General features: G+C 29.7%; 6 protein-coding genes, 1 long non-coding RNA gene and 1 other non-coding gene across 8 annotated transcripts in view; 5 read left to right on the top strand and 3 right to left on the bottom strand.

Annotated features, from left to right (window-relative positions):
• LOC132925742 (uncharacterized) overlaps window positions 1-5,774 on the bottom strand; it is an 8,356-nt gene extending 2,582 nt beyond the window's left edge. The window contains exons 1-9 of the mRNA XM_060990110.1: window positions 5,765-5,774; window positions 4,148-4,613; window positions 3,692-4,058; window positions 3,408-3,608; window positions 3,251-3,337; window positions 2,903-3,188; window positions 2,270-2,334; window positions 1,995-2,172; window positions 1,626-1,902 (exon numbers count right to left, since the gene is read on the bottom strand). Coding sequence (XP_060846093.1) covers window positions 2,011-2,172; window positions 2,270-2,334; window positions 2,903-3,188; window positions 3,251-3,337; window positions 3,408-3,608; window positions 3,692-4,058; window positions 4,148-4,613; window positions 5,765-5,774 — 1,644 coding nt within the window. The 3' untranslated portion in view covers window positions 1,626-1,902; window positions 1,995-2,010. The remainder of the gene's footprint in view (window positions 1-1,625; window positions 1,903-1,994; window positions 2,173-2,269; window positions 2,335-2,902; window positions 3,189-3,250; window positions 3,338-3,407; window positions 3,609-3,691; window positions 4,059-4,147; window positions 4,614-5,764) is intronic.
• Window positions 5,775-17,964: 12,190 nt separating this feature from the next.
• LOC132925741 (zinc finger MYM-type protein 1-like) lies at window positions 17,965-20,063 on the top strand. The gene is made up of 3 exons (XM_060990109.1): window positions 17,965-18,103; window positions 18,564-20,008; window positions 20,052-20,063. The coding sequence occupies exons 1-3, from the start codon at window positions 17,965-17,967 to the stop codon at window positions 20,061-20,063; spliced, it is 1,596 nt and encodes a 531-aa protein (XP_060846092.1).
• Window positions 20,064-20,233: 170 nt separating this feature from the next.
• LOC132925739 (zinc finger MYM-type protein 1-like) lies at window positions 20,234-20,791 on the top strand. Its single transcript, XM_060990108.1, has one exon. It carries the CDS (start codon window positions 20,234-20,236, stop codon window positions 20,789-20,791), a length of 558 nt encoding a protein of 185 aa, XP_060846091.1.
• A 4,939-nt stretch (window positions 20,792-25,730) lies between these two features.
• Window positions 25,731-28,845, top strand: LOC132925738 (uncharacterized). Its single transcript, XM_060990106.1, has 3 exons — window positions 25,731-25,860; window positions 28,061-28,323; window positions 28,462-28,845. The coding sequence occupies exons 1-3, from the start codon at window positions 25,731-25,733 to the stop codon at window positions 28,843-28,845; spliced, it is 777 nt and encodes a 258-aa protein (XP_060846089.1).
• A 3,708-nt stretch (window positions 28,846-32,553) lies between these two features.
• LOC132925737 (uncharacterized) lies at window positions 32,554-38,096 on the top strand. The gene is made up of 3 exons (XM_060990105.1): window positions 32,554-32,706; window positions 32,959-35,101; window positions 37,252-38,096. Exons 1-3 carry the CDS (start codon window positions 32,554-32,556, stop codon window positions 38,094-38,096), a joined length of 3,141 nt encoding a protein of 1,046 aa, XP_060846088.1.
• Window positions 38,097-41,430: 3,334 nt separating this feature from the next.
• Window positions 41,431-41,502, top strand: Trnad-guc (transfer RNA aspartic acid (anticodon GUC)). Its single transcript has one exon. It is a non-coding gene; the product is annotated as a tRNA-Asp (tRNA).
• Window positions 41,503-47,236: 5,734 nt separating this feature from the next.
• On the bottom strand, window positions 47,237-48,692 carry LOC132925735 (uncharacterized). The gene is made up of 3 exons (XM_060990104.1): window positions 47,680-48,692; window positions 47,587-47,609; window positions 47,237-47,433 (listed from the first exon to the last, which is right to left on the bottom strand). Exons 1-3 carry the CDS (start codon window positions 48,690-48,692, stop codon window positions 47,237-47,239), a joined length of 1,233 nt encoding a protein of 410 aa, XP_060846087.1.
• A 23,268-nt stretch (window positions 48,693-71,960) lies between these two features.
• LOC132926816 (uncharacterized) overlaps window positions 71,961-72,089 on the bottom strand; it is a 2,464-nt gene continuing 2,335 nt past the window's right edge. Inside the window, exon 3 of the long non-coding RNA XR_009661537.1 lies at window positions 71,961-72,089. This exon is cut by the window's right edge and continues 195 nt beyond it. This is a non-coding gene — a long non-coding RNA (uncharacterized LOC132926816).

The following is a 72,089-nucleotide window of genomic DNA, read 5'->3' as shown; positions in this document are numbered from 1 at the left end:
TAGTAGATGTTGGTACTTTTCATATTACTATTATACATGCACAACAAAATACATTTAATTATAAGTATTTTCGAGGCCTTTATACCGTTAATTTTAATGATTGAAATTCTAAGTTCATCAATTACCTATATGAACAATAATTGTTCATATTTAACACTATTATATCCCGTTCCAGTCAAATCTTGTTCGCTTATTTAATTGTTTGGTAGAAGGTTCTTCTTAAGGAATGAAAATCAAATATCAACGCAGTTTTGGTTGATGAATTTAATTTATTGATTGAGTCAAATACTGAATAGTTATTAAAGCATTAGGTATTTAATGAAGGATCATAAAATATAGTGTTGAGTAAAACAACTTATTATAAAAATTGTATGGCTTACGATCAAATGATCGACTGACTGCGTCGTACATTTTAAAATTGATGATTATATCTCGTATATACAACGAAATTGCTTACATATTAAATTCTTAATGCTAAACGAGGGGTATAAACACTATAAACATTGAATAGATGTATTCTCGATGTGATTTGATGAAAAACTACTTCTAAATAAACTATTTTTTATGTTGATGGCATAATTGCCAAACGTCGAAACGTAAACAAACCTAAAACGAGTAATAACGAAAAAAAAGTTCATAGAACCCCAACTACGGGAGACTTTTTGGAGGGGCCTAACCATTGTCGTACGTAACTTTTATAGCTGAACACACAATAGTTTTTTTCGTACGAATTTTTCAAATTTATAATATATCATATCATTGCCGCATGATGCTCGATATGATTTGAAACACTACTTATAGTCTAAATAATTGAGTTAAAAAATTTTACTAATTAGAAAATCACCTATAGGGACGAAACTGCGTCGATCCTTGAAGATTTTATATGGATGGGGCCAGTATTAAAGGATTTAGTGTTAGAGATAAATTTTTGGAAAATGTAATAATAAAAATTAAAAAATTAAGTTTTTGGACAAAACTTCATAAAAAATATCAGAATTTGGACAGTTAAATAATTATTAATGAGTACACAATTTTTATGTATGAGACGGTTTGCGAGGAAAATAGGAAATCGTGAAAATATTGAATGTGTAGTAGGGTTGCCTATAGAAAACACCTTTAAAACTGTATGCCAATAATAATAGATGGTCCAATATAATAAAATACACACTACGTTCATTATTAAATTTACTGTTTGATAAAATAATTTAAAAAATAAAATGTATCATATAGATATAATAATAGAAGAATCAACCAATATTTTATAACTCAAGAATAATTAAAATGTATAGAATTTGCCTATATAAACCCCTTCTATTGATGATGGAAAATTTGAGAAAGCCAGACTATTTTAATTAATCATATGATCACTAATACTTTTGAAATAAAATCAAGACACAGATTAAATATGTCCACTTATTCAAAAATTGGTTTTATATGTCCAATTAAGAAAACTAGATGTGGCACACAATTGTTTTGAACAGATATATTAACATGAGTCTTTATTTTAGGTTAGGTTAGGTAATATTTAATAATTAATAAAAATAATTAATTTAACTTTTTAAATGGATAAGCATATAAATCGATAGTATATTTACAACAAATTATATTTGTATTATAGCACTTACATTTTCAACTGTTTAACAGGGACTATGGTAGATCACGCACCCCGGCTTAAAGATGTTAACACACACCATATTATACACCAACCGATCTGCATGTTTTATGTGTAATAGTGTTATAACTCAACTAGTAGTGGTTGGGTTCGCCACGCAAATACTAGCTAGCTATGAGATGTAATGATGTGTAAGGTGTGTATATATGTATATGTGTTTGTGTGTATAGATCGGTTAGTGACAAATATAGGCTGTTAAATTACTCCGGACATCAACAATGATAGACCTCCTACAATCATAAGTACAATTAATTACCTAGTAGATTTATTTTTCCTAAGCGGACAAGTAGAAAATTAAATTTAAATTAATTACAATAAGTACAGTATTTACAATGTACTCAAGGATAAGGTCCAATTTGTTGTCGAACATAGCCATCGTTTCGGTGACCAGTCCTCCTCAAAAACATCAATAGATCACCGTCTCTGTTCAGTTGCTGTACAGATTCTCTGATGATCCTTGTTGTGTTTTCTCTTTCAGATCTGGAAGTGCCATCTCTGATCTAAAAAAGTAAATATAATTGATAATTGATATTATTCAATAACAACCAAAACAACAATTATGTTTGTTCAAAAAATTAAAATTAATTAAACAATTACCATGAGGTTATTGGTGCACTGTTGAAATTCTACAAAGAACTGATTTTCCACAATAATCAGCCTTTCTGTTAAAAATATAAATATAAACAATTATTATTTAAAAAATAAATATAATATTGTTGACAATAATGATAATTTAAAATAATTTTTCATGCTGGAGGTACTATTAAAAGTGATACCTATTTAACAACAAGCATGGTAACATGCATATCATTAACAAAGCACAAATATTCACCACACAACTACTAAAATTTATAATGATACATTTACAAACTAAGCTATTTTAACAATGATTCAATACTAATAAGTAATAAGGAAATTGTTCAAATTTTACAACACCAGGTTAAGCTTGCGAAGGCAATAATAAATAAGTACAGCAAATAGAAAAAAAAAATATTATATTAAATACAAATATTGATGGAACTTACTAATTTTGTTCTCAAGAACTGTCGTTACACTGTTGATTATGTTAAACATGTACCTAACAATAACACAAACATAAAACATAAAACATATAACATAAAACACATAACATATATAAACACATAACATATATTACATACAACACAAACATTTATGGGATAATGCAACATAGAGACCACAGTACGATCAAGTGCAACAAATATGACTCACGAAGAAAATCCCAAATATTAGGGTGGCGTCCAATTTGGGTGAGCAACGTTGAGTGGAAGGATTCCAAGTAGTTTTTGGCCCGGTGATCTTGACCAAAAACGCTCAAGTGCCGAGGACCAATTTGCAAAAACCAATAATTGAAAATGTAGAAGAAACGACTCATAACCTCATGAATTTCAGAAAATTGTGAGGAGTAGTCGACAATTGTATGGAAGCCATCTTCCATACAAAAATTAGGGCACCTCGGATTACCCCTTTCAGCCGGTAGATGAGGCAATGCTAGTACCTGAAATATAAAATACAATTGAAATACAACAATATTTACTTGTAAAAGAAACTCAAATTTACCATTCTGAAAATACGAGCTGCCACTTCATGCCTCTTTACCAAGTTCAAGACACCATTCACCTTTCGGTGACAATATCTTACAACTGACTGTAACATTCATATAAATTTCAAATAAATATCTGGCAGGTATGGTCATAACAAAATGTTTTTGTATTACCTGAGTATAATGGAACCAACAACATAGCAAATCACTGTTCGGGAAGATTTGTCGGACAGCATTCATGAGAGCACGCTCATAATCAGTAACAAACCGGATTCTATCATAATTTAATGGTAGAATATTGCGTATCACGGCGAATAACGCAGAGTACGTATCTTTTGTCTCACTTCCCAAAAGGACATAGACCATTGGAAATGCCTAAATTGTAAAAGAAAAAAATATTTAGACCATTATATTGCTGACAACAGTAATAACGAATATCACTAGAAGAAATTGCTTACCACACTTTTGTAGAGTATTTGAAATGTCAAGAAAGATCGCAAGTCCCCTGGCACTTGAGGAAGCGTCTTATAGGTACCGTCTATTCCAACCATCTCTACTGTAACCAACTGTTCACGATACCTTTCAATTGCAGAAATATTTGCAAAAATAATTCCAACACTTACTCCATTTACAATCAATTCTTGATTGAAAAATGCAGTTGAAGGAATTTGAAATGTGGAAGCATAATTTGTATTCCGGGGGTCTCTCAACATTTCTGAAAGGTCGTGCATGTCCTGAGGTAACCGAGGGCGCCTCGACTGTCTCATCTTTTTTGCCCTCGATTGTGATTGGAGGAATGTATAGCGAATGGCAGCTTCGGGATGCCTGCCAAAAGTATAAAAAAAATATTATCATATAATTAGCAAAATGTATATATTTGTATTTCACCCCTACAATTAAGTCAAATAACTTACCTAATTATTTCGCTATTATATAGACCTCGAATTGATGGATTTGTGATAGTCCTATCAACAGCTCTCTCACCGAGAGCATTCCTCAGGAATGGTACATTTAAATCAATGTCATCCGGCTGATGATTGTGTGGGTTTACAATCAAAATGTGGTTGTCCATCTCATTTCTACTGATGGATGCTGTACCATGACATATAGGACGGTTGACTTTTTTTTGTAGCTCACATATCAAAGTTATTCGATTGATGAGTACCTTTTTTTGATAATATTTATATCCAAAATTGTCCACATAAAATTTCGAGTTGAGTCGAATGTCGGGAATTATCCTATATGTCCTTGGTGCAGCTTCTTCATCTTCATTTTGAGCTGGTGCTTCTTCTTCCTCTTCATCTTGTGCTTGTGCATATACTTCTTCGTCTTGTGCATGTGCTTCTTCGTCTTGTGCTTGTGCTTCTTCATCTTGTGCTTCTTCATTAAAATAAAAAAATTTAATTTAAATTAGTTTCATAAATATGATAAAATATCTAATTTAAATTATTATTTGGTTAGATTTACATTTTACTTTCATAATATTAATAATTTTTAACATAATATATTAATAATTAAATATTGAAGTTGTTTCAGTTAAAAACATACATAATTTAGGTAATTAAAATAGAGATAAATTAAAATTATTTTTGGTGTTCTCCATAATTAATAAATTATTAATTTAACATAAGGTTAAAGTTAATTGATAAAAATCAAAAAATAGGCAATGTCACACATTCTTCCAAACTGAACAAAAATAAAATTTTAATCATCACTGTCATCAAATTTTCGGACAGTATTAAATATTTATATAAAAATATATTAAATTGTGGGATTTAAAAAACCATTCTTTATCTAACTATCTCAAAATAGTTTTACACTTTATCTATAAAATATGTGTAACTGTTGAATACAAAAGTTATGGTTATGTTAAATACTGCAGCATGTGTCATCAAAACAGCCATCACAACAAGATCCATGGTTCTTACTGCATTAAATATATTTAGAAGATTTTTAAGCAGCATTCAGTATTTTTAAATCTGTAATTATAAAAAAATAAAAATATTTTAAATCTTGTAATAATCTGGTGAATTCTATTGAAGGTACTATGGCCCAAAACACTCGTATTTAATTTAGATAGTGACAATAGAAAAACTAAGTGAAAAATTGATTTCAAATAATTAATTGTACACATAATACTTAATAGTTATAGTAATATTTAATACTTAGTAATTATCCGTGGCATTCTGACTACTGTGATAGAAAACTAAAAATAAAAGTTTTGTATCATATTATTACCATAGTTAGTTGATTTTTGTATATTCATCATATTTCATTTGTAGTGGTGCACTGATAAAAATTAATACATGTTGCACCAATGTTATAAATTATATTAATTAATATACAATATAACAATAATACATTTAACTGAAACTTCTGTCATATAAATTACAACTTTGAATAACTAAGTAATTGTTTTTTAATAGATTTTAGTCAATGAGTTCAAAAGTAACTCACTCAATGACATAATACCTATAACCTATACCATTATTAAAATAATTATACTTCTAAGAAAAAATGTCTTCACATACTTGGATACATTTGTTGTGGTTTTTATAATAGTTGTACCATATTATGCTTAAAAATATTTTATATCCGAAAACAACTGGTTATTAGATGTTTGTATAAGTTTGCGATTATTAATAAATAATTTATTATTTAATTAACATTCAACAATTAAAATCATTAAACGACAATAATTAAGGACAGTGTTTACAATTTAGTTTTTAAATCACTAATAATTGTATACATCATCTAGGTTTGTCAACATTGTCCAACACATTTATTCTTTAAATTTAATTTAAATAGCAATGCATTTTCCAAATTACTAATTCAAAATAAAACATTTTCCTTCAAATAACTGTTATAAAAGTGTTATTGTTAAAAAATCATTTTTTTTGTTTAACGTTTTTATTAAAAAAGAGGCTTTTACTAACTTAAACAAATTATTTAAAATTTTTAGTAATAGTAACAATTTAATTAAGTTCTGCAACATGTGAACATATTCTTTTTAAGTACGCGACACATTAAAAACAAGTATGTTACATTAACGGTTTAGTGAATTGTTCAATTTACATACCTATTAAGAAAGTAGTTGCAAACTTAAAAAGGAAAATAGTTCTAAAATAGCACATGATGATTTTATTAATAAATATAAAATGGAAGTATATTATTTGTAATTTTTTAAGTATTAAATTATTTGCATTGTAATAATAAGCAAATTATTTACTTTATAAGTGTAGTGATATATAAACTGTCAATGTAAAAAATACAAATAAATAATAATGTTGAAATTGTTTTCACAAAAACGTGTAAAAACTTAAATGTAGTACTTGCTAATCGAAAAATATTATTAATCAGGAGTGCACCTGTTATAAATTAATATTTAATATCTAATAAACATTCAGATACATTGCAAACAATTCATGTAAGAACTTATGATTAAGAGGAAAATTAAAAAATTCAAGTTTTACTTACGTTTACATGTTGAAAAAAGCACCAACCTCCAGCCAGAAGTGGCAAACGTAAAATGACCGTTAAATTTGTTAAAATAACGGTTATTTACTAATTTAAAATTTCAACCGACGGATAAATAATGTATCTGGTTCTGGGGACCAGGCTGAGAAATTTATATACTCAAAAATCGTAGTAGAATTATTTACAATGTTGAATAGTTGGTATTAATTTGAATTTTTGCGATTTGAGGTTAGTGTTCGAACTTTTAATTTCTGTTATCATCTATAATTTCTTATCAAAGGGTCCAACTGGCCCCATCCCGTTGCCAAACTGTCCGACTAGCCTACAAATGCCATAGATCCGGTGGTGAGTGTTATGGTTGTGGAGCCACTGATAAATGATAACATTCAAATTACCGCGTAAATTTAAATATTATAATCATTATAAATATATTAATATAATTAAATAACCGCGTGAATTTAAATATTATAATCATTATAAATATATTAATGTAATTAAATAACAAAATTGAATATTGAATATTATATTATATTACATGTTTCGGCAATGGTAATAAAATATATAATAATTATTTATTGAACTTATCTATCGTATAGGAATTTCCGTGTTGTATAATTTAATCTATAATATAAATAATCTTTATTACTACCTTTACCTATACCATTTTTATTACTGTAGTATCTGAACATTTAAACAGGTATTTATTTTCTTGCTAGTGATTAATATTCCATAATATCATCAAATTATTAAAAATAATAATATAATATAATTATAGTATATAATATTAATTTTTATATTGAATTGTAAAATATGACTTTTGTTTGCGAAAAATGTGATGCAAATTTTACCAAAAAATATAATTTAAGCCGACATCAATCGACTCACAATCTACAAAATAACGTTGATAATAGATTTGTAAGTAAATATAGTTATAACTTCTATAGTATATGTAGCATGTAAGTATATATTTTTTTTATATAACTTTATTTATTTTAAATTTGTAGGAATGCAATGAATGTAATCAAAAGTTCAAGGATATTTTAATACGTCATATAGAAATTCTACACAAGTACAAACGTGATTCTTTTGTAAGTACTAAGTATATTAGAATTTATAATGCACTATGCAGTATATCTATTTTTTGTGTACAAGTAGGTGACCCATTTAAGTATTTCGATACATAAAAAAATCAAATTTTGGACGAGTAGTTTATAAGTTATGAGTATTTAAAATGTATATAATCGGAGTGGAGTGGTACGGGTGTCTCCCGCAGAATGTTAGTCAACTACTCCGCTCATCTATAAAAATGTTGATGTTAATAACTTATTTTATGTTTATATATTGAATAATTTAGAAATGTTCTCAATGCTCAAAGCTATTTTCAAACAAATATAGTCAAGCGCAGCACATTCGTATTGCACATATTAAAAACATCAAGGAAAAATCTTATAAAGATTGTAAGGTAAATATTTGTATAAGATTAGTAAAGTTCCCGCTGTTTTAATAATAATAAGTTTATTTGAAGATACTGAATCAGTCGGTTTTGTGTACCTACCTAATGAGTAGGAATACAGAAATAGGTACATAGTATTACATACAAACATTAAGCATACCATGTTTAGGTAAAATTAAAAAAAAATAAAAATTTATAACTTCATCATGTTTTTGAATAGGTACTATGCAATCTCTGCCTAAAACAGTTTGCTAGTTTTGAAGGGTTAAAATTGCATAAGAAAAGTGTTCATTCAAAACGGACCTTAGAAGGGACAAATTTTTTTCGTGTCCATGATTTTTTTGTAAGTAATTTATAAATACATTTTAAAATAGTATGTGTACTAATATTTAGTATAATAATATAATATTTCTTTCTATAATTATTATAGGAATGTCATGATTGTAATAAAACATTTTTTCGGAAAGATACCTTAAGACGTCATTTAATAAATAAGCATTTGTTAGACCGAGATGATTTTGTAAGTTTGGCCATAACAAATATTATAGTTTAGTTTTAGTGGTTATATCTTATATGTTACATCTACTTTACGGATATCGTTTTTATATTTTTTTCTTACATATAATTTTTTTTAAACATTGTTTTAAAACGAACAGTAACGTAACAGTAAAATGTATTCGGTAAAGTAGATTTGTTCTATTTTATATTTAACATTGAAACATATATCATAATCATCTGGACCATCTCGTATTCTTGAACTTTATAGGAATGTGCTCATTGTTCAAAGAAATATACCCGAAAGAATGATTTAATTAGACACTTAAGTAAACATCATGTAATTTTGAAAGAAAATTCAAATCTCAGGGTAATTAACTATAAATATATATATATATATATTTTTTTTTTGGATTTGTAACTAATTGATTTTAATATTATACATTATACAGGGAACACATTTTAAGTGTCTTATTTGTGAACCATTTAATACAAGAATCCTTATAAATGAACACTACCAAAAATACCACAACATAGACTTCGTGTATGAACACTTAAAATTCACATCTTTGAGTGAATTTCAGAAATGGAAAATTAAAGAAGAAAAAAATTGTTTTATTCAGTTTCCTGTAGCTATGTCTTGAAATACAAAAACATTTAATGTAAAACAATATTTATGTCATCGTTCAGGTGAAAAACGTTTGAAAACTGTGCCCAAAATTATTCCAAAACTGATAGGTTCAAAAAACCTGCATTTATGAATATAAAAACTTCTAAAATCGACGGTATGTGTTCGGTTGTGTATCAAAAATTACACGTAGGCCATCCATCAGTTTCCAACATTAAAGAAAGACGATTTCGCATTAGGATACATGAATGAAAATCAAGAGCGTAATTTGAAACGGTATGGTTACAAAACAATTTGATTGATGGTACGCATGGAACGAATCCAAATAATTTTATTTTACATACATTGTTAGTAATAGATGTAGACTCCGAAGGCTACCCAGTTGCTTTTTTATTAACCAATAGAAATGACGAAGTGATCATGAGCATTCTGCTTGAAAAAATCAATGATCGACTGGGTACTGTGTCGCCAAACACAATTATGTCAGATATGCAGAGTTCCTATTTTAACAGTTGGATTAAAAAAATGGGTCCTGTGGAACACACATTATTTTGCACATAGCATGTCCCCTTAGCATGGCGTAAAAATTTATCAAAGATAAAAAATAAAGAAAAGAAAGTAATCATCACTAAAATACTTTATGATCTATCTACTGAATTAGATAAAGAAAAATTCAAAAACAAATTACACGTTTTTCTTACAAACAATGACGATCTTCAAATTTTTTTGGATTATTTTTTCAAATATTATGGCCAAAATCAACAGTTTTGGGCATACTGTTACAGGAAAAATGCCGGTTGTAACAAAAATATGAATTTAGAAAGCTTCCATAGAGTGTTAAAAGAAAAAATTATGTGTAGATTAAAAGTCAAAAGCGTGTACGATTGTTTGTGCTACTTGAAAAAATACTTAACAATTAAAGAAAATGATGTACTAAAAAAACAAATACGATTTAAACGAACAAATAAGTTGAAATTTCTTCGTGCAAATCATAAGAAATTGAAAAAACAAAGTCAATCAAAAGTTATCTGCAATTCATTAGACGATAACTCTTGGAACGTATAATCGTTCACTGACAAAAATATGATGTACAATGTACATAAAACAGAAGTAAAAGAGTGACCATTGTGTGAAGATGATATTTGTTTACTTCCTGGCACAAAATGTAATGCGTTTTTCCATGATTACACGTGTAATTTCCAGGAGTATTCAATTCGAAATAATATGTGCATACATATACACGCCGTTGGAATGAACCTCATCAGCCAAAAACCTATAGAAAATGTAGACAAACAACTAAAAGAGATAGCACACACAGACGTAGTACAGGCAAACATTACATGTAAAGATGATGAACCAATGGAGACAGCACATAAAGACGAGGAAAACGAATTACACTATGATGGTGGTAATTTATTGAAGAAGGATTATTTAAAAAACATTTATTTAATTTTTTTTTGCAGATATTTTATTATACAACTTAAGGCAGAACATATTACGAAAAATTGAGCAATCGTTAGAGTAGATAAAATCACGAGAACAACTACAGCAAATAAATCAAAAATTGATTGCATCCATTCATGTTTCATCGCTGCTTTAGAAAATTAAACTGTGCCTTTGAGTAAACAAAAAATAAGTTGGAAAGGGGTAAAATGAAACTACAAAAGAGAATTTTTGACGTAGATCTACATTTAATTTTCATTCCAATACACTCATTCGGTACTATTTTATGTTTTTCTTACAGGTGCCAAAAAACAAAACTAATAAAGAAAATTAAATTTTTATACCTAGGATAAGTTTGAATTATTTTTTATTTTGTACAATTGTTTTTATTTTAAAGTAATTGCTTATTATTATTATATACTTAGAGTGACATTTTTTATTTATTTATTGGTCGAAACAGAAGTCGAAACATTTATATTACAATTTCATTTTTTAACTAAATATATTAATAATAAATAATTATGATTATAAGGTATGATTTATATGGTGGTAATAAAGATTATTGATATTATAGATTAAATTATACAACACGAAAATTCTTATACATAATATAGATAAGTTCAATAAATAATTATTATAATATTTAATATTCAATTTTTTTATTTAATTACATTAATATATTTATAGTGATTATAATATTTAAATTCACGCGGTAATTTGAATGTTATCATTTATCAATGGCTCCGCAACCATAACACTCGCCACCGGATCTATGGCATTTGTAGGCTCGTAACGGTCCGAGGCCCTATAAAATTGGCAAGTCAGTGTAACCAGACAAAAATAATTTTACATTTTTGTTATTTTATGGATACACTGATATTCCAACAAATTGAATAGTATTTTTGAGTTCCCAGCCAGTGTCCCTTCCACAGATATGTATAATAAACTAGATTGCTAACTGATGATAATATGCGAAGTTATTATCCGCCATTTTAATCGAGGCCGATGTAGATTTTGCCTTATCAATTGTTGTTGTTGTCTGTTGACTTGTGTACTGTACTACTGTGAAAACTCAAAACTGAGTAGTTGACACTGTTGACAGTATTGTTGTGTTCTGTTTTTTGCAATAGGTATATTGTTTTGAGACTTAATATTTTTATGCTATTTTTCCAATTATGCCATATAAGTGCTGTGCTGATGGATGCAGTAGCAAGGACGGGGTTGTTGGTTCAACTACAAAATTATTTAGGTAACTAAATACTTTACAAAAAAGTTATCAAAAATAATTAGCTCTACTGAAATACACTTTTAATAATGTGTTTGATATTTTGTTTTTAATTATAGATTTCCAATCGATGAGTTAAGGAGACAAAAATGGGTGCACTCTATCCAAAGAGATAACTTCATTCCAACAAAATTTTCACGCTTATGCAGTCTCCATTTTAATAAAAGTGAATTTGTTGAAGCCCCCGAAAAACTTATATTAAAAAATACAGCTATACCATCCAATTTCGATTGTTCCAAAAAAGCAATAAAATGTTTAAGCAGCAACAAATTTGATCACAATTATAGTTCTTCAGGTAAAATTAAATTCTTCTTTACATTCAATGTTGTATTTGTACTACTTACCTATTACTACTACTTACCTATATTAAGTAAATTACATTTTTATCTACAGTTTCTTCTTCATCAAATATAATTAATATAATAACTACTTCTCCTAATTTACCTATTGATTCTGGTGTTGAAAATGCTGGGTGTAATTATGAAGTTGTCGATCTGACTTTTATTGGACCTAGTAAGTTAAATATGTTAACAATTTTAATTTATATACAATAATGCTTTGTCATGTATTAAATTTGTTGCAGATTCCAGCCAGTCACCTCATACCCCTACATATACACCAACACTTAAAAGAAAATTTAAAAAAAAATTGTTTGATACACCAAAAAAAGCCAACCTCAAAAAGCGAATTAAACTTTTACAACAAACGGTTAGAAGGCAGAACACAAAAATAAATTCACTTGAGGTATTTACGTAAATGCTAACTGAGAAAGATTGGCTTAGTCTTAGTACACACTTAATAAGTTATTATAATATGTGAAATGCCTCTAGTGATTAGTGATGACTGATTACCGGATGAGTGAAACTTAACTGTATATTTATATATTAATAAACTATATTGTAATTTTTATTAATAAAAATTATTCTTATCAGCAATTGATGTCTACTATTGGATCCTGTACTGATAGAGAAACTACTAATATAATTGAAAAAAATTTTACTGAGGTTTTTTTAAAAGATATTATAAATAATGGTAATGTGGCTCCTACTGCAAGGCGATACAGCGAAGAAGTAAAAAAGTTTGCAACTACACTTTATTTTTATTCTCCAAAAGCATATAACTATGTTAGGTAGGTATATATCCTCAATAACTGAAACAATTATATATTTGAGTTACAGAAATTGTAATTTTGAAAAATAAATTGTAATTTAAAGGACTTCAATTTCTTTGCCTAATCCAAGTGCTATACGAAATTGGGTATCAAATATAAATGCTGAAACTGGTATTTTACAAGATGTCCTATTAGAAATAGGTAAATTTCCCAAAGAAGACAAATTTTGTTGTTTGATATTAGACTCCATGAGTATTAAAAAATCAGTTCAGTGGGATAAAGTTAGTCATATGTATGTATTATTAGAAAATATTATTCATAGTTGAATATATTATAACTAGATATAAATTTATAAATTAAAATTTTTTAAGGTTTGTTGGTTATTGTGACTATGGTAATAGTTTGACAGTTGAAGACTGTGAAAAAGAGTCAACGGAGGTTTTAGTTTTTATGTTGTCTAGCTTAAAACAAAAATGGAAATGGCCAATTGGGTATTGGTTTGTAGATAAAATTAAATCAAATGTACAAGCTCAATTAATTAGGATTGCTATTACCCAATGTGATAAATTTGGGATTAATGTTGTGGCAGTCACCTGTGATGGAGCATATGCTAATTCTTCAACTTTTAAAACTCTAGGATGTGATCTAGACCAACCTTTTGATTTTATCAAGTCTGATTTTTCGATAACTTCAACTAAAGCTAATGTTTATTTCACACCTGATGCATGCCATAATGTTAAATTAGCTAGGAATGCTTTGGGAACACTAGGAGTATTTAAAGATTCAAACAACAGTCTTATTGAATGGAGATATATTCATAAATTATTTGAACTGCAAAACGACATGGGCTTTAAATTGGCAAACAAGATAAACTCTTCACATATAAATTGGAAAAGCAATAGTATGAAGGTAAAGTTAGCAGTTCAAACACTTAGCAGTTCCGTCGCAGACTCTCTACAATTTCTATCCAAGACCTCAAAAGATTTTGAAAATTGTGATGCAACAATAAGATTCATCAGGGTTGTAGATGAGATTTTTGATTTCTTGAATTCCAGAAACCCATATGCAAAAGGCTTTAAACAACCAATTAATAAACAAAATATTCAATACTTAGAAACAAAAATGAAAAATAATATTGACTATTTGTATTCACTGAAGACAGCTACTGGGCAAGATCTGTGGAAAAGTAAAAGAAAAACATTCATATTAGGTTTTGCTGCATCCATAAAATCTACTATAGCTATAGCAAAGGATTTGTTAATAAATCAACATTTTAAATTTATTCTGACATACAAATTAAGCCAAGATGCAATAGAAATTTTTTTTGGATTTATGAGAGGTCGATTGGGTCATAATAATAATCCTACCTGTTTGCAATTCAAACATGCTCTAAAAAGTACTTTATTGCACACTTCAATAAGACTTAGCTCAGGAAACTGTACACTGATGTCACCTCATGAAGATTCTCTTTTTTCAATCAAATGGAAATATAAAGCACCAGAACAAAATTTAGAAAATGAATTTGATATTTCATTGTTAGCAGAACAGTACAATAAATTAGATTTTAATAGCATCACTATTGAAAATATATTATATTACATAAGTGGATATATTGTTAAAAAACTAATCCCAACTTTGAAATGTGATGGTTGTATTGAAGCTATTACAGATCCATACATTGAAAATGATCACGTTTATCAAAATAATACCACACCAAAATATTTTACAATTATGAAAAACAGAGGCGGTTTGAAGTATGCTTCTTATGGGGTATACAAAATTGTTAAATTGACAGAAACATTATTTAAAACCATTATGGTGGATAAAAAACAAATGTTTATTAAAAATATGGATTTAAAAATTATGATAAATGTCCAAAACTCACTGGCGACAGACACCACGCTATTTCCAAAATGTGATGCTTGCTGGAATTCAACAGATTTATTGGCAAGACCTCACAAAATCGATATTATAAACAAAGTAACCAGAACCTATCTTAACGTGAGATTATATTCTTACAGTAAAATAATAACATCCTCGATTATGAAAACTGCTAGTAAACGACAGAAACTCAGTAAAACCATTTTATTTTATAACATGTAAAAATTGTTAACCTATCTGAATAAACTATGTTAAAAATTGTTATTGATATTTAGATACAAAATTTGTTTAAATAAGAAAAATAACGTGCAATAAAAATTTGTTTTATAATTTAATTATTTATTTTTTTTATCGGCTTCCTTATCAAACAAATCTAAGGCCGTGATAAAGCCCATAGGCCTCGAATTAAATGGCTGCTGTCTGCTTCAACTAAACACATTGATAGGATGCAGCAGTTAGCAATCTAGTTTATTATACATATCTGTGGTCCCTTCTGGTTATTCTGTGTTCAAATAACATGCCCGCATTTTTGCACCAATTAAATTGAACATAAACGGATAACTATTAAATAGTTGAATATTACAGAAATAAACGTATATACTATTTACATCTTAAGAAGTAATAAATTCAATATATTTATAAATAAACCTTAAATTAATTCGGAAAATATAAACTATTGACAACACAGGTTAGCCAACTTTTAATCGTCTAGTCTTACCACAGACTTCTATACCACACTAGATAAGTAACTCTCGAGATTTATTGAAGCTCGGCTTATCAGTTGTTATCGGTATTTTAGACTAAAGTATATTCTATCTATACCTATATATTCTATAACAATTTATTATTTATTATTTAATTACTTAATACAATTTAACGTCATTGACCATTGTATTAAGATACATTTTACAAGAATAGTCAGTGTAGTGTACCAGTGCTTGAAAATTAATTATAATGCCTGTTTCGTGCGCTGCGTATGGATGCTCAAACAGATATCAAGCTGGAGAAAATATACATTTCTTTCGGTAAGTTATAAATAACTAATTAGTAAGGATATTAAAAATAAAAAAGGTATGTTTTTTTCGACCGCCCATTTGCGCCAAATTTACTTGTTTAAACATTTTACATTAAATAATTGGTTAATTCGTATATTTAAAAGATGTCGTTTCTGTAACGTATAATAAAGTTATTTTTATAAGTCTGTCAATAGTAGTATTAAAAATATACCTAACCCCCAAAAAAATTCACAAGTTAAAAAAAGATTAAAAACTACTTTAAAAGCAATAGAAAATTGTAAAATATTATTGATTATTATTTTTAAAATTGACTATGATTTAAATAAAATTCTAACTGTTGTTTATTATTTGAGAAAAAAATATATTATTTTATTATAATTATACCAGGTGAATTTGGCACAAATGGGCGGTCGGAAAAAACATACCTTTTTTATTTTGGCGTAAATGGGCTATACCCAAAACGAATTAATTTTTTTTGGCGCAATTGGGCGATGCCCGTATAACTATATACGAAAAAATAGTATAGTTTTACCTGGTGAAAGTACGGTGCGTCGATGGAAAGTACTCAAAAAGTAGCTAAACATGCACTGGTCATTATGGTTAGAGGACTATACAAAAATTGGAAATTCCCACTATGTTATTTTTTTGGCTAATAACGGCGTTCATGGGAACAACCTAAGTATTTTAATAAAAGAAAGTGTAAAATGTATAGTTGACGTCGGATTATTACCAAAAGCTATTGTATGTGATCAGGGGACACAAAACCAAAAATTATTTACGCTTCTCGGTGGAACTGAAATAAATCCAGTTACTGAAATATATGGTCAAAATATCCATCTTTTATATAATATACCACATCTTATAAAGAGTCTAAGATATAATTTATTAACAGGAAATATACAAATAAAAAATAAAATAATATTTTTTAGTGATGTAATTAAAACATATGAGATTGATATAAAAAATAATACAGCCAGGCCAATGTATTAACTATCATCTGTACATCTTTATCCGAATCCTTTTCCAAAGATGTCCTGTAAATTAGTAATTCAAATTTTTAGCAATAGTGTATCGGCTGTAATTACAACATGTATTCAAACGGGAGAATTAAGGTCAAATACGGTAAAGATACAGCAGACTTTTTACTTTTAATAAATAATACATTTGACGCCTGTAACAATAAAAATTTATATGATATACATAGGCGTGCGCACGAGGGGGGCAGGGTGGGCAGCTGCCCCTCCTGCGGGCTAAATTTTATCTCCCAAATATAGTTTAAAAAAAAAACATTATAATTTAATTTTATATTACAATGAATACATTTTAAGCATTATGGTGCACGATAATTTTGTGTTGTCAAAAGTCCAACTTTGTTAAAACCACAAGCGATACCGCGTTGATAATGTGTGTTAATAGATACGCGGTAATCACGGATGTTTATACCGTGGTGGTCAAGGTTTATAGATAATATTATCTATAAACCTTGCCGAAATCACGCCAATATATTCTATTATCAATTTTAATGTTCATTTGTTTTTAATTACGATAACGTGACTTTTTGATAGTATTAATCCAAGACCGTTGTATTAATATTTGATGTTTAATGAATTGGTGTTTGTCAAATTGTGAAACATGAACATTAGAAAATTTTTTGTTAGTAAGTATATAAATTATTTATTATTATTGAATGGCTTTTATGTCAGCTAATAGTAATTAGTAACATTGTAAAATATACATAGGTAATGCTATAATATGGTATATTATAAATACCTACTTAATACAAATTATATTATATAATAATATAGTTTTGTAAATTATTAAGTTTTAATTTGTTACAAGAACACTCATTAGTTTTTTATGTAAGTTCTGGATAGGTACAATAGGCACATACAATTTTACATTAGCCATTACTCATTAGATCCTTACTAAATTACATTTATTTATGCTTGTATCAGACAAAGCTGTTCCAAATCCAGATGATCTACCAGTTCCATTACATGAGGACAATATATCAAAACATTCAGAATACCCAATGCCTGAGGGAATTTCATCACTGATGAAAAATTCCAATGATTCATTAGGTATTTGTTTTATATTTTAAAATTGTGTGGTTATTTAAATAAATGTGTTGTGTTAACTGATTGGGTTTAATTTTTTATGTTATTTATTTTATTACATTATAAGCAATGTGTCTTACTAATATATAATATAGAAATGTTCACTATATACTTTTTGATCAAACATTCCTAAAAACTTAGGTAAGTATAGAATTTTATAAATGTTTCAAATATGTAAGTAAAGTTAATGGACAATGGTGCTTGTAATAAGCTAGCATTTTTTTTTTGTTATGTAGTTAATAGTTATATGTTTTTTTTTTGTTTAGTTGCTTAATAGATATTTTTTGTTAGCTTTGTCTTGTTGTCAGATAATCAATATTAAATGTTTAGTTTTGTAAATTTTTTGTTTATTGTTATTATTTATTTATTACATATTAGTACAATTTTTTAAAGATAAAATCTCATTTATACCTATTGCCCATAGGTCATAATAAAATGGTCCCTGATATACATCCTGAAGATCCTAAAAATTCTATTCCTAAAAATCAGATTGAATTTAGACAAAGACTTTTAAAAGGCCCATTTCAACCTGTATTGGACATTTTTCCGAGAACCAGTTTTAGTGGCGTAAAACGTAGTTTTCAGAAGTCATGGTACCAACAGTTTACTTGGTTAGAGTATAGCCCAAAGGATGATTTAGCGTTTTGCTTCCCTTGTCGGATGTTTAGCGGATCAACGGGACTTAATATTGGACAATCAGAATTGGTATATTCAAAAATCGGATTTAAAAATTGGAAAGCCTCTACCTCCAAATTTAGTGCACATGAAAAATCCAAAAATCATTTAAATAGTTCAACATCACTGACAAATTTTTTAAGTTCAAAGCCTATTGATGAAGTTATAGATGACCAGAGAAAAAATATTAACAGTGTGAAGGAATTAACTCGACAAAAAAATAGAGAGATTATGAGACGATTAATTGATATCACTGTTTGTTTAGGTATTGGTGGTAAGCCATTCCGAGGACATACAGAAAGTAAAAATGATGTTCATAAAGGTTTATTCTTAGATATAGTATGTCTCTTGCGTAAATATGATCCAATTTTTAATGAACATTTTTTATCAGGACCAAAAAATGCATTATATACAAGCAATCATATACAGAACGATCTAATTTCATCTATTAACCAGGTTATCAAAAGGCAATTAAAAGATGCAATACTTAATGAAAAAGTATCTTTAATAGCAGACGAGACGAGTGACATAGGCCACCACGAGCAATTGTCTATTGTGATACGTTATTTTAACAAACATACAAACTGTACTGTAGAACAATTTATTTGTTTAAAACGAATAACATCAGTAGATGCACAAAGTATTTTTAGTTCATTACATGATATTATTCAAGAATATAGTATTAAATGGGAAAATATAGTTTCCGTTTGTTTCGATGGAGCGTCAACTATGTCAGGGTGTACTAACGGAGTACAAGCAAAATTCAAAGAGAAAAACTCAAACACATTTTTTGTTCATTGCTATGGGCATTGCTTGAACCTCGTTCTAGTCGATTCTGTTGGGAGAAATAATCGAACAACGTTTGATTTTTTTGGAAATATCCAGCTCATTTATAATTTTATTGAAGACAGCTGCGTTAGACATGCAGTATTGGAGAAAATTGCCAATTCAGTTAACATAAAATTAAAAACGTTGAAGTCAGTTTCTACAACACGATGGGCTTGTCGCTACGAAGCCGTTAGTGCGGTCAAAGTAAATTACTCAGCTCTACTTATTGCCATTAATGAAATTTCAGAATCCACTAGACACGCTGATATTCGTGCTAAAGGTTTGGGGATTATTTACCAAATGAAAACTTTCGAGTTTGTTTTTGCGTTGGAAATGCTGGAGCCTATATTATGTTCAATATTAAAAGTGAGTTCATATTTGCAAAAATCTGATATTAATTTATTAACAGCAGTTCAGTTAGTTGAATCATTGAAAAAGACACTGAAAACTATGAGAAATACTGAATCTAATTTCAATAATATTTACAAAAAAGTATTTAAATTATGTGAAGAAAATCAAATTGTAATACCACCAGTTAAAAAAAGAAAAGTTTCGATTAAAGTTGATTGTTTTTCTAATACCCAACATTTCATGGATACTAAAGAGGAAGAAATGAAGATTACAGTTTATAATGCAACATTAGACCAAATGATTAATGGTATTAATTTGAGATTTAGCCAGGAAACTTTGAATATGATAAAGAGTATTTCCAATGTACTAGAATTAAATGTTGACGACAACGATATCACCATTTTAACTGCTTCCTTTAGTTTGGAAGCAGAAATGTTAAAAAGTGAAATAAGTCTACTTAAACACACAGATAATGTACCCAAAAATAATATAAAAAATTGTGACACGTGGATAAAATGGTTAACAGAGTTTGGCAGTGGAAGGGAAACTATATTCAATAATATATTAAAAATGCTAAAAATATTTGTTACTATTCCTGTGACTAGTTGTTCTTGTGAAAGGGCATTCTCAAAATTAAGCTTAATTAAAACAAAATTACGTAGTACCATGCATCAAGATCGACTAGATGGACTACTCACCATGTCAATTGAACAGGAATTAGCCTATAATATTAACATTGACGAAGTAATAGAACAATTTAAAATATTAATTCCTTCTGAAAGAAGAATGGTACTCTAAAGAAATAAAGAGGTAAGACTTACTTATTTATATTTCATATTAAATTTGTATACTAATACATTAAAAATAAACTTTGAAGTGTCAATTATTTTATTAAATTTGTAAATAATTAATGATATATAAAATAAAATACTGCCATTTCTAATATTGATTGAACTACCTAACTAATAACCAAAATAATATTCAATTATATAGTATATAGTATATAACATACTATATAATTTATTATAGTATAATATTCACTACTGTATAATATAATAATATATAATAATGTGTAATATATTATACATTCTGCCCCCCCTGCCAGCAAGGTCTGCGCACGCCTATGATGATATAAACTTAAATAGACGGCCGTTAAGCCCAAACAATCAACATTTTCCAAAGCTTTATTAACTTCATCTGTTGTCCATGTTCCTATAAATTGTCTTTCATTTTTAGAATGTTCACATACTTGATTTTGGTCTACAGCACATTTATAACACAAAGGAAATAATAACTTTTCACTTTTTTCCATTTTTATTTTAACCGGAAGTACAGGGTGATAAAGATTTCTTGGAGGTAAAATTTTACATTTAATTAATCCAAACCTTTTTTTATCATATACTTTTGGTTTTAATATTTTTTCAGGATGTCCTTCAGGATAATAATCATAATAATTCACTGTTGGATATAAACTACATACATCAATATAACGCATTTTTGTAATTTTTACTCTTAATTTTGTCGCGTTCGTTCTACCTCCAAAGAAAGCATCTCTAGGATTAAGAGGGTCAGCTATATCAGCTTTTTTCATTTTTTGTAGTACTATTTATCCAATCACATTCCCATTGTTCAACAAGCTTATAACCTCTTCTTTTTATTGCTCTACTTCTTTCGATTGTTTTTTGATACAAATCATCCATTGTTTCATGATTTATATTATTTATAGTTTCTCGATCTTTATAACTAGGGGCCGGAATTATATTCTTTTAAAATAGCCAAAATAAGATGCTAATATTCTGTTCACGCCTAATAGATATTTTATTTAGATTTTACGTAATATTATATATGCGCGTTCCGGTTGCAATAGCCACCGCCGGCCGACACTCACACACACACACACTCACGCGCAACCATCCACTATTTTTATATTGTTTGTTTTGTTAATTATAATTATTATTTGTCCCGTGAGTTATATAACATTAAATTATTTAAATGAGGGCGGTGATCTGCTCGCAGTGTAACACGGCCGCCGTAATTTCGCTCAGTCTCTTCGTATCGTACGTATGTTCCGCAACTCGAATTATTAGTTTTTGTTAAAAAAAAAACGTTATTTTTTATGATCTTTATTGGCAAGGCGTGAATCGCCATTTGTTCTTAATATTATATTTGTGTGCACGAATTGCCACAGTTTAGTAGCCTTAGATTGTATGCGTGCGCGAATCGCCGTGCTGTTAATATTATATTTTATAGGCGCGAATCGCCGTATTGTTAATATTGTTTTATACTTGCAGGCGCGAATCGCCACACTTTTTTATACATTTATATGTCGCAGGCGCGAATCGCCACATTTTATTATATACTTATTGTCGTGGGCGCGAATCGCCGTAATTTTATTATTTGTTTTATTTATTGTTTGTGTGTGTGTTCAATTATTATATAGCTGTATAGGTAGCGGCTGGCCAGCAGTGCACCGACAAATTTGTGAGTTTTAAATCATTATTTATTTATATTTTCTTAAAGTTGCGCCAGCTTAATTTCACCATTAGCCAAAGTTTTCATTTGTTGCTCGTGTCCTTCAGCTTCTTCGAGTTTTATATTAATCATTAATTTTTTTAAATCATTTACACCACATACTGTTATTGGAGGTGGTTTATGGATTTTTACAGAAGTTTTCGCTACTCCTTTCGTCACTTTGATTGGTTTTTTTTGGCGAGCTCAAAATTTCTTTGGAGCCCACAGCGTTCATTTCAGAAATCTGAAGTTGTAATTTTTCATTGTTTAATCGCAATTCCGTTACCATTTGTTTCAAGGTCGCATTGTCATTTTGTATTTGTGTACAAATACTAGCATCAACTGTTATATTATGCGGCGGATCTATGCCGACGTCCATACTTTCATACATTGTGTAATTCGGTCAGTTAGAGTGTGCGATAGGGCTGCACAAGTAGCCGGCGGACGAGTCTACGCGTATGTGTGCGTGTGCGCACGGACGGCAGTCTACACGTAACCCGTTGTGTGCGATTATTTCTTTTGTTACTGCGACAAATAGATAGCCCTGTAAGGAGGGAGAAAGTGGACTGTATAATTTAGGGGCGGTTCATCTCTGACTAATTAAACTAACTTAATTGATGAGTATTAGGTGACCAAAAAACAACACAATATTTAAATATATATATGACAATGTGCAGAACAATTTATTTTACGTGATTCTGCAATAAAAGAAAAAAAACACTTATTTACTAGGGTTAGTATGTAAGCGCGATCACATACGATCGGCGCTATAAAATCGAATAATATATATATATAAAGGCGCGTCGGAGACGACAAAATAATACAAAGTACGTCGAATATGTGACGAATAAAAATAATAATAATAATACAAATGATATCGTGTGTACGACCTGATAACCGGGTTGTCTGATGATAACACGATGGTGGTGATGTACTTGGTCTGGAACGGCGATGAAACGGCAGGCGTGATTGCGACACTCGCACTATCGTCGAATATGACGAAAATGTCGACGACACCGCGTACGTACGTGCGTATGGAGGTGATCCAAATTAGACGACGCGTCAGACACCAGACGGTCGTACTAAGACACGTGGACGGCGTAAATGACCACGGGCCGGAGGTCGCGCAGCGAAAATCGGACGGGCGACGGAAAACACGAAATACAGCTCGTGGTTTTTGGCACAGGCGGCCGTGACTATCGCGGGCACAAGCACGTGCGCGATGAGTCGGTGAGCACAGGGGGCTCGGGTGATTAGCCTAGACGGCTGGTTACCGACGAAAAAAACAGTACGTCGGGTGCCTAGCGAACCAAAAACAAAACGTTCGCAAACGCAGCACGGCGCGGAACGGAGATTAGCTCGGATGAGCAATAAAGCCAAAACGCAAAATATGGCGGAATGACGGCGACAGGGCACCGGATCGTGAACCTGTTCCGTAGACGGTGGAAAGACGACAAAAGGATCGGCGGCGGGGCAACCGGTAACGGGCAGCTTGGTCGCGGCGATATCGGGGTCTAAAGGTTGGACGGCGCGTCACACGCTCCGGCGTGACAACATGACGGCATGTTACCAACCGCGGCACGACCGCGCGAAACTTAAAATAACTTGTATCCAACATAGAGTGTGACCCACTTAAAATATATTTGTTTAAAAAAACTTACCATCCGTCCGACAGGCCGTGGTTTGCATTGTAAACATTAACAAAAAAAAAATTGTAATAACATGCGCAGCACTATTTCGCGAACTGCGAAAGCGAAACATACGTGTTGCTTGTTTGGTGTGCAAAACGCAACTGTGTATAAAATAACGAATTGTATTTACGATGAAAATTTTCACAAGCATTTGTTGTCCTTTCTTTATATAGGAAATTTGCTCCAGAATCTATATAATTTTCTATTACCTATATAATCCATAAATTCGTTAAGTTTTTAGTGTTCCGGCATTATAGACATAAAATCTTCAACAAAACATTTCTCCACGTCTTCTTAGTTTAATAAAGGTAATCCAAATACATTTTTCAAAAATAAAATTATCTCTGTTTGGTTTCGATAATCCTTACTCAACCCCAAATTTTGAATTTGACGCCACCATGATTGCTCCAAATGGAAGCGACATCCTTTAATAGTTATAGTTGGCCAAACTTTTAATGCACCAAGATGAATAGATAATTCAAAATCGGAAAATATAGATTCGGGAGAACAACATAAATTTAATTTAAAACATTCAGTTTTTAATATATAAAAACATTTTGCATATGATTCGCTTTCTTTATTATTAAGTAAAAAATAAACTAAGGTATGTAATGACCATTACTTAAATCGTGTATTGTAAATAATTGTAAAAACAATTTAGTACAATACTTAAAAGTACCATCTACATATATACTATATAGTCTTCACTCTTCAGTGTACTTAAAGTATTTAAATTTTTTTCACATGAAAACATAACTATATTTAGATTACTATCATTTACCATGAGAAATTGTTCGTCGTCATAAATTTTGATTTCTAACGAATCCAACACTTCGTGCACATTTTGATTATTACTAACTATATGTGAACTGAGTATGCACTCGGGCGATTCAATTTAATTTGTCGATAAGACTGCGGACGCACTCGGGCTATAAAAAAGGTAAAAATTAAAAACGGGACGCACTCGGGATATCCCCTAAAAATTAATCGATATATTCTCAAATATTCTTTATTGTACGAAATATCCTATTATCTTGAAATATTCTCAAATACGAGTATGCTAAAAAAAATTTTGCCATTAATTAACCGATTCATGATTTGTAAAGATTTCGAACCCCAGTCTGACTGCATAGTCTCAAAAAAATATGCAAAAGAATATAATTCCGGCCCCTATTTATAACATTTAGTACAACCATGATATTGATAAACCGTTTTTGATTTATTATCAAATGCACATAGGCGTATCTAGGGGGGGGGCTTAGCCCCCCCAGAATTATTTGTATTATTTTTGATTATTTCGTCGTAAATGATCACTCTTGTAATTATTTATCGGCGATAATACTTAACATAATATTTTGTGAGTTTATTGTTATCAAGAGTTATAAAATGATATCATTTTAATCATTTTTATAATATTTATCTTCACTTGTACAACCAGCCGTTTCGTATACAACATCACGTTATTAATTTCCCTCCAAATTGTATTATCAGTTATCACACACTAAAACCGTCGCAAATCGCATTGTCTGAAAAATATGGCTAAAAAAGTGTTCGGTATATTTAATATACCTAAAAAAACAGGACCAATCTTACCATCTCTACCTGATTTAAAGGAACATTTACAAAATGTACAGCTTGTTATTGTTCACAATACCTTGGATTTAGGTGATTTAGACTCTGGACCAGCAAAACCGATATTAGAAGTAAGCATTATATTTTTATTACATCTATAAAATTTAATAATTGTCTTTCGCTTTCTGCTTATTTCTATATAATTTATCTAGGCATATCCTAAAACTAGCTTTGGGTCTCAAAATCGTGCTTTTTCTTCAACATTATATAATCAGTTTGAGTGGCTTGAATACAGCATTCTAAAAGATAGTATATTTTGCTTTGTATGCCGTAATTTTGGTACTGGTACATCAGAAGTTATATTTATAACCAAAGGATTTAATAATTGGAAAAAAGTAAGTGCTTAATGCTTGTATTTATAAAATGTATTTATTTAGTCCATTATTACTTAAAATTTGTTTAATAACTATACATAAATACATATTTTACCTTTATTTTGTTAATGTTAAAATATAAACTAGTATTATTAACAAAATTATCTTACGATCACAGGTAAGTGGTTCAAAGGGAAAAGGAAAAAATTGTAAATCAAAATTGGAAGTTCATAGTAGTTCTCCTTATCATTTGACTTGTATGGCTAAGTGGTCGGCCCATAAAAAGTCTAAAATTACAGGTTCTGTTCACACTTTATTGACAATTGCTAATCGTGAAGATATAGTTAAGAACCGGAATTATATTAAGTGCATAATAGATATAATTTTGTATTTGAGTCGCCAAGGTATAGCATATAGGGGTCACCTAGAAGACAAAAACTCACTAAACCAAGGTATAATTAAATGTTATATATTATAGGACTAGATTGGATTTATTTTTAAATAATATGAATACTCTGTCCCATATTAACGTTCAATCATTGTTATTTATTTTATTTATATTTTTTTATTAGGTAATTTTAAAGAAGCTTGTAAATTATATTTTAAACATAACTCTGATTTCCAAAACCAATATGAGAAATTTATAAACTATACAAGTGCTACAACTCAAAACACTATTATTGAAATTTGTTCAAATTATGTTCTTGACTACATCATCAACGAAGTTAAAAGTGCAGATTTTTACTCTATTATGTGTGATGAAGCAAGGTATATTTTCTGAAGTTTTATCTTTTCAAATTAATGTAATTCAATTTGAATTATTCAAATAACTTAATATAATATTTTAGATGCCACAAACAAGAACAAATGTCAGTGTGTATTCGATATACCAAACATTTTGAAGTATATGAACGGTTTATTGGCTTCTTAAATGTATCTGAAAAACAAGATGCCGATACCCTATTAAATGCAATTCTCAATTTTTTTAAATTATGTAAGTTAGACCAAGTTCCTATTGTCGGGCAGTCCTATGATGGAGCCAATGTTATGTCAGGCAGACAAGGAGGCGTTCAAACTAAAATGAAAATACACTATCCATATGCAACTTACATTCATTGTATGGCTCATAAACTAAATTTGATTGTAGTTGATATGTGTAAGAATGTTAAAGTAAGTTCCAACTTTGAACTTACCTATTATCTTTATAATAAATCAACAGTTAATTTATAAAAATATGTGTATTTTTTAAAGTATTCAAAGCAGGTTTTTAATATGTTGGAGGCCATATATGTGCATTTCTCAATGCCATCTAAGAACAAAAAGTTGCATGATATGCAAAAACTTCTAAATATAAAAATATGTACTTTTTCACAAATCAGTGATACTAGGTGGGTTTGTCGCCATAAAAACTGCAAGGCAGTTATAGACAACTTTAAATCAATTATAAATATTTTAAATAAAGAAGTTGAAGATAATAACGACAGAGATGTCTCAAGAGCGATTGGTTTGTAAAAAGTTATTTAAGATATAGCAATATAATATGAAAAACTAGTTAAAAATAAAACAACAATTATTTATTATATTTTTTAGGTATTCTTTCATGTGTGCAAAAAGGATCATTTATTATACACCTTCATTTTATTAGCTATGTTTTAAATATAATCAATATCCTTAGCAAACAATTACAAAACGACAGTGGGACCCTTGGTCAAGCAGCCAGTTTAATAAATGCAGTCATAAAAACTTTTGAAGATAGTCGAAATCAGAGTAAAATATATATGACAATTTGGGAAACTATAGTAACATTTGCTCAACAACATAATATAGAATTAGAAGTCCCCAATAAAAGTAATAAATAGTTTAATTTTAGTAAGGTTATTAATTGATTATAACATATATCATATTTTCATTATTAATAGTATCTAAACGGAAAAGAACAGAGCCTGAATTTCTGAAAAATTTTGTTGTAACTACAACAACTGCAGCTGAACACGAGGACTCTAATAATGAAACTAATTTAATTGATTACTGGAAAGTACATGCTTACTATCCAATAATAGACGAGGTTGTAAATAATCTGAAGACAAGATTTTCTGCGGAGAGTTTGAATTTGGCAATTTCTATTGATCACTTTTTCAATCTGGACTATGAAAAAAGTTCATTTTTTATTCAACAATATAAGGTATGTTAAATGTAAATAAATAAATCAACTTAAGTGAAAACTTATAAAACTAATGTAACCCATAACTGAAGCATGAAAGTACTAACTAACTGTCTTATTACTTAAAGTTGTATTAATAATGTGTTCTAATTAATATAGGATTTACTGAAAGTTGATTTGAATTCACTTCAAGCTGAAATGATGGTTGCCAAAAACTGTATTCAAAACTATAATAATAAACCTGAACCGGGACCTGAACAAAAAAATCAAATAAATTTATTCAAAAAAAATATAACTATTTCAACTTTTCCTAATGTATATAAACTTTTAAATTTAGCTCTGACCTTACCAATTTCTCCAGCATCATGTGAGAGGTCATTTTCGACAATGAGACGTATCAACACATATATACGGTCAACTATGACTCAAGACCGTTTTTCCTCACTGGCAATACTAAATATTGAAAGAGATATTTCAAATAATATTGATTCTAATGATATATTAAATATCTATTCAAAAACTAATAGACGCTTGGAATTATAGTTGAAAACAAATAAATGTCTTATTTTCATTTAATTTAGTGTTTTTTTTTTCTTATTAAGTATTATTATTTTTGCAGCCCCCCCGATATATTTGATCACCCTACGCCTATGCAAATGCATCTACTTTAGCTCCTGCTATTATTATTTCGCTACCATTTAATGCGTGTGAGATATTTTTATCATTAAAATGTTGTAACCACGTTATCGATTGTTTTGAATAGTTTTCTTTTTTTTCTTTATCTAAAACAGCTTTACTATCTTCACACAAATAATTTAATCTGTAAATACTCATACAAACCCCAGCTATAGTTGTATAGCAAAAAGGATCAATATTAGCTATATCCAAAAATTATTTTCTTAATTCTAAACACCCTCTTCGTAAGATATCTAAATCTGAATTACAGAAAGCCTCTAATTCTTCTTTAAAATAAAATATATAATTTTCATTAATTTTTTCATTATGCTATTTTTCAAATTCTAGTTTATTTTATGTTTTCATTGTTTCGAAACCATAATGTTTTTTATCAGGTAATATACCAATATATTCTACTGTATTAAAGAAATGCGGAAAGTAACCTTTTTTAAGTTCTTTGAGACCAAACGTTTTGGGAAAACTACTGAGCGGACCTTGTCTAAAATTAGAACTATCTATTATTCTTATATTTAAATATTTAATTTCTAATAACATTAGTTTAGTACCATTATAAATCGTAAATGGTTTTAGAGTGTTATCAACCAAGTATTTTAATATTTCCTTCAAAATCATGAGCAATTATTTTATTTGCGATATGAGTTCCTGTTTCTTGTTGAGCTTCATAGTCAAAAAACAAATATTTTTCTGTATAAGTACAGTATTTAAATTTTTTATTTGTACCACCACAATTTGTACATTCCATTAAACATTTACCTCCTTTTTGTTTTCTACGTTTCATATAACATTGGTGTTCATTTATTTTCACTTCTTCAAGACAATTTCTACATTTACTTTACCCACATTTAAGATTTTTATCTCTACACAATATTCTATTACAATCAATACATTTATATACATAATCACATACATATTTATGATTATCTAAACATTTTTGATTATAACAATATCTATTACATTTTTCACAATATATTTTACTTTTTGTACTACTTAAATGTTCAAATCTCTCACCAAAATATGTACACAATTTACGTACATTTACATTTATTTCTTTTCTACATTTATGTTTATCTTTATTTTGATATGGTTTATCACACTTTTCACAATAATAAGACGAACCGTAGAAACCTTTGGCTGATTTAATAACATCAAAATGATTACCATTTTTATACAAATAAATTTTAGTTTCTTTATCCTCACCCTTATAAATTAAAGTATTTAAATTATCAGCACAAATAACATTTACTTGTATATCTAGTGCAAGTTCCGCATTCTTAATATCATTCAATGTAAAACCTTCTTCGTTATATTCTGTTAACATATTACATAATTCTAAAGCTAAATCTTTTTGAATTTTTCTACCCATCTTCAATTGTTTAATATTATTGGAATCTAATTCATGTCCTAAAATATTATTTGTTTGAGTAGATAATGCAACAACAATAGCTCTTGGACAACATAAATTATCATCGTTATTAATCTGAATAATACTAGTGTAACGGTCGAAAATACTAATATCAGTATCCAGCGACACGGTAGTGTCGCGAGCTAAGTAAAAAAAAAAAAAGGCAAAGCACTCGACCGTGTATATATACAGAAACTTAAACATTTCCATTTAATACGTGTTAATATTTTGGTATTCTTTATTAAAGGCTGTAGGTCTAATAAATGGACCAAATCATTAGAATTTGGTATCAATCGATCGAGAAACTCATAGGCTACGTGCTTTTATAATTTCAATAGAATCGGTTGAATAATATTTTAGTTATGATCAAAAAACTGTGGATATTTAAGTGATCATTACTTTCACCGCCGGCTGCCGTATTAACGCGTCATGTGGACGGAGACGGGTGAGGGGATTCTTGCGACGGCGATGTGTCTCCCACTACTATTGCTTCCCACCACCGCTAGACACATACAATACACTAACACGCGGACATAGTTCACTATCGCTTATCGGTATCGGTGCATAGTGCATTCTGTTTTCGTAATTTCGTTCTTTCGTCTCGCGTCCTGTGTATGAGCTTGTTGTCTGCGTTATTGTTTCTTGTCGGCAATATTGTTATTCAATCCGCGTGGTATCACCTAACCTAACCGTATCGATTGTCTATCATTGTCCATTAAATTTTGTATATGTATTGTATTAGTATATATATATCATTGTTGTATAGTTTGAGCATTTTATTATTAAATAATAAAAAGTCATTAAAAATGGTAACTAAACTCCAAAAGGCGCGAGCTATGCGGAAAAAAAAATATCAGGAGTCTACTCAATGTAAAAACGTGGTTGAAAGTTATCAGGAGTCATCTTTACAGTGCAGTATTAACACGGTACAGGAAGTACCACTAAAAAGAAAGCCAAAATCGAAACAGTTATTTCCATTTTATTTAAATATTGAAAAATTTACTAATAGATTAATTGGTAAATTAAAAATGCCTCTGGTTAAAGGTAGGTGTACTGCAGATAGAGTATTAAAATGGGTGCTGAAGTATAGGAAACAAAATGTACTTTTGTACAGAAATACATTTAAACATCTTAAAAAAATTATTAATAAGAAAATTAATCATTCTGTGGTACTACCAAATGATGATAAATTAGATTACCCATTGCTAAGATTTATTTTAGGTGAATCTCGCCACTCTAAATACACCGAACCTTTCTATTGTAATACCATATTACCTTTCACGTTTAATAAAACATTAGAAGTTAATGACGAAGGTAAAATTATGAATTTATTTCAGCCTATTAATATTAATACGCCAGATGTAGCATGGTACTGTAATGATATTTTATGTAACATTAATTGTAAATATTCTATTCCAAGGGTATTGAAAATAATAAAATACTTATTAAGTTCAGAATTAAATAACTTTCCAGACAAAATTAAAAACATCGATTTGTGTAACAGCGAATCTAGAAATATCTTTAAGTTAGGCCATACTTCGGCTTGTTACGTTGAGAACCACTGTTCTTCCATTTTATTATTTTTAACAAATCTTACTCACCATTTTCCAAATATTCAGGAATTAGTTTCATGTTTATATAAAATTCGGAGGGTTCAAATGAAAATTAATCAAATTGATTGGGCTATTCGTAATATTAATATAAATATGTTACTTGAAATGGAACAATTATCAAAGAAGCCAGGGAAAAGCTTTGATTTAGGTTCATTTAATTTTTCCAATGAGGATGATATCATTACAACTTATTCACATTCATTCAATCGATTTAATAAAAGAGTTATGGATATACCAATAAATATATGTTTATCATGTCATAAATTGTGTTATAAAAATAATGTTACAAATATTAATAACATTAGAAATCCTATTAGTAATGAACACTGGGAAAAACTCAGTGAATTCGTTGAAACTAACAATTTACCCAGTGATTTTATTTGTTTGTATTGTATTAAAATATTTCGTTCAAATGCATTACCTCCTTCTTGCATACTTAATAGTTTATATTCTCCAGTTACACCTCAGGTACTTTTATGCTTAAACGATTTTGAAAGAATACTTATACAGCGAGCCAAAACATTTCAAGTTGTTGTTAAAATGAGTTCTGTGGCCGGTCGTAAACAACCTAAAAATGTTATGAATCAAAAAGTGATAGGAAGAGCATTCCATTTACCTCTGCCATTAGAGGAAACGTTAAAAAAATTACCAATTCCTAACCAAGCTATAATTGAACATGAATTATATATTCTTGTTCGTAGCATTCCAACGAAAAACAAAAAAATATGGCAAAGCTTAGTTAACATTCAACAAGTGTATAATGCGTTGTTATGGTTAAAGGGTAATAATATTTTGTACAAAGATATATTTATTCCACACTATAACAATTTTGAAAATGATATATTGACTATGAAAACTGAATATTTATTATCAGATTTAACTACTGATGAAGATGAAATATTAAATACCACTGATAATGACAATAATATTAATATTAACGCTGAGGGCCTACATAAATATGCTCGGACACGAGAAAATGAAAATCCTGTGCTAATTGAAAATACTGGCAAACAAAGGGACATTAGTGAGATACAAGCTATGCTAACTCAAGCAGACCCGAGTGATGAGTACTACGAACAATACACTATACATACACTTAATGAACCTCGTAAGAATGCTAAAGCTACTGATCTTTATCAAATGCTAAAAGTAGATGCACAGTCAATTGACCAACGAGATTTACAATTAGATTTAAAGTGTTTTCCTGTATTGTTTCCTTTTGGAAATGATGGTCAATATTCTGACCGATTGGTTTCACTTATGCCTTCTGAATTTATCAAATCCCGATTGTTGTCAATGGATTCTATTTTTAGAACTAACATACAATACTTATTTTTCTTGTTACATGACTCTAATATTAGAGCGTTAAAGGCTGGTATTTATCACATACTAAATACCAAGAAATCTTCAGAAAAATTAACTTCTTTAGAATGTTTAGAGTTACTTAAAAATGAACAGTTGGAAGGCAATTTAACCACTATATTCGCTAGATTGAGAAACACAAGTCAATACTGGTTAGGTCCACGGTCAGATATAGAAACTATGATAACTTGGTATGGACCAGTGACATTTTTTTTAACATTAAGTCCTGCCGAGTACAATTGGGATAGGCTAGAATCGTTCTTAAGGCAAGTAAATAATACAACTGCAGACGGCAAATCACTATCAGCACTCATAGCACTTGATCCCATTTCCACATCACGTTTCATTAATAATGAATTTAAAGGTATACTAGATTTTCTTACATCTGATGATGCACCATTGGGCGTAATCACACATTACGTATGGCGGCGAGAATATCAAACCAGAGGACTACAACATTTCCATACACTTATTTGGATAGAAGGAGCTCCAGTGTTGGGAGTTTCAACAAATGACGAAGTAGCTGATTTTATTGCAAAAAAAATAACGTGTGCAAAACCTGATAAAAATTTATTTCCAACACTTTCAAAACGTGTAGATTCATATCAAACACACAAGCATAACAGTTATTGCATGCGCAAGAAAAATACATCCAAAGGTATAGTTCAATGTTGTAGATTTGGATTTCCTAGGTCTATTACAAATCAGTTTACAATCCGTGATGTTGCTACATCTATTGCTGGACGAAGAAATCTAAAATCGAAAAGTAGACTTTATGATATACCACGATCAGAAGAAGAAGCAAATATAAATGATTATAATCCTGCTATTCTATTAGCGTGGGAAGGAAATATGGACATTCAATTCATTGGTGAAAAGTCATGTGCCCTTAGTTCTTACATAACAAAATATCAGACTAAACCTGAAAAATCTAATGTTTCACAAACGTTTGATGTTATAAACAGTACTAAGTCTTTAAATACTAAATTATGGAATGTAGCCTTACGCTCACTCAGTAACAGAGAATGTGGAGTTCTAGAAGCAAGTGACACGTTGCTAGGTATACCTTTGTATGGAACTGATAAAAATACAACGATCAAATGGCTGGATGTAAAAATAATAAGAAACAGAAGACTAAAATCAAAAACAGAAATAGAAAATTTGGATAACCAGTCAACTGATTTATACTATCCTTCGATGATTGATATTCATTACCCTAATAGACCCACTGAAATGGAAAATACTAATCTGTTTAATTTTGCTAGTAAATACGACATTGTGAAAAAAAAACCACATTTGACAGAACTTGAATGTTATGAGTATCCCGGTTATGGGTTTATTAAAAAACGACCACGGTCACATTTAATTAAACATCCTATTTATAACTGGAAATTAGAACCAGAAAAGTACTTTCATTCTTTATTGATGTTATTTAAACCATGGAGAGAAGAAAGCGAATTACTTGGTGTAAGCAACACATATTTTGAGGCATTTATGTTATGTAAAAATACAGTAGAATCAGCAATAGATTATCATAAGCACCTTCAATATCTTATCACATCTAAAGATGATATTAATAAGATTATTGAAGAATTGCAAAATAACCAAAATTCACATACTACAAACGAAACAAACGATGAGTTACAAATTAATGAATTAGAAGAAGCTATGGAAGAGCTACAAAATAATGAAGAAAATGTAGAAACTTTAGTAGAAAATTTAACAGGTTGACCGCCATGAGTCTCTTTTAGGGTTCTCACTGGTCTTACCCCCTGACGCCTCAATATTTAATGGGTTTACTCAAATTTTATTTGAACAAAAAAAATGATTGGATTCTGCTTAAAATTGATATATGGGTTTAGTATTGCTTATATAACTTATCTACAGTTATTTTGGATAAATTCTAGCTGAGATCCTTAATAGAGTCTCGTGGCGCTGATGAGTAACTCGTAAAAAAAATTAATGATTGTTCCTAACATATTGAGACACTAAATAGGTTATCAAAGTATTAATTGTAATAATAACTGTCATTCCACTAAATTTAGTTAGTATGTTATTTAGGATATGAGATTGTAGAATATATTTGTTTAGGAACATGATGTTTATATGGTTAAAAATGTACCAAACAATTTTTCAAAAGATCATACTTATCTCAGTTATTTTTCTCATAGCAAATATTTTAATTAAAAGTAATAATATTTTATAATATAACATTTAAATTGCATGATTATCACAGTTTCATTTCTTATAAAGTAATATACATGAGAAAAAGTAACTTTTTAGGTACTCAATAGTATAGAATTACTTATAAAACTTTACATCTCAATAAAATTGTATATTGTCACATTTTATTTTCTGATAAATATTATATAAATATTAAATAAACAACTGAAAAATTTGACTTGTACCTTAATTATACTGCATGGTGTACAAGTAATTATAATAATAGTAAATAATAAAATGTATGATTATTATACCAATAACAAAATAAAAATTTAAAAAGTAAAATTTTCTTATTTTACATAATAGGTATCACAGTAAAATAATTAGTATCACATTTTATTTTCTTATAAATATTAAATTAACAACTGAAAAAATTGACTTGTACCTTAATTATACTGCATGGTGTACAAGTAATTATAATAATAGTAAATAATAAAATGTATGATTATTATACCAATAACATAATAAAAATTTAAAAAGTAAAATTTTCTTATTTTACATAATAGGTATCACAGTAAAATAATTAGTATCACATTTTATTTTCTTATAAATATTAAATTAACAACTGAAAAAATTGACTTGTACCTTAATTATACTGCATGGTGTACAAGTAATTATAATAATAGTAAATAATAAAATGTATGATTATTATACCAATAACATAATAAAAATTTAAAAAGTAAAATTTTCTTATTTTACATAATAGGTATCACAGTAAAATAATTAGTATCACATTTTATTTTCTTATAAATATTAAATTAACAACTGAAAAAATTGACTTGTACCTTAATTATACTGCATGGTGTACAGGTAATTAACTACTTTGATACTTTGTGATCTTCAAAAAAACACTCAAAACAAATTTTTTGGTCACATGCCTCACATTTTGTACTTGTTTTTTTGGAGTATTTTTGGGAATATGTTCTTCCTTTTTCTTTTACCATTTTTTTATAGCATTTGTTGCATCTACCTTTTATTGTTTTCACTAGTCACATTATTATTGCGGGATAACTCCCATGTAGGATCGTCATCTGAGTCATCAGGATATTCCTCAAAATCAGAATTAATTAAATCACTTATCTCTTGTGAATTAATTTGTAAATTATTTGAAAACTAAGTGACTAAGTACAGTAAGACAGTACATCAAAAATAAATAAAGTAAAACAGTAAAGCAAAAATTTTTTAAAAAAAACGTTATCGTATCATAAATTTAATTTTTATCGTATTATCAAGTTCTATATTATCAGTAGCGGTAAATATCATATTATACAAAACAAAAACCAGAAATATAAAACCACAAACATGGTCAAATACATTGTACAACCATGACCAGAAAACTTAATTGTTATAAAAAAAATTTAAAATGAAAAAATAAAGATAAACGTTCGCTACAAAGACCAAATTAATGTGGTCACACTGTAGAATCCGATTCTGTAATCAAAATCATGTTAAATGAGACTCTTTTCAGAGTATCAGCATTTATTTCTAACTGATCATTGAGATCCCAAAAAGAGTCTCATACACGATTTTCAGTAATATAGGTGAGACCCCAAATAAAGTCTCATGGCGGTGTTGAGTAATCTTAAAAAAAAACCCGTGGCGGTCAACCTGTTTTAAACGTTGATCAAAAACGAGTATTTGATTTTATTAAAGGTGAAATAGCAATTGAAAATAAACCAATACGACACTTTGTTTCCGGTGTAGGGGGTACAGGGAAATCATATTTGATTAAAACTATTAAGGCTTATGTAACAAACCAATTAAATCGAAATGTAGCTATAACAGCTCCAACAGGAATAGCTGTATATAATATACAAGGTATGACTATTCACCGTTTATTGCAGTTACCGGTAGAACATGGGCACACTCCACCATACAGACCCTTATCAAATGATTCTCTTAAATTAATTCGTGAGAAAATGAAAAATGTAATTTTAGTTATAATTGACGAGATAAGTATGGTATCTAATGTGACATTGATTTATATACATTTAAGACTATGTGAAATTTATGATACTGGTAGCAGTGATGATGGTTGGTTTGGGAAAATCAATATCTTAGTTTTCGGATATCTTCTTCAATTACCACCAGTAAATGAACAATCACCATTTCTACCATTAAATGCAAAAAATAGTGATAAGTATCTACATGAATTAGGTACTATAAATTTGTGGGAAAAATTGTTTACTTACGATGAATTAACCGAAAACATGAGACAAAAGAGTGATCCTGAATATGCAAATATACTGGAAAGAATTAGAATTAACACAGTTACAGGATCTGACATTCAAGCTATAAATAAACAAAAAATTAGTTTTAAAATCAAAGAAAAACCTTCAGACATAATAAGACAATTGTACGAAACTATAATGAACCTACCAGATTCTACATTAGTTCTACTTCCTACAAGAGAACATTGCTCATTTTTAAATAATGGAATATTATCTTTATTACCTTCAGATAACATTAGTTTGGAATCAATTGATTCTGTTGATTGAAAACAATCAACTAAAACAAAAGCTATAAAAAAACTGTCGAAACTTGATGATGATAGTTCGCGGACAGCTGGTCTTCAAAAATATTTAAATGTGAAGTTAAACAGTAAAATTATGTTACAAAGAAATATTGATGTATCAAATGGTTTGGTTAACGGTGCTATAGGAACAGTTAAAAATATAATAAATGGAATTGATGGCAAGCCTCAACAAATTCAAGTGATCTTTAACGAAAAAATGCATAATCTTGAACGTGTTACAGGCAAGTTTGAGCTTTTTCATGGAGCATTCGTATTCAGAAAACAATTTCCCATAACTGTCGCTTATGGAATTACTATACACAAAAGTCAAGGTATGTCGTTGGAAAATTGTATTGTAGATGTTGGTAACTCAATATTTTCTTGTGGTCAAACATATGTAGCTTTATCTAGAGTAAATAGTCGAAAAGGATTACATTTAATTAATTTTGACCCAAGTAACATAAAAGCGCAGATAGCAGCTATTAAGGAATATAACAGATTAAGGGCCAAATGTAGACCTGACTTGAATAAGATACCACTCAAACATAACAAAAATATACATGTAAAAGATATAATATGGAAAGAAGCATCAAATGTTCAGGTTCATGACATTCAAACATTCCAACACCAGCCTATTAGCGACTTAAGTATCCCAGGGTTTTCAAATTTGGATGCGGTTTCTTGTTATGCAAATGCATCTTTGCAAGTAATTTTCAATTGTACTCGCATATTAAATATCTTAATTAATTCTTTAGAAGACACTGTACTAAAAAAACTTGCATACTCATACACATCATAAGTATGTCAACTAAGTGCATTTAGTATAAGAAATCAGATTGGTCATCCTTACGTTAACATAGAACAGCAAGATGCTGCTGAATTTATTAGTGCACTCATATCTTTATATGAACCCTTACACAATTCTTTGCTTCATCAACTTCAGACGATATTAAAATGCTCTAGGTGTAAAAAGAGTAGAGTACATATTTCAAATAATTATATAATTCAACTTAATGTACCAAATGATACAAAAACTGTCACAATGCATTCTATGTTGAATGACATGTCTAAAGAAGTTACAATAGAAAATATAACTTGTAGTGCTTGTAATACTACTTCAAACCATACACAGACTACAAACATACTCAATACTCATGAATATTTGTACTTTCAAATTCAACTTTGGAGTGATGTGAACACAAAAATTACAAACTTGCAAATAAATTCATTACCAACCACAACACTTACAGTTGATAGTAAATGTTACACTTTAAACTCGGTCATTTGCCATCATGGTCAATCTATGACTGAAGCCCATTATACAGCAATAATAAAACATCAGAATAAATGTGTAAGATGTAACGATACATCTGTACAATTTGAACGGTGGCCTCGTGGTGCAAAAGATGTTAACATCATAATAATGGAAAAAAAATAAAAAATATATTGACCCTAATAAAAACTAATAATATCCCTACAAAAACACTCCGTCAACTCCGTGTAAAAAACGCTAAGTAAAAAAAAAAAAAAAAAATGCCATAAAATGTGTGATATAAGGTGGAATTTAAGTAAATGGTCTAATGTGTAAAATGTATTTATTAGTAATTAATTCAAATTTAATAAAATTGGGTATTTATATTAATTTATAATATGAATTATTTTAACTAAAATTTATCCAAATTTAGTTTACTTGGCCGGAACATTCAGCCTAAAAATGTATAGTCAAGCACTAAGTTTATGTAATAAATAATGCAGACCCCATTAAGATAAATAAAAATTTGTTTCCGACCAAGTAAACTAAATTTGGATAAATTTTAGTTAAAATAATTCATATTATAAATTAATATAAATACCCAATTTTATTAAACACATTGTTATGGTCGCTTCGACCTTATGTATAAACCGTACCGGGTCCTCGGGTGTCGTTCCGTGGAACTCCGGCAGTGAGTATCTCACTGTGCGTACATCGTCATACGGTATCAGTGATGATTGTGTCATATAGGTTTGCGGGTGGGCGGTGGTGTGGGGTGTGTACGACGCGTTATCGAAGTGCACGGAGCGGTCGGCGCGGTGGTCGCCCACGGCCGGTGAATCGCGTGCCGCAGGACCCCTCGCTCCGTATTCCGTGCTGTTCGCTGCGTGTATGTTTGTGTGGTTGTGCGCGTTATCGGTCGGAGGCGACTCCGGTATGTTTTGGTGTTGCCCCGATGACATTGCGCGTTGAGGGCGGGTCGGTGCGGGGACCTCCGGTTGTGGTTCCGGTGTCGGGCGCGACATACCCATCTCTAGGCGACGCATTGTCTCCGCTATCCGGCGTTGGTCTTCTCCGAAACGGGCCATGCAGTCTTCGAGCATGGTTAGTCGTGCTTCCAAGCTGTGCCTGTGCGGCGCGCTTTCCGCCGACTGCCGCACCTCTTGTATTATACCCTGGGCTGCCTGTACGAGGTCCGTGGCATTTTGTGTGGTATATGGGGATGGGGGTAGTGTGTGTGTGGGGCGTGACGTATCCAACGGCTCTTGGGTGGGTATACGGTCGCCCATGCTCGGCTCGGGTTGCCCGGCGTCGTATGCCTGGCTTACGTCCGAGTCGAGTCCGGTTGGCCCAGTGGACTCCATGGGCTGAAACCGGACGGAATTTGCCTGTATATTCATGTCCGCAAAGTATTGAGCTAATCGGATTTCGAGTGCGTCTTTCGCGCCTCCTTCCGTTAGCCCGCGTTGGCTACATTCGTACCGTAGCTCCGCAGCGGTCAACTCATTCATATATTTTCCTGCCATGACGTCCGGTAGTTTGTCCGGTGTTATGTTCAAGGAAAATATACAAGTGTTGGTGATATCGTTGGAAGCGGGTATCGCGTTCTTCCGATCCGTGTTGACCGCGTATCGGCAAATCTATTTGCGTACGTATGTAGGTCAGTGGGTCGTTGACCGTTGGTGTTGTGTGTGCGGGGTGATCACAATAACCGGTTTCCGGATTGTGGTGTCGCGGCTGCGCGTGTGTGCGTATTCCTGTCGACTATTTTGGTTCGGGACGGCGGCGGCGGCGGCCGTCCGGTTTTGTGATGACGTTGGGCGGGTGGTGGTGCTGGCGGCGGTGTGTATACCTTATCGCGCTCTAGCGGTCCTACCAATCCTATTCCCCGTGTGTTTGCGGTGTCGCGCGCGGTGAAGTCGGTGCGTCCGTAAATCAGGCGGCGCGGCTATCGTTACGTTCTTTATGGTTATGTTACGTAACGCCGGTTTTTCCGTTATAGCTCGCAAACCACGTTTTTGTCGTGTGGTGTCGGGAAACGTTTTGCGAGTCGCAAAATGGGGGGTCCTCGGTAGTATAGTGGTAAGTATCCCCGCCTGTCACGCGGGAGACCGGGGTTCGATTCCCCGCCGGGGAGCCAATTTGACGCGTACCTACGGTTGTCACTGTGTGATGGTGAGGTAGCGTCGGATGGTGGTTGAACGGCACACGGGAGGAGCACGGGGGAAAATGAATAAAGCAACACAAGTCTTTGGGGTACGACGGGGCTTTATTTGTAGGCAGAAAAAAATAATACAAATAAAGTAATAAAAAAAACAAATGTGAAAAAAAAACAGAAAGGTGTTAATGGACGGTGGGCACGGTACGGCGAAAAAGGTGGTGTATCGCGTACAGTGCGGTGGAAATGACTGCTTTGTTTAGGGCCGGTTCGCGGTCGCGTCGGGTCCGACGTTCCGACGCGGATCGTCGCGCGTCGGCGTCAACTTGTGGTTGAGAGAGGGCTTACGGCGAGGCTATCCGCGCAAATGCCGTTTGAATTCAAACGGTCTTTGCGCGGGGCCGCGTCAACTGGAGGCGAAAGAACACATCTAGTATGCGATTTGGTCAAATATCACCTCCTAATTTGTACAACAATGAAATTTTACGGAAAACAAAACAGCAATTCAAAGATAAGAGTTTAGGTATCACTGAAAAATGTCCAATTCAATCATTAGTTGAATTCAAGAATAATTCACAATTTTCTGGTTCTATTCATTCAATAGGCATCGATCCTGTCTTGGTTCGTTATTGGAGTACACATCAACTAATAATATATAAAGACTTAACGAAGACTTATTGTAGGCTATCAATCGATGCAACTGGTGGATTAATAAAAAGGTTTAAACGTTCATCTTTAAATTTAACTTCTAGTCATATATTTTTATATGAAGCAGTTGTAAATACAGGTTATGGACAGATTCCTGTTAGCCAAATGATTTCTGAAAGACAGGATACACTTTCCATACATAATTGGCTTGCTCGATGGTTGAAATCATGTATAAAAATTCCCAATGAAACGGTTTGTAATTATTCTACAGCTCTTTTAGGAGCTATTACAAGGGCATTTTGTAGAGGCTTAACTTTACGATGTTATGCAGAAAAGTGTTTCAGGGTTATAACGGGAAATCCAGAAAAATTACCTCAATGCTATATCCGTATTGATATAGCGCATATGATAAAAATATTTTGCCGAAATAAGCATTTATCAGGTATTAAAAATAAACAGTTGAAACAGTTTTATATTAGAGGAATACGATTATTAATAACATCATGTAAAATTGATGAATTCGGGGAAATACTTACCGCACTTTTAACAACAATGATGAGCGAAACAAATGGGTTGGATGAAGCTAATAATGTAACACCATCAGAAGCAAGTAAAAATAAGATTTTAAACTTAATAAAAGGTATTACTCTAAATGATGTTATTGGTGAAGAAATAGAAGAAAATAAAGAAAATTATATTACCGAGAGTGATGATGAAGACGGAGAATCTGAAGGAATTACAGAATTTTTAAGGACAATTGAAGAAGAAAGTCTAAACAATTCAAAAGTAATTGGAACAAGTTTATCGGGTTACTGGGCGCCCAACCTCGCAAAAGATATTTTACGTGTATGTAAAGACTTTCCATTATGGACAAATGTTATGAAAATATCATTTAACTCAATTTATGATACTCCCACTTCAGCTTCAGTAGAGAGTGATTTTGGTGACTTAAAACGAAATATACTTCGTTACGAAGTTCAACCAATGACCGCTGACAGATTTGTGATTAAGCATCTGAAAGCTATAGACAGTAACACTAAACTTTTCAGAAGTAAACAATTAAGGCATGATTTAAAAAATCACCAGAAAAAAATATAAAACGATCATTATTTGAAAATTTGGATGAAGGTAGTGATTCAGAAGTGTCGGAAATATCAGAAATATCAGAAGGTAGAAATGAAATGGATGCATTTGATAATTGGCGAGGATTGGGAGATAATAATGAAATTGAAGTAAATATTAATCAAAAGCCAATTAAGAGAAAAAAACTAAGAATGACCACATATATGGATGTAGTGCCAGAAATTGAACATATATTGACACAAAAGAAAACGCGTTCAAATTTAAATAGTCTGCTTATAAATGGAAATATTACCACGCCACTAAAAATCTCAAAGCAAAGGTATTTATTGCATAACACTTGTCCTTTTGACTCAATTACAGTCATTATAACTATGGCTTACATTGATAATAACCAATATAAACAATTTATTAACACAGAGAAAAATGAATTACTCCAGTTTTGTAAAGACTTGGCTATTCATGGAAGTTCAAAAATAATGTATTTGAAAAGACTTCATATTTTAAAAAATATTTTTGACGAATCTGATGGAATAACTAATGTAAAATTAATCGACGCTAGATGTAACATTACATATATTATTTCAAAACTATTAAAAGATGTGCCATCAGCTATTGAAGAATTAAGGTGCTCAAATATAAATTGTATTAATGCTAAAAAAAACTTATCAAGCCCAACAATAATATTAAATTTTTGCGGAGGCTTCAATAATATGAATACAGCTTTAAATAAGTACATACAACCAATCACTTATCTATGTACTGAAGAAAACTGTGATGGAACATTAACATCTACCCGATTCATCCAGCAACATTTATTTATTGAAACTGAAATATATGCAAATTCACAGCAATTTTCACTAAATGAATTCCCTACAGAGATGTGTTTAAATTATGACAGGTAGTAAATATATTTATAATATCCTTATTAAAAATAATTATTATTTGATTTTAGATATACATTTTATGGCATAGTTTCATATGGATTAGACCATTATGTAGCTGTTATAAAAAGAAAACACGGGAATTGGGAACTACACAATGACCTACAAAAAAAAATTTCCAAATCAAAACAGGCTCACAACAAAGTCAACCCCCATATAGTAGTTTATATAAAACAGTAGTTTCCTGTTAATAACCATTTTTTATTTAAGCGTTTTTCAAAAAACTTTTATTTTTAACTAAAATATTATTTTTCATTTATTGCACAATTTAAAAACAACTTGTAAGTCACTCGTTTTGTTTATTTAAAATTGTTTTATTTTATTCTATTTAATAATATTCTCATATTAAAATATTTTATTATATTTTATTTTGTTTTGTTTAATTATGATTTGCGTATCAGGTACAAAAATGTACCTATTAAATATTACAATATGCACATGGTAGTACCTATTTTACCTTTTTTTATATCACCAGGTAATCTTTATATATAAAAGTGAAACTATAGTACTATAATTATAATTTAAAATAATATATTAGTATGAAATAAAATCAATTTCGAAAAAATTAAAATATTGGCTTTAAAAATTCAAAATCGATACGACGATGTGGTGGGGTCACGTGAATTTAGCCGCACCAACTTATGAATTCGTTTCCGGCGTAACCAAGAGGTTGCAATTTTTTTCACGAAGGTTGCCTAAAGTTGCAAATTAGTTGCTAAATTATGAAAAAGGTTCGAGGTCGATACGACGATGTGGTGGGATCACGTGAATTTGGCCCCACCAACTTATGAATTCGTTTCCGGCGTAACCAAGAGGTTGCAATTTTTTTCACGAAGGTTGCCTAAAGTTGCAAATTAGTTGCTAAATTATGAAAAAGGTTCGAGGTCGATACGACGATGTGGTGGGATCACGTGAATTTGGCCCCACCAACTTATGAATTCGTTTCCGGCGTAACCAAGAGGTTGCAATTTTTTTCACGAAGGTTGCCTAAAGTTGCAAATTAGTTGCTAAATTATGAAAAAGGTTCGAGGTCGATACGACGACGTGGTGAGACCACGTGAATTTGGCCCCACCAATTTTGGTTTAGCGATCAGGACAAAAATATAAGGTTGCAAATTTATTTTTACCGGTTGCCTAAAGTTGCAAATTAGTTGCAAAATGTTGCAAAATGTTGGTCTATTTATCATAACATGGTGGGGCCAAATTCACGAACGTAGAATGGGCCACTTAAAAACTGCTTGTACACTTCACTTATGAAGATAATTAAAAAATATTGAGGAATAGTGCAATAAAGATAAAATATTTCTAAACTTTAAAAAAATATATATAAATACAACTAATAAATGCCTATAAGAACATAATATGACATATACTTAAAAAAATAACAAAAAAATCAATATAATAACATTATATGAAATATATTTTTACAACAAATGAGATAATGAATTAACTGTACTATGATACTATAACATATTAATTAATAAAAAAGATTATAAGTTTGATAATTTATTGAAACTCATAAATGTGTTACATGTAATTATTGTTGAAACTATTTAATTTCATCAGCCTACTCAATTCTATAAATTGTGAATCCACTACGTGGAATTTGTAGAAAAGACATGTTGATTGATTTTTTTTTTATGTGGACATCTAGTCAGATGCATTAAAAGGGTTTTTCTGGTCATTTTATGCCCAGAATTAAGTGGACAACATACTAGTTATCTGTAGTTGTTAATATTTCATACTTGGGGCGATTGTGGCATTGTCTTATATGTTCCTAAAACTTGTTTGACGTTTAGATGTAAAAATATTTTTTTTTTCATTTACTCTCACTTCTATGAATTGTGAATCCACTACGTGGAATTTGTTGAAAAGACATGTTGATTGATTTTTGACCTTCTTTATGTAAATAAACTAATAAAGGTATAGAAGTGAACCAATTATCAAAAAAAATTTTATAATTACAGTGCCTTGGTATGAAATAATTCATTCTAATAACTGCATTACTACTAGCAGATAAATTTGGGCATGATTCAGGTACCACAATACTTGAGCCCCAGCAAAAATATCAAAGTCATAACAGAAATCTGATTTACCACTCAAAACAAAAACTTTGTAACTCCATTTATGGGGCTTTTTTGGATTATATTGTTTTAGTGATGTTCTACTCTTGGTAGGGATTATTTGTTCATCTATTGCTAAATGTTTTTCCTTAGGTATGTTTCTTATAATATTTTGAACTTGAGAACATAAAGCATAATTATAACATACATTAAATGAAATAATTATCAATACATTTGAAATGAGAATAAGGCTATTCAAAAATGTATGTTCAAAATATACATCGATAAAATTACTTCTTGATTTCAATAAAACTATATTAAACTGTCATTCCGCTTCCGAAAAAGGTTGACCTTAGATTGATATATTGAGGACTTGCAAAACCTAAATTAAAATAATAATAATAAATAAAAATGTATACTTAATGTAAAATACTAAATATAGGTTTACAAAAATTAATGATTTTATTTTCCAATGAGACTGCGAAAAGATTAACGTTGTATGTTGTACAATCTTTGAAAATACTTTTATTGACCAGTTTTTGTAAACGTCTAACACCCACCACTAACTCCATTTTCATCCTCCTCCTCATAGATTCTATCGTATTTCCTATTAAACAATAATAGATAAACAGTTTTTTTTTCAAAAAAAAAATGTCAAACTTTTAAACTTTTATTAAGTAACATACCAAAGACAGAGTTGTTCATGAGTTTGAAGAACTCCCACTAAAAGGTATTTTTTGCTTTCTTCCTCATCTCGGTATTCATGGTAATATACTTGGCTAACCATGGAGACTGCTTGAATTGTACAACTCTATGCGCCTATAAAAATACTATAAAACATATGTTATTTGTTTATTTTTAAAAAATATTGTTACTTTTTCAACTATTAAACCGTTTTTAATAGCTTGCTGTAATGGATTATATAGTTTTTTTTCGACTCTATAGTCGCCATCAGTTTTTGAACTTTCGAGCCTGCAGTTATTGCGTTTTGAGAAGTAAAGGTAGGTCTTTATGTCTATCATGTAATTCCTTTGGGTATACTATATCCACTTCATAAATCCTTCCTATTGGGGAAGTATCGTTCAAATCATTCAACCCCATAAGTAACAGTTTAACCCATTCAAAACCACCAATTGGCATATATTCTCCCATCAAATAACCATACAGATTATTACCTATGAATATTTAAAAGATAGAAATTAATAAAATAGAAAAAAATAATATTAATTATTATATTAAACATTTATGCTTACAATCTTGGTAAACCAACCACGATTTTTCTTTCTCAACATCATAATCGTGGACTTTCTCATGATACGCTTACTAGCCTGCACCAATCGCCGACGAATACCTATAGAATTAGAATTATTATAAAATAAAAAAATAAATAAATAAAACTTATACATTTTTTTTGTTTTTACCTTTTTTCAAACATTAACAACATCTCATAGTCTGTCAATAGCTCCAATTTTACCATAGTCTTCTTCAACATGCAATCAAAAGACATTCCAGGGGTTGTGTAGTAATATGCGGAGTCTATGGTATAAACTGTCAAGCATACATCCCGAAAGGTTTCAAAAACGTCGGCGATCAATAGCACATCGATTTTTAAGTAAAGATCTGAATATTCTCCTAGTGTCGAACAACCAAAGTGTCGCCATACCTCCGCAGCATGGATATACTCGTCTTCTTCAATATCGCTCTCCTTTAGCGTACTATAAAAATCTTCTTTTTTCGGTAACCTATCCTCGTCTAATTTTCTCCAACTATCTGTATACTCGTATGGATACACCCCCTTCCGAGTGACGAGCGACATATACCCGTCGAAAAAATGTTTCCCCGTCTCACGAAATTTTTCTAGATCCGGTGTCACGAGATTTTCAGCCAATCTTTCTAAGTACGACGCCATGAACCTCATTGTATCGATAAACCGAATAGTGAAGGTACTACTTAAATATTTTGAAAAAGATATAAATTTCTCCTCACTATTTGGATTAACAGAAATAGTCTTAGAGTCATAAGCGAGTTCAGTGATAATGAAATTAGAGTCGTAATTACTTAAATTATGAAAAAAACGTGGTACAAATTTAGGTTGTTTTAACGTTAGATTGCATTTAAAACAAAGTGTCTGCCTAAATTTTCCGCTCAAATGACAATGATCTCTAACTTTATCATGTTCAGTTAAATAGCATTTACACAAATTACATTTTTTAAATAATTTTTCCTCCGTCTCGCTCATTATTATGGTTTTATTGGTTTTGAGTAATTTCTCCACCTTTCTTCCTACTTCAACGATTGCTTCCACAAAATGCCTCGCTACGTCTTCAGCTTCCTCACTCCCTCGATAAATTACTGGTGATAAAGAAATATCATATTCTTCCAATAGCTCTAGCGGAACGTCCTCACTCGCCTTCACCACGAAACCGTGACTCATGGCATTATATTTTTGTATTACGATCGTATTATCCTCCCTTCTCTCATCGCTTTTCACTAATAGTGCTTCGAAATCCATATACCACTATGGGGTGTTTTACGGTAATTCCCCCATGACTTGAAGTCTAGGATGTTTCTTTGTCAGGCATAATGGGTAAAATCGCTTTATGCACCCCACAAATTTTTAAATGCGCCTCAAGCCCTGCTTGTTCGTCCTTTCCATATTACGTGTCCTATCGTCGAATGATGTGAAACACCGTTTACAGAACACTCAACTTTCATTATGTCCCGATGATTGCGAACGAATAAGACGTGAGAAATTACTTATATAAATGTAATGGAAAATATCACCCTCAGTTATAAAAAGTAGATCGAAATGATCCACTTTCTCTTCTTCGACGATTTTGAGTGGAAACACGGTAAATGTTTTTAAGTGGCGGTTCATTATTTTTCTAACCCGTTAACATTTATGCTGACAATAGGATTATTACGTTCAAAAATTCTTACTTCACACAGCGGTGCTGGAGATGATAACCTTTAAAGTTATATTTTCCCGCGTGTTGGTGGTAGTTACTAGCGATACGACATTTATTTCTACCGGTGACATGTTTTCCCAGAACATTCCATTTAAAACAATTGTTATCGCATTTCCGTGGGTTAATCGTCCCCTGTTTTTGAATACTACTCGGCAACGCTATATATGATGTACCAATTTTCGTCAAAAATTTAGCTACATCATCTTCATCGTCATTTTCCTCGTCATCGTTTCCATCACTTTCACTTTCACTTTCATTATTAATAACATTCTCACCCGCATTGTCACCCGTTACTTCACCATCATTTTGTATGTTAAATCTATTTAAATTATTTTCTTCTTCTTCACTCTCATAATTATTTTCGTCATCATCATCATCATTATCACCCTTACGCTCGGGGAAAACTGAATAAGAACCCCTTACCATAGGACTTACCTGTATACAGTGTCGGCCTGGCCATGGCCGCTGGGCCGCGAATGCGGCCGGGGCCCCTCTCCTTTTTTTTTTTATTTTTTTTTTTATTGTCGTCAATTTTGTTCAGCCGTTATAGGAGCAATTTTTCTTCAGAGGCCCAAAAAATTGAAAATTGATTCAATAATCAGATGCTTTCCCATAGGTTAGGTTAGGCTTTGTACAAGTTAGAGGAGGTTTATTTGGATCAATTGCGCTACTGCAAGTTAAGTTAGGTTTTATCCTTATTTTGGACGAGACCACGAGGACCCTGTTTGCCCGACCCTGCAGCCTGCAGAGGCCCCGGTGCCCCGATGTTGGATTCAGCAATCATACAAATATTGCATAGAAAAAAATGTATTATGTATTAATTTACAATACCTACTATAGTCTATAATATCTGTATAATATATAAATATATAATAATGATGAAGGTATGACATTTACTCTTGAAAGTAACTTAAACAATATTATTCTTATTTCTTATATAGCTTATAAATTATGGATATGTTTTCTAAGTTTAAATTTTATAATAGAAATATAATTTTAGTTTTCGTAATTTCATTTCTGTGTTATTAATAATTATTTTTTATTGTTTTGTAGCTTCAAACGTTTCAATAGTTTCATAGTTTATTTTTAAATGAATGATTTCCATCGCGTCGGCTTCGTGTTAATATAATATTATTATTATAATGTTATTATTATTTATTTATAAATATTAAATAATGTTTTTCTCGCACCCATCGACCATTAACACGATTCATGAAAAATGAAAATTTATTAAAAGACTTGAACTGGTTGGACCCTAGAAGTTTTGCAGTATTTAACAACATTGAATTATTGCCTGTATCAGCTTTGAGTACTTTATGTAAAATATCTGGACTGAATCATGAAGTAATCTTAACAGAATTGAAACAATTTTCCAGTCAATATGAAAACTTTATACCACAAATACCTAAATATACTACCGATTGTGATTCAGAAAATAAGATACTTTTAAGAAATAAAGATGCGAGTGATGAAGATAATGATGAAATATCAAAATCAGTAAATTGCAATAAATGTAACAAATGTATTCACTGTGCATTTTTAATTGTACGGGAATTATCATGCCAGTCAAATTTATTTTCAAATTTATTTGTCATATATAAGTTTGCTTTGTTGTTGCCATCAACACAAACAACTTGTGAAAGAGTATTTTCAAAGCTTAAATGTATAAAAACAAAACTTCGCTCAACGTTACACCAAAACCACCTTACTCCATTAATGTTGATGGCTATAGAAAAGAATATAGGTAGCCATTGATACTCAAAAATTAATTGAAACAATAGCTTATTCATCTAATAAATTAAAAAAATTACTTATTTAAAAATTGTGTTTTATTATTTAAAACATTCTTACTAGGTAGGTATTTCAAAAATAATTAGTTGTAAAATTGCTTTTATATTTAATTTAACTCATGAATCATGATTATGATATATAGGTATTATATAATATGATCTATATTGGAAAAAATGTAAAGTACCTATATTTAAAGAAGTATCTTAAAATAATGTTTCAACAAAATACAGTGTACATTTTTTGGGGGCCCCTTAAAAAAACTGATCCATGGGCCTTTGGTATGCCAGGCCGACACTGCCTGTATATACTCAATAAAATGCCGTCGATGCATTGCAGCGTAAAGCCGCTACCGCGTGCTACATATACTTCCTCCTCCTCTAATAACTTAATAAATGCCTGTTCTACAAAATCAGCTATATTAGAATCTACGAAAATCGCCCTGGCTTATGTTTTAAACGATCTATTCTCGGACGACATTTCGTCGTTGACCCTGTGGTATGTTGCTTCCAGTTTTAAACTGAATTTAATAGGATTTTTTTGTACCGCTTATTTTAAAATTGTATTTAAATCCGATTTAATTGAAGCGAGAAAAGTTATATAATCATTTATATTCTGTAAATTTTTAACGAAATAATTTACTACTATTCTACTACGTGAAGAACTTATTTCTTTAAAACCCGCCTTCTGAACTAACTCCATTCGCTTTTTTTTGGATTTTTTGTGCTATCTACACGCGTACGCTTACCCCCTTTCTCAGTTATACAAAAATCTAAATAATTTAAAAAAAAAAAAACCTAATTAATCTTCCTCACTTCTATATCTTAAATATTAATATAAATCTTACCTTGCTCATCGCATAGCCCAGCATTCTCGACATTTTTCGTAACTTCCAAGCATATATCGTCACTTAATTTATCATCATACCACTGCTCATTTGTTTGTACAGGTGGAATAGTAGTACTTCGCATGACATGGTGGCTATTAGACGGACCAGCTGGAGTGTCCTCCACAAATACTTGTGGTGCAATTTCTATGTACCCAGATTTATTTTGATGCTAGTGGCTAGAAAGTTTGACTTGGTTGTCTGACTCTCTGACTTGTGAGGCGTCCATTACCTCTGTACATTGAAGTGTGTGACGATTAGATTTACCTTAAATAAATAGTAAAATAAAATAAATGGTTATTAAAATTAAATTAACTTGTAAAAAAAAAATATACATATACTATTTGTAATGTACTGTACATACCATGAATGTTTTTCTTATGACGTGATAAGTTGGACTTGTCACTAAAATTTGATTTACACATTGAGCAAGGAATGCGCCCTTCATGCGTTTTTACATGTTTATCCAAATTATCCTTGCGGTTAAAAACCGATGGACACTTACCACAGTTAAGCATATTATATATTTTATTTATTTAAATTAAAATACAACAAGAATACTTGTTACAATAAAAATAATAAAACACTTTAAAAAAATCACCGAGTTAGGCACTTGACAGACCCAGGTGCTGAGCATCCGTTGAGGTCAAGCATTCTTAGGGTAGTGGTAATATTTAAAACTATGGTATAGTAAAATATTATTTGGTCATTTACTATGATAAATCCGTGATCCGTATTATAGTCCGATTATTTTGGGTGACATTTTTTCTGGGAGATATAGTTGTTATGTTTCTAAAGATTGGGTACGAACCCATAATTCTCCTTACAACATGGGTTATACAATTCGACCCGCTAACAATAGATAATGTTCAACATCTAACGTACAGTCAACGATAAACAACGATCGTCGTCTAAAAGGGTTCTACAAATACGCGTCGTCAAGTGTCAACAATAGACAATGATCACCGTCTAATGCAGGGATTCCCAACCATTTTTACCTAACGGCGCACTTGATCATTTTAAAAAAAATCACGGCACACAAATAAATAATTAATAAAAAAAATCACAATTGTGTCATTGTTCTAAAAAATGCTTTTTTTGTATTTTTGACATTATCTAATTATAATATTCACAAGATACTTTTATTAAATAGGAGTTGTAGAAATACAAACTACAGTAATATTTTGAAACTCCAATATTTGTATTCATTAATTTTGATAAAAAAAAATAAAAAATAATTTGAAACTTAAATATAATGTAAATTAAAACAAAAAAAAATTATAATCTGAAACTTAATAAATTATAAATAATAAATTAATTTTGTTTTATATGATACAAATTTAATGTGATATTTGAGACTGATATTTTTTACACAATTCCTCTATTTGGGGTGAAACAGTTGAAACAGCAAGACACAAATCAGGTTCAACATTTTTCAAACGATTTCTACTACTTGTTTTTATATTGTTCAGAGCAGAAAATGCCTGTTCACAAAGATATGATGTAGAAAATGGTAATAACAATAGTATCGCTTTCTGAGAAATAGATTGATATTCTGAAGCTAAATTTAACCAGAAGGAACCTATGTTACTTTTCTGACTATTAAATAATATTCGGATAGTAGAACTAGAACACATATCAATGAATTCATTCTTTTCGTCATTAGTAAGATCAAGTTCATTCATATTGTCTGTAAAATCAAATGGCAACACCACCCAATCTGCAGATGTTGTCAACGATGGAAAATAATGTTCAATTTTTTCTTCGAGTAATATAAGATGTTCAATTATAAGTTGTTGTACTTATTTGATATTGGATTTAACTATCGTTAATTTTGAAAATGTTGGAAAATTGAAAAATCCCCTTTAATTATTGAAGATTTCCAAAATACAATTTTGTTTTTGAACCCTCTGATTTTGTTCGTCGAAGAAATTATTGTTTCCTGACGTCCTTGCATTAACGCATTCAGATCATTTAGTTTTTTAAATATATCAGCCAAGTATGCCAAAATATAACACCAGTTTTCATTTCAAAAAAAATGTTTGTATACTGGGAGATTTTCTTTTTCAAAAAATAATTCTAATTCTTCTTTCAATTCAATAACTCAATTAAACACTTGACCTCGTGATAGCCACCTTACTTAGAGGACTCAGTTATAAATTTGTTTACATATTGCATACTTGTTTTCTTAAATTATTTTTGAATTTTGTTAATGTATTATCACATACTTATGCCCTAATATTGATCGCCCAATTATCAGTAAATACAATTAATAAATTGAAACTGTATAAGCTATGACATGTGAAAAGTTCTAACAACTTATTTTTGGATATTAGCCATTAAAGTTATGACTTAGGAGTAATTTTGAACCACCAGTAAGTTAACAAATCATAATTGATATTTCAATTAATGAATTCGTCCTTGAAATATTTGTCCCAATTTGTTATTTGTTTTAATAAGAATGTTAAAATATATAACCGATGATAAAACATGTATTTATTTAAGACGAGCTAATTGTTTTTAATACCAACTTAAAAGTAGTTAGTCATATAGAAATAATAATTACAAGTTTAAATTATAAAACCTTATAGTGATAAGATAACTTCAATTTTTTAATAAGTATGTTAGTCAAATGATCTGTTTTATGTGTCATACAAAAGCTTTAAATTTGTATTGAGTTTTGAAATGTTTACATTGTTTATTTAATTTAAAATTGATTGTTATACACTTAGAATTTGTTTGTACTAATCATTCATCATACACTTACCTAATATGAAGTCAAAATATATTTATACTACACAAAATAATTATTTATATTGATTCTGTGTTGAATATCCACTTTTAACTGTTGTATAAAAGGTTCTTACTATTGTATTTGAATTAGTACAAGAATTGTTATTACAGATGTATTTACTTGGACAAAAGTGAAAACTTTGAGAAAAAATAGTTAATTTACAATATAGATCGATAGATCTAGTGTTTATGTAAGTAATACATTCACACAATCACACATCAATAAAATGAATAGCATTGGTGTTATGCTTTATTATTTTGTATGTTTTTTATCAGAGAGTTCAAAATTGACAAGTATGTACACAATAAGAACCTCTGGCACGACATTACGATCTGTAAGTTCTTTGTGTTATTGATTGTATGTTAATATAACCACTACTGTTACATATTGTTTTGTAAGTTCCCTCTTTGTGGTGAAAAATATGTATAAACATTATATGTCATAAAAAATCACTGTCCGTATATTGTGACTGTTATAGAAAACATTTTTTGTACAAACAAGTATGTAGTAAAGTACTTCAGTACTAAGTTAAGTGGACAATTATAAATAATAATTTGACTTGCAGTGATTTAGTAATTTTTACACATACTTTATGTATTTATGTATCATATATATATTAAGGTCATAAAAAACATCGCTGTACATTTTGTATTTAAGTGGAAATATATTAGAATATTTATTTTCAATACATATTTAATTAAAAACTAAATACTAAGTGTATATATAATTAATTTTCTATTCAAATATTGCATAGAATGATTGAATGTTTGTAATTTTTTATTTTTATTTATTAGTGGATTATATTGCATATTTTTTAACAGAACTGATTCTGTTAAAAAAGATCACGACTTGATTAATAAAATTATAAATTTCATAAAATAAAATAAAAAAATTATTTCTGTTTGACAATATCTGTATACATCTATTACAGTTAAATAAAAATTTTTATGAGAATTAAAATACAATAAAAACCAAAAATTAATATAGAAATAAAATTTAGTTTCTAGTGTTCCTGCTTAATCTTTTTAGTCCCAAACTATAAAATGGTCAATAAAAAAGATATTTAAATCAAGAAATCTAGTTTTTAGGATATTGTAAACCTAAAAAAAAAGTTGAAGATATTTTAAAAATGTTTGGCAATATGGGAGGGTTGTCCATTACAATGGACATCACAACTGTGGATAAATATTATATGACAATAACATTATTAAGTTCAGAAATAAAATGTAATTAAACAATTCAAATAGGTATATAAAATACAAAATAAACTAACAGTTTTTTCACTAGAACAAAAAAATAACAAAAGCATTTATAAATTAATGATAAAAAAAAAAATAATAAAAATTGAAGAATAACTGAATAATTTTGAAAGAAATAGTAAAATAATACAATTTAAAAAAAAAAAAAAAAAAAAAACGAATCAAGAATAGATTTAAAACATAATTATTTTTCTTATAGTAATATTGCATTTATAAAAATAAAATCAATTGTTTAAAATCAAAAGTAACAGCGATATAAAATATATAATATGATATATTATAATTTCTCATATAAAAAAAAATGCTTATATACAGAATTAATTAAATGATAATATTACTTTTATTTAAATGAAAATTTTTATATATTATTATGAAACTGTGAAACAATTTTTTTTTTTACAACAAAAATAAATGTACCTTATATTTTAAAAAATACACATGTGTTTCACCTTCACAATATCTAATTTTACACATAGTTACTGCATTGAGTCGTCAAATGCTGCACAATGACCTATATGGTTAGTTTTTGTTTCATAGAAAAGTCTATCAACATGTCCCTTCAACAATTCTCACGTAATGGATTCAAAGTTTGTAAAGGTGAGTAAATGAAACAAAAAAATATTTTTATATCTAAATGTCAATTAAATCGTAGGAACATAATAGACAAAGCCGTAATCGCCCCAAGTATGTAATATTAACATTATTTTGTTATGAGTGATGAAAAATATGAGATATTTTATAACTCTACGCCCCATGTACGCTAATTTGAACTTTTTGTTTGTGCCCCCCCTCCCCATAAGACATTTCTAAATACCCCCCCTTTTGGGGTCCATTATTTTCTTAAATGAAACTACTCACCTTTATTTGAAGAAAGTTTAGATTCATCATGCCCTCTGAAAGGCAGTCCTTGGTTTCCCAAAAATAAGGTTATTTCAATAAGAGTTTTTATATATTTTCTATTCTTATCAACAATCAATTTATGGCTTGAAGATAGTTGTTCATGAATGCTACTCGACGACTTAGTCTTAATATGTTGTTCCCATTTAGTGCCATTTTATCAATCAGTTATAAATAATCGTTTAACTAATCTCGAGTTTAGATTAACTGATAATTAAAATAATTTTCATTTTATCAATTAAATTTAATCTGAGGTTAAGTAAACTGAGTTTTATAAACTGAAGATTAATTTACTATCAATTGAAGTTAGTAGCACATTAACTCAAACATGTTTTCAACTTCAGATTAGTAGAATGTTTTCTATTATCATTTTAATTTGTTGTGCATTATCTTTTTTTCTATATTTAGATTACCACTTAATTAATTTATTGTTTAAAATAATTTTTATTGTTATATTTTTATTTTTTTTTTAGCTATTTATAGACAATAATTAAAATTTTCAACTTTTCTGTTTTTTTTTAAACACGAGTTAAAAAATTGTAAGTTATAGGAATTTATGATCCATTATTCTAGTTTAATGTTCCACCAACAAAATTTAAAGATATTTATAGAGATGAGCGATAAAGTGTAAGTATCTCGTTTTCTATGTACCAAGTTTGATATTGAAATTCAAAAATGGAGTTGTCAGGGAAATGTATGTGTTATTTTTTTTTACCTTTGGGTAACAGTTGTAACTTCCAGTTGAACCATTTCCAATACAATTTTAAATGTATTTTTACTTAAACGGAACCTGGCAAAAAAATCTTGATCGTCCCATTTATTTAAATGGTCTACTCTTATTGACAATAAATATGGTCTTCGAGTTATGTTAAAGTTTTGATTCATATAACCCAAAAACTCAATTTCTTCATTAGTACTATTGTCACTACTATTACTGCTGCTACTTAAATAAGCCATATTATTTATTTTCTAAAGTTAATTTTAAGTACAAATTGGGTATTTTGTATTTTTTCAAATGAAATGGTGCTTACGTTGAAATAATACTAATTATAAAGATACCTGATACCTACGAGTCAATAATATAATCTGATAATATTATACCTAATCCCTAGTTAAACTCTTTAACTGATCAAATATCTCGGATTAATTAATTTGTGATTAAAGTCCGGTTAAAATATTAATCGAGTGATGATAAAATCACATTTTTAGTTTAACTAGGGATTAATGTTAACTGAAGATTAAATTATCTTAACTGGAGATTGATAAAATGGCCCTTAGTCATGCAAGACAAATGGTGTATACAAGTTAAATGTGCTTCAAGTTTACTTTGCTTATTGCCCTTTTCCCTCTTGACCCAGTTAACTAAATTGTCAATTACTCAATTGAGTATATTTTATAAGATCTTGAACATGTCAGATTATAATATAAAAAGTATAGGTACCAACTATCATTGATTATAAATATAGCATTTATAATCAAATCAATGCTACCTATCATTAAGTTGGTTAAACATACTTTTTTCCAATTTTTAAACCCAGTTAATGTAAACATATCATCTTGTACACTTTTTCCAGTAGAATAATTACGACAGCAAAAACAAAAAATAGCATCATTCACAATACTATATTCAATCCATTTATATTTTGAATAGTATTTATCATTAAAACTTTGGTTTTGAGAACCTAAATTAGTTTTTGGATAAGTCTACAGTTTTAAAATAAAAAATATTGAATCAACTTCAAGTAGATAGTCTTATTTTATTTGAATAATTCAATATTTTAATTATAAGTACAAGTAAAAATACTTACTTTTAGCAATGGGCGAACAGGGACTGTGTCTAAATTTCTCAAATTACTTATAATCAATTTATTATGCTTATCTAAACTTTAGATGATTCAAATAATTCAGAATCAATTACTTGCTTAATATCGGTGGTCGGAACATTATTTTTTTTTCAAATTAAATATGTCAAATACATTTTTGGACATATTTAAAAAATATATCGAACAAAGGTAAGAAAAACGAAACGCCACTTAACAGTACACACGTCGTAATGGGCAATGGTTGAATGGCTAATGATTATAGAAATAAAAATATCACTGTTGTGCAGTGTTGCCAAATTTTAAAAGTGGGTTTATCGTAAACCTGGGTCAGAATTATCGTATTTCTAATAAGATTATCGTACCATACCAAAAAATAAAATACTCGAACCTCGCTACGCTTGGTTCTCGTTTGGATCATAGCATCATACAATCATACAAGATTTTCAAGGAAGAAAATAATACGTTAAACAATAAAAAATTGTTTGTATAATATCTTCAAAATCAAATACTTTTATTATATACTATTAAATACAACTTAATGAACAACGTGTTGGGATCTACATCAAAGGGATTAATCACTTATCTATAATATGAATAAAGTAATTCTTTGTATAACTCTGATATTCTACCATGAAGTGTATCTAAAACAGGTTTATCACTTTGAAAAATCTTATTTAGTATTGTGAATTTTGGAAGAAAATAATTTAAAAATGTTTAGTATATTAACATAGATGGATCATGCAAAGATTTATAAATATGTTCAGCTGCCTTTAATTTATCATTTACCCAATGAGAAGTAAAAAAAGTTTTTTATTGTGATTATTTATGTTTGTTTAAGTATAACAACTTATAATTTTATTACTTTTATTACTTAATTAATTAATAATATAAAATCACATTATTTTCTATATTATAACATAACCTATAAAAAGTGAATTATCAATATATGGCCTTATCACACATACCTCTTTTTTTTTCACAACAAAAATATATTGATAAATACACATAAGAATATAATATTATTAATGACAATAGTAATAATCAGAACATGAATTTATGTTTGTACATTTTTTTTTTTATAAAATAAAAACAGTAACAGATAAACATATAATAAATGTTAACATAACAAATCAGTTCTCTTAGTAACAATATATAGGTAATGTTAATAACTCTTATTAATAATCAGAACATTTATAAACATAATATCAATTTTAACATAAAACATCAATTCTCTTTAATAATAATATAATTTTAATAACTCCTATTAATAATCAGAATCATAAATTATTGATACATAACAGAAATAATATCAATACATATAACTATATAAATATAGAGTAATATTAATGAGTTATTAATAATAACAATAAGAATAATACTGATACTTATCTTCGGTAATATCATTTTAATAATTCATTTTTAATTATTGGAACCATATCTGTCAGGAACGTTTTTTTTCTTTGTGATTTCCTTAACACTATTTCCTCGTTCTTTTCATTGTGTGTTTCTTTAATTTCATTCTCTTGTCTAACCTTTGAAATGTTTTTACCTTTTTTATAAAAATATCATTTATAACTCTATTATTTTTATCCATTTTAACTAAGTAAGACCTTAGTGGTAATGTTTTGAGTGTTATACTTCCTTCACTCCAAAATTTACTTTTTACATCTTGAATCCATACCTTTTCTCCTGTCATAAATTCTGTATTATTATTTAAACTTGTCTTATTGTAATACTTTGTTAATTTATCCTTTCCTTTCATAATTAATTTATATGCCTCATTATACAGTACTTTTGGTTTTAAATCTTCCATTTTATATGGTAATTTGGTTCTCAATCTCCTGATCATTAGTATTTGTGCTGGTGAAAAATTTAACCCTCCTGGACTGTTATTGTAATTTAATTTAAATAATTCAAAGTCCACAATATCCTCATTTTTACACTTCTTTAACATATCTTTAATTGTTCCTACTGCCTTTTCACTTTGACCATTACTTTTTGGATAATTTGGTGATGAAGTTCTAAACGTAAAGTTCCACTCTTTAGAAAATTGTTTACACTCATATGAGTCAAAAGGCATATTATCTGCAATCACTATTTCTGGTATACCATGAGTACTAAATATTTTTTTAATTTTACTGATACACTCCGCTGAAGTTTTATTTTTTAACATTTCTTTTTCCAACCATTTTGATAAATAGTCTACCAGTATAAGAAAATTGTTTCCTGCATACTCCGCAATATCAATGCCTACTTTCATAAACGGTATTTCAGTTATATAATCAATGATTTCTTTGTTTGTGATTTTGAATATATGTTACATATTTTACATTGCCCTATAAACGACTTTAACTTAGATGTTATTGCTGGCCAATAAAACAATTCACTAGCTATTATGTATGTTTTATTAAAACCTAAATGTGTTTCATGTAATAATTTAAGAACATCTCTCCTTAATGTTTTTGGTACAATTAACCTTTTTTTATAATAAATCAGTCCATCTTATATTTCAATATCATTTTTTATTTTTACAAAATGCTTAAGTTCATTTCTTTCATTACCTTTTGTATTTGTCCACCCCTCAAAATAATATTCATGAATTAATTTCAACTCATTGTTAATTGTTTCTTCTTGGTAAAGTTTTAACTTCTCATCACTAAACTGTACATTCTTTATACCTACTGTATGTACTATATCTCTCATTTGTATATCTTCCTCTTCACATGTTTTAATATTCAACCTTGACAAAAAATCTCCTATTACATTTTTCTTCCCTGGTATATATTTTAAATTAAAATTATAAATAATTAGTTTTAACCTTAGTCATTTTATCCTGTTGTTTTGTATTTCAACTTATGTTTTATTAATGATTGATGTTAACGGCATATGATCTGTATATATTGTTACATCTCCATGTCCATAAATATAATTATGAAATTTTTTGCATGAAAATGTAATTGCTAGTAATTCTTTTTCAATTTGTGCATACTCAATTTCTGTCTTATTTAATGATCTCGATGCAAAATAAACAGGTCTATTATTTTGTATCAAACAACTACCTAGTGCACTTTTGGACGCATCACAATATATTTGTACTGATGCTCTCACATCAAATGGTGCCAAAACTTTATTACTTATGATTATATTTTTTAAACTATCTATTGCATTAGCACACTTTTCTGACCATACCCGCATATTGTCTTTTTTTAATAACTGTCTAAGTGGTTCTATACCTAAAAATCGTTGTAGTTCAAGTTTGTTAATTGGATATTCTAATTCTTTAATAACTTGTATTTTATCAGGGTTGGACTTCATTCCATTTTTGTTAAAAATCATTCCCGGGTATTTCACTTCCTGTATACAGTATTGTATTTTATCAAAATTAAACTTTATGTTATAGTCTCTAGCTCTCTGTATTACCTTATTAACTATATTATCATGTTCTTCAATTGTATCAGCACTTATCAATATATCATCAACATATATTGTGACTCCTGATATATCCCCAAAATATTTGTACACTAACTTTTGAAAAAATTCTGGTATATTTTTTAATCCAAAAGGAGCTCTCAAGAATCTATATGTTCCATAGATAGTATTAAAAGAACAGTATTTACTTGATACTTCATTTAGCTGAATATGATAGAAACCATCGTTTATGTCAAACACTGAGTAATATGTTTTATGTGATAACTTAGGCGCCAATTCTTCAAGCGTTGGAATTGTATACATTTCTTTAATAATAGCTTTATTTAAGTATATTGGATCAATGCATAACCTAAGAGACCCATTGGATTTTTCTACTATTTGTAACCTATTTACCCAATCAACTTGTTCATTTACTGATATAATTAGGGACCGGATTTATATGCAAATGCATATATGTAATGGAATAAGCTTTTTGAAATCTGATGAAAATTGTCCCCGATTTAGATCACTCTTATTAAAATAACACTAATTTTATTTTGCATATTTCAACGTTTTTACCTATTAAATGCATATTGAATCCATATTTTTAGTTTTAAAGTGCATATTATTATTTATAACACATATCAACGCCCCAGTTCAAAACTACAACAACTCAAAATACCTTTTTTTTGCGTATAACGTTTCAAAAAAACTTGCAATTTTTAAAATGCTATTAATAAAAAACATCGACCGTTAAGAAATTATCGCGATCGTACACAATATCCATAACGATTTAGCGACAATGAACATTGTCGCGAAAAATGAAAACAATTTTACAAACCAGATAAAATTGTTTGCATACAAACAACTCGCTCAGCGTTGGTTTAACCCTTAATTGCATATAGTTGCATTCATGCAACATTATTATTTTTATTTTTTTCTGTTCTTAGAACTACTGGTATGTATAGTTTGATTACACCATTGTATTCGTCAAATAATTCTGATTATTTTGATATCATATTTGTTTACTGTTAAGTGTTTATTTATACTTTAATAATTCCCTGAAACTAATGAGTGATTGTACGTTGACCAAATGGATATATGATAACTTTGGAGAATCATAATATTGAAAATATATGTGATATCAATAATCAAAAAATGTGTATCGCTTATCGTACATCTAAACTATGTTGTACAACTGTCGTTTAGGTTTTTTCGATAAATGGTACAATGATAATCCACAGTGATGTAAATTGTATAATACAAATTGTATAATATTGTATTATACGAGCGTATTATACGTCATGTACAAAAAAATAAAATACGAATGGTATAAAAAAAAAAAAAATAGTGATAAATTATAGGCTAATAACAAAGATAAAATATATGCAATGCATAAGATTCTAATAATATCTATGAATGCATAATGTTTCAATTGTTAACATTGAGATAACGGCGTAGAACGGCCCATAGAGTTATAATTATAAATATAATATTACTCTATGGCATGACCGCACGAGTAATTTGGTTTTTGCATTTGTTGTTATTGGTAGCATAGATTAAATATACTAGTATATTTAATCTATGTTGGTAGACAGTAGGCACGATTATAAAGAACTGTTTCTAATCGTAAATATTTATAAATCGTAAACTTGTAGACAGCAGTGGCGTAGTGTGTATTTAACATTCGTATAGTTCTTTTTTATAAAACTACCTATAAGTTGCTATTAATTTATATTTTACTGTTTTACAATAAAGTTTTTTTCTTTTTTTGATCTAAGTTTGTATTTATTAGAATTTAGAACTATAATATTCAGGGTCTAGACTTTCAACTTGCTAGTCATATAGCCACTGCCCACTAGCCAGTAGTCACAGTTAATACTTACATAGGCACTAATTCAAATTATTGCAAATATTAAAACCTAATATTACTTAAATTAATAATCAAAATGCATCATTATTCATCAATAAACTGCAATAGTATTGATCGTACCACACTCGGATAGCTATATTTATTAATTATATAAGCACCATAATAATTTTAAAAAATACTGTATTAATGTATTATACACGTATAATACATGTATAATACACGTATTATACAAATGAAAAATAAAATACGGTATTTTTACATCACTGATAATCCATGATAAGCTCCGGTTGCACGAATGCAACTATATGCGTACAAACTTCTTATCTGTCTACACACGCTATCCACTTGTTGGTTGATTACAAAATAATTACAAAACATGCTTATAATTACAAAACGTTTTATATTACCTATATTTTTTACTTTCTAGACACATTATTATGTTCTGTGCTAGACACTAGTTTTATAAATAATATTGTACGTGTTTTAGTTTTTATATTTTTATATTACAATGTCGAATCATAAAGGTCTTACTGAACAAGAAATGCTTTATGCGCTGTTTGAAATACCAGTGGATTCTGATGATGAATTTGATGAAAATGACTTTGATGAACTAAATGAGTTTGTAACTGTAGAAGATATGGATGGTTATTTAAATTCTAATGAAGTAGAACTACCTGTCATAGATGAAAATTTGGTATTTGTTGAATCTTTAAATCATAATAATCCTATTGTTACATCTGTACCTCATGATGTAACTAATGATGTATTGCTGCCCTCTACTTATAGTAATAATTTTTCTGAAAATACCACTCAACCCACTGTTTCTATATCTGAAAATACTAATTGCCATCAAAAACCATTTACTCCAGTTACATTAGTTAATTGGACAAATATACCCTTTGAACATAACACAAGTTCACAGTTTCTAGGTAGTGAAGAACTTACAACTGATATTTTAAACTTGGATTCTCCCTACCAAATATTTAGTTATTTTTTTGATAATGATCTTATTGACCATATTTGTGAAGAAACTCTAAAATATAGTATTCAAAAAAATATTCAAAAACCATTTAAAATTAATAGAACTGACTTTAAAAGATTTTTAGGAATCTCCATTATGATGTCTGTTCATAAAAATCCGTCTATTCGTAGCTATTGGTCATCAAATATAGGTAATACTGTTATAAAAAATACCATGCCAGTAAATGTGTTTGAAAAAATCAAACAATTTTTACATTTTAATGACAATTCTCAACTAATTCCATTCAATAGACCTGGACATGATAGACTTTATCGTATAAGGCCACTTCTAGAAACATTAAATAAAAATTTCAATCAGTTCCTCTAGAAGAATGTCTGTCAATAGATGAGCAATTATGTTCTACTAAAACTAAACATTATTTAAAACAATATATCCCCATGAAACCACATAAATGGGATTATAAGTTGTTTGTTATGGCAGGTGTTTCTGGTTTTGCATATAATGTGGAAATTTATAGTGGGCAAGAGAATAATTCAGATCTACGTTTACCTTGTGAACCAGATATTGGTGCAAGTGAAAATGTTGTTGTACGTCTTGCTCGTATAATACCATCAAATAACAATTTTAAATTGTATTATGACAATTATTATACTTCAATACAGTTAATGATTTATTTAAAAAGTAGAGGTATTGAAAGTCTAGGAACTGTTAGGAGAAATAGACTTAAAAATGTACCATTTCCTTCAGATACTGTTATGAAATCTAAGGATAGGGGTACCATGTATGAGTGTACAGCTACTGTAAACGAAGAAAAAATTACAGCAGTCTTATGGAAAGATAATAAGTTGGTAATCTTACTTTCAACATTTGTAGCTATGAACCCAGTTGAACATGTGAAAAGGTTTTCTAAAAAAGAAAAAAAAACAATAATGGTTCCTTTTCCTAATATTGTTAGTATTTACAACAAGCATATGGGTGGAGTTGACTTGCTGGATGCCAATATTGGAAGGTATAAAATTTCAATAAAATCCAGAAAGTGGTATATGAGGTTGTTCTATCATTTAATTGATATAACCGTTACAAATTCTTGGATATTACAAAAACGTATTTATGAAAGTAAAGGACAAAAATATCAATCTAGTTTGGCAGATTTCCGTGAAGAATTGGCTGTTTCATTATGTCAAATGGGAGAATTAGTGTCACCTAAAAGAGGTAGACCACTTAAAGAAGACAAATTAGGCAATATAACAGATAAAAAAAGGCAACGTAATGTTAACACTACACCAATAGATGTAAGGTTTGATGGTTTTCAGCATATGCCTGAGTGGTCTCAAAGCAGACAAAAATGCAAATACTTAGGTTGTAAAGGTATTACATACATAAGCTGTGCTAAATGCAGTAAGGCTTTGTGTTTTACTAGAAGTAGTAACTGTTTCAACAAATCTTATATTATAAAACGCGTGACGTTTCGCCCGAAAAACACTTGAGCGCGCTTGCTGTACTCGCCGCAGTTCCTAAAACGGAAAAAAGAATGCGCTCCGGTCGCCGTTATCGCGTCCGGTCGGTTATCAAAAATGTGTTGGACAACTATACTATTACTATTATTATTATTATTATATATTTCACTTTTATACGGATTTTATAGCGTTTTCCGAGTTTTCCCGTGTTCGCGTGATTTACGATATTTTATATTGGCGATATATTAGCCATTGGGCGTGAGAAAAAAGTCGTTTAATACGTATATATAATAATATAATAAATATAAATAATGAATAAAATACACATCGAACGGATATTTCAGATATTTACAAATATATTTTAAAGAAAATCAACGAGAATGTCTGTGTATGTGTGTGTGTGTGTGTAATGAAATACGAATTAAACGAGTACAACGCGAATTCGGTGACGGTTCGGAAACGGTTTAAGTGCTCGGGATTTGACATCGGTTAACAACTCAAACTGTAGTCGATAGGATAGGATTTAGGCAGGTGTAACGAGTTCGAATCCCGATCCGGCGTCGATCCCGGCGGCGCTTTGAATAACACTGCGAGTCATTTTTTGCATTTTTTTTCCAATGTTTTTTTTATTTTTATATGATTTTGCCGGCGACGTCGGTATATTTTTTTTATTACTCGACTAATAAAAAGCAGTATTTCAACATTTATGTACTATTTTTTTTTTTTTGAATATTGCGAGTGTTAAATATACGTGTTTTTTGTAATAGTACTTATCGACTACCACCGAGTATGTTATATTATATTATTTATAGTATATATATTATATAATATGTAAACACAATGTGTGTAGTGTGTACGTATGGAATATTTATTAAAGTCATATAGATCGGGTATGCACACTAATATTTAATTACAACCTGATGTGATAAATGTATTGTGGATTATTTCACTTATAATAACTCATAATGCTCACATCGTCCGCGATCCGACGCAGTCGGATTGCCTACCTGAGGGGTTTGGTAACACTTAAAGTATATTCAATTTTTAGCAAATAAAAAATTCAGATTTCATAATTTGCGCCCACATAGTCTGCCATTCGACGCAGTAAATAGGACGTAGATGGGACGTTATAACACTTCGTTCGACTTAAACTTTTTCCCCTACTATACGACATCAGACTTTCGACGTCAGGAGGTATAACAATCCGCCGTAGGCGGATTGCCCAGCACAGATATCGATTTGCATCGAATGAGGACTGATAGCTAGACACTCGATTACCATTTTTCGTACTTATTTAATTTTTATATATATTCAAAAAAGAACCGGGCATGCGACAAGACACGGTATTACACCGGTTAACGACTGATAGCTAGACACTTAGTTACCATTTTTCAAACTTATTTAGTTGTGTATAAATCAATTTTCCCAAAAGATATGACGTTCGACATAAATTTTGTCCCCTACTATACAACATCAGACTTTCGACGTCAGGAGGTATAACAATCCGCCGTAGTCGGATTGCCCAGCACAGGTATCGATTTGCATCGAGTGAGGACTGATAGCTAGACACTCTATTACCATTTTTCGTACTTATTTATTTTTTATACTTTCAAAAAAGAACCGGGCAAGCCTCGAGTTGAACTATATATGTGACCGATTTCTAGACACCCGACTACCATTTCCAACCGAATTTCCCTAGGACCGATTTTCACTCGACCCCCTCGAAGGCGCCGGAGGCGGCTTCCACAAGCCGGGAATCGAGGCATATATATATAATAATAATTTAATAAACAATATTATTATCGACGCCACGAACGTCTTATCAATTCCCGACAACAACCGCCTTATCATCATTCATCCCGATAGAAGACTCGCAGTACTACCAATCAGCGACAGGTCTTCCTTTTTTGAAAACTTTCCACTTTCAAGCTCTTCCATCCGTCCTAGGGTATTCACTTACAGCGAGTTTCACTCAAAGCGAGTTTCACTCAAAGCGAGTTTCACTCACAGCGAGGCACACTCACACCGAGGCACACCCGCAGCTAGTATCATATAAAATAGTTCTAACTCTGATATCTATAGTTATTTCAATTTTCATATTTAGAATACCAAAGATTGGTTGTTACCTATGGTATTATTATTTTTTTATCATATTTATAAAGACTGGTTGTCATTATTATTATTTTATTTAAATATTAAATTATTTGTTTACCAATTGGTATTAATTATATTTTCATTTAAAAAGATAAGTTGTTATTATATTATTTTATTTAAATGTTACTTATTTGATTATTTTGTAATGATATTTACACTTATAAAAACTGGTTGTCATTGTTATTATTTTATTGAATGTTAGAAGACTTAACACATTGTATAACATTGTTATATAATATTATGATTTTATGTTTTTATTTTTTATTTTCTCAATAAAAAGATATTAATTTAAAGAACTACCTTGGACTAGTTTTTTGTAGTTAGAATAAGAATAATAAAAGTTGTTAAAATGAAAATTAAAAAAATAATATACATATGGAAATAGAAATAATAATAAATTAAAGTTGGTGCGCATATAGTTGCATTTGTGCAACGGACTTAAAAGCTGTGCTTTTCAAGTTTGGATTTTAAGTTGGAATTTTTAAATTATTTTTAACAAACTCCCCATACTCAAATTAATCAAAAACATTTATTTTCAGCAAGAAAAAAAAAATCATGCAATTAAGGGTTAAGAAAATGCATGAAAACGGCAAAGACTGTATAAACGATGCTGACGGTGATGGCGGCGGTGACGGTGGCGATAATTGAGTAATATATTACTTTATTATATATTATTATATTATACATTATAATACAAGGTGCATTATTTTTACAGCCCATTTCACTCGAGACGATCAATGGATCGACGGTGTTCTCTTATACAAACTATTGATGTGTAGCTGCTTCCCACTCACCCGTCGGTCAAGGATAGGAAAAATAGCTGATTAAACGCATAATAATATATATGTGTATTGTAAACATTGATTATATTGTCACATAACATAACGTTCGTGTTGTATATATTATTCATATTATCATAAAATACGATTTGTATACATCATACATTATTAATATTACTATAAATATAATATCTATTATATTATATTATATTATAGAAAAAAACAAAACAAAACGCATTATATTCATTAATATTATTAGTTTATTCATCCATAAAGTATACCTAATTATAAATATTGGATTCGTATATCACATATTACATAGTATTATTATTATTATTATTATAAAATAATAGTATACATTTTAAAGAAAAAACATAAATGGTATATAATATACAATATGTATTTGTATTATAGTTTTCTCACTTCCCCCGTAAACGGATTGTATTGAACGATGCGATTGTGTATGATTAAGTAGTAGGCGGCTGTATTGGCTGGGAAATTATTAGCTGCTTCTATTTCAACGCGTAAATCGATGCTTGAAGTTTTGGCATCATCATACGTCATTATGGTGACAAGATTGCTCTGCTGTACACCGACACCGGTACGTATATACCACCATACTTAATATGAAAAATAATAATTATTAATATTATTATTATTATTATACTTCACAGATACCAGCGTCTTAGCGGACAACCCGAACTTGATGAGTCGTACGAATACCTCTAATCTACCGCCGGATCATGCGTGTTACTCGTTGACGCGTAAGAGAATTCCCGGGTTGTTCAAAGATGAAACCGGAGTGCACACAATGTACGAGTTTGTGGCGTTACGTGCTAAATCTTACGCGTATGACATCGAGAACGCGACCACCATACGAGCAAAGGGGATTAGAGGCCACGTGATACGCAATCACTTAACGTTCGACGACCATAAGCGATGTTTGTTCGCCGTCGACGACGACGACGACGACGACGAAGACAATGAATCCGATGAACGCGATGACGAGTTCAACGCACGCACGAGCAAGCTGATAGCGTCGTCTTGCGCTCAACAAGTCATCGCACGCATGCATACAGCAGCATCGGCGACAACGTCGTTAACATCTTCCCCGCCATCACCACCAATGACACAGCGGTCTTATGAGCCATATACGCCGTATAGAAAGAACGTCTCGATTCGATCATTTACACATCAAATCAAAACAATTAAAACAATAAAATTGACTTTAAACAGATAGGATGATAAACGTCACGTTCTACCCGATCGTGTGCATACACTTGCACACGGTCATTATAAAATTATATAAATTGTTATTGTTATCATTATTATTATTATTATTATCATTATTGTTTTTTCTGTAGGTATGTACATATGGTTTATTAAAATATATTTAATACTCGTATAATAATATAATTTTCTACTTTTTTTATATAATTGATAAGATTTAACATACATTTCAAAAAACAATACTATCATTATTTTATATATTTTAAAGAGGTGGAACATTAACTGATAATATTTACTAAAATTCTCCCACTCACCATTACTACTTCATATTTTTAACTGTTTATAAAACAATCAAATCTCAAGTTAGTGTCTTGAAACCTTGACTACTAGATTAACAAAATTATTCTTATTTTTCATTATTTACTTTCTTATGTTTCATTAAACCTGATTCTTCATAAAAATTATAAAACGATCGTTTATATGATTATTTTGACAAATGTTACTAATTCATATTATTAACTACTTATCAAACACTTAATTCACAAGTTATTATCCAACCAATATATATATTTAACTGACTACATTTTTTTAGATAGCAGTAAAGCAGATTATAGGCGTTCATACCACTTGAAGAAAATAACAAGGTTTTATGTTGAAAATAAACAAGCAGATACAGATAATAATTATGGATTTATGCAATGTACATGTAATGCTGAATGAATGTAATTCATACTAATTTTAATAGTTGTCAAAAAATTAGAATTTGTTAATCATATGAATAATTAATTATGTAAACACATTTAGCTTGTAATCTTCAATCTTAAAATTTGCCATAGCTATAAAAATCATTTTATTTTTGCTACGTTTATATGATAATTTTGAAGAAGGTTGCTACTTCATATTTTTAACTTTTTATAAAACAAGTATTTCTCAATTTAGTGTCATGAAACCTTGACTATTAGTTAAGGAAAATAATTCTAATTTTTCGTTATTAACTTTTCTATATTTCATTTATGCTGATATAAAGAATACACTATAAAACATATGTTTATATAATAGTTATGACGGATATTACCAATTCATATTTTTAACTGTTTATAAAACAATCAATACTCAAGTTAGTGTCTTGAAACCTTGACTACTAGATTAAGAAAATTATTCTTATTATTCATTAAACCTGATACTTCATAAAAATTATAAAACGATCGTTTTTAGATCATTTTGACAAATGTTACTAATTCATATTTTTAGCCACTTATAAAACACTAAATTCACAAGTTATTATCCAACCAATATATATTTTTAACTGACTACATTTTTTTAGATAGCAGTAAAGCAGATCATTGGTGTTCATACCACTTGAAGAAAATAACAAGGTTCTATGTTGAAAATAAACAAGAAGATACAGATAATAATAATCGATTTATTTATTTATTTTTGTAATGCTTAATTAATGTAATTCATACTAAATTTAATATTAGGCAAAAAATTAGAATTTGTTAAGAATTTTAATATTGAACAGGGTAAACATA

Source organism: Rhopalosiphum padi, chromosome 3, assembly GCF_020882245.1.
Source record: "Rhopalosiphum padi isolate XX-2018 chromosome 3, ASM2088224v1, whole genome shotgun sequence".
NCBI lineage: Eukaryota > Metazoa > Arthropoda > Insecta > Hemiptera > Aphididae > Rhopalosiphum > Rhopalosiphum padi.
The sequence above is the reverse complement of the archived record's forward strand: the minus strand, read 5'-3'. Positions and strand labels throughout refer to the sequence as shown.

Excerpts from the sequence above, each read along its gene's own strand:
- LOC132925739 (XM_060990108.1), top strand. The coding sequence starts at position 20,234 with ATGGATACTAAAGAGGAAGAAATGAAGATTACAGTTTATAATGCAACA.
- LOC132925737 (XM_060990105.1), top strand. The coding sequence starts at position 32,554 with ATGAGTTCTGTGGCCGGTCGTAAACAACCTAAAAATGTTATGAATCAA. Across the intron at positions 32,707-32,958 it reads AACATGAATTATATATTCTT|GGCCTACATAAATATGCTCG; the intron begins GTTCGTAGCATT and ends ATTAACGCTGAG. Across the intron at positions 35,102-37,251 it reads TTTAGTAGAAAATTTAACAG|GTGAAATAGCAATTGAAAAT; the intron begins GTTGACCGCCAT and ends ATTTTATTAAAG.
- LOC132925741 (XM_060990109.1), top strand. The coding sequence starts at position 17,965 with ATGCTTGTATCAGACAAAGCTGTTCCAAATCCAGATGATCTACCAGTT. Across the intron at positions 18,104-18,563 it reads AAATTCCAATGATTCATTAG|GTCATAATAAAATGGTCCCT; the intron begins GTATTTGTTTTA and ends TATTGCCCATAG.
- LOC132925735 (XM_060990104.1), bottom strand. The coding sequence starts at position 48,692 with ATGAGTCACGGTTTCGTGGTGAAGGCGAGTGAGGACGTTCCGCTAGAG. Across the intron at positions 47,610-47,679 it reads TTGTTAATGTTTGAAAAAAG|GTATTCGTCGGCGATTGGTG; the intron begins GTAAAAACAAAA and ends CTAATTCTATAG. Across the intron at positions 47,434-47,586 it reads TTCGTCGGCGATTGGTGCAG|GTAATAATCTGTATGGTTAT; the intron begins GCTAGTAAGCGT and ends AAATATTCATAG.
- LOC132925738 (XM_060990106.1), top strand. The coding sequence starts at position 25,731 with ATGGCTAAAAAAGTGTTCGGTATATTTAATATACCTAAAAAAACAGGA. Across the intron at positions 25,861-28,060 it reads TCACAATACCTTGGATTTAG|TATCTAAACGGAAAAGAACA; the intron begins GTGATTTAGACT and ends CATTATTAATAG. Across the intron at positions 28,324-28,461 it reads TTTTTATTCAACAATATAAG|GATTTACTGAAAGTTGATTT; the intron begins GTATGTTAAATG and ends TAATTAATATAG.